The sequence below is a fragment of the Lygodium microphyllum genome, chromosome 27 (genome assembly GCF_053477565.2).
Source record: "Lygodium microphyllum isolate KBCC chromosome 27, Lygodium_microphyllum_v1.1.10, whole genome shotgun sequence".
Lineage (NCBI taxonomy): Eukaryota > Viridiplantae > Streptophyta > Polypodiopsida > Schizaeales > Lygodiaceae > Lygodium > Lygodium microphyllum.
The window spans coordinates 83,360,104-83,432,192 of record NC_141161.1 but is presented as its reverse complement, the minus strand read 5'-3'; the positions used below and the strand labels follow the sequence as shown (position 1 = coordinate 83,432,192).

General features: G+C 41.8%; 1 protein-coding gene across 3 annotated transcripts; it reads left to right on the top strand.

Annotated features, from left to right (window-relative positions):
• Nucleotides 1–12,106: 12,106 nt before the first annotated feature.
• Nucleotides 12,107–51,665, top strand: LOC148012540 (Ribosomal protein L9/RNase H1). Of its 3 annotated transcripts, none has more exons than XM_087668755.1 (6): nt 12,107–12,458; nt 12,579–12,744; nt 12,904–13,038; nt 50,345–50,464; nt 50,583–50,657; nt 51,178–51,665. In XM_087668755.1, exons 2-6 carry the CDS (start codon nt 12,703–12,705, stop codon nt 51,367–51,369), a joined length of 564 nt encoding a protein of 187 aa, XP_087524881.1. In that variant the 5' UTR covers nt 12,107–12,458; nt 12,579–12,702; the 3' UTR covers nt 51,370–51,665. The 3 variants fall into 3 exon arrangements, with proteins under 3 accessions (XP_087524881.1, XP_087524879.1, XP_087524880.1); XM_087668753.1 differs by having other exon boundaries at nt 12,108–12,458; nt 12,646–12,744; XM_087668754.1 differs by having other exon boundaries at nt 12,115–12,458; nt 12,646–12,744; nt 51,205–51,665.
• The last annotated feature ends 20,424 nt before the right edge of the window (nt 51,666–72,089 follow it).

The window sequence follows — 72,089 nt, the reverse complement described above, 5'->3', positions numbered from 1 at the left end:
CGAGTCAAACTACTCATGTAATACCTTGAGGAGTGTCTTGTAAAGGCTTTTAGAATATTGGTAACAAAAGTACAATTTTAAATGATTTCATCGTCTATGACAAACTACTCTTTGAGATCCTTAATTTTCATAAGAAATGCACTTATAGAGATGTCGTCATTCATCTACTCAAAATCCAATTGCATAAGTAAACAGGCAACTCGTGCCTCATTATGCACCTAATAGAGCTTTTCAAGTGAGCTCTATGTTTGTGTAATGGTTTTCCATGATGAGCTCATAATGCATGAGCTTGTGCAACCTTTATGTTTGATCTCTTATATCTTCTTCGTCTAAATTATATTTGATAGCAGAGCTACGATATTTATTGGTTTCTCCCATGTTGCTTGTGCTCTAGTCTAGGCTTCTTGTAGTCATTTTCAACAAAATGCTACAATTTTTGGGATTTTACCCTCGTGGGGGAATCTATGTTGCCTCTTTGTGAGCCGGATTGCCATATTGAATAAAGCTATGTTTTGACGAGAAAGCTAATCCAATGAATGCCATACCAGCATTGATCTTGAGGATCCTCTCTAGAAAGCTATGAGGATGAGAAATAAAAGGGGTGTAGTAGAAGTGACTTGATGGCTACTACTCATGCCACTTTATGAACATGATGAGTTGTGTATGGAACAAAGACACATTCCAATCTATCATTTGTGCTAGCCGTTTGGGACTTAATCCTTTGACCTCCAATCAAGAACTTACACCTCTACCAACCAAACTATGATGATTGGTTGTGGAATCATATTGCTCCTTTTATTGGTAATTCAAAACTTGCACCTCCACCAACCCAACTATGGTGATAGGTTGTGTAAAAATATTACCCCTTTTATTTTATATTTTAAATGTGAAAAATATATCAATTCAACAAATTTTAAATATTTACAACACTACATAGTGGTAGAAACAAGCCTATGTCAATGTTTTGAAAAGCCTAGATAACCACTCTTTTCTTGGCAAGCTTGTTTAGCATGTAATAGTTTTCTGAGATCATAGCAGCATGGAGGCTAGCAGGCAGAACATACATAGGCTTAAGTCTCTCCAATACAATGCTATTTTTGAGAGACCACAAATTAAGTAAAGATATGCCATAGACTATGGCCTAGATCTTCTCAAAGACTTCATTATAGTTCCCTGAATCGCCTAATAACACTTGTTTTTAGCTAATTGACTGATGTATATTAACTTGATCCAAATATGCTCTAATCTTGCACCATAGAGACTTAGTTTCTCGACACTCCCAAAATAAGTGTTTGGTAGATTCATTCTACCTACTACACAAACACAAAAAGGAGAAACCTTGATGAACTTAGAGATCTTATCATAGGTAGCAAGCTTGTTTGTACCTATCCTCTAAGGGAGGATATTCATGTTATAGGATGGCATGGCTCTCCATGTCTTCTCGAGGCATCTTTTTTAGATTCTAAATATGCCTAGCAGCTCAACTTTTTGCCATGATTTTAAAGCTCTCAAAGGCCACCTAGAGTTAGGTTCCCAAAAGTCAACTCTCTTGTTGGTAGGGGTTGCAAAGACTTTCCCTGCTAGGTTCACTATGCATTTGAGTAGATTAGTTTTGCTCTCCAAGACAAATCTAGGCCATGCATCTCTCACCTGGGATAGAGTGTCCTAGAGCCAGTCAACTTCCTCATCATTAAGGCCAAATTCATCGACAACACAATTGAGTTCCCAAAGGGAGGAGGTGCTGCTATCCCAAATGTCCAACCACCTACAAAGGCCTTCTTGTAAATCCTAAAACAAAGGCTAGTATTAATGCTTGAATGGACATAGCCATCATTATAGGCATGAGATGAAAGCCAAATGTTCAAGGACAACGAGGCATCAGCCTTGCCCTCAATGACATCTTGCCAATGGAAGGATGAGATGCGTGACTGCCAAGCACTAACAATTTGCTAAGTGGCATTAGATTGCTAAATGTCAATCTTAGTGGTTCCTGAAAACAACACATCATGCCAAATGGCATTAGACCACACCTCACCAAACACTTTTGCATTATTCTAAGATCGTGACAGTTTAAGGTTACCCTTCCCACATCCTTTTAAGGAAAGAGGCTCATAATCTAGTTTCTTTTTCATGAATAGGTTCAATGTTAGCACCCCCTTTAGTAGTTGTTGGGGATGTAATTTGCTCCTAAGGCATAACATGCCATCCTTTAGCATCCCCATCAAACACAATGCATTTGTGGACAAGGATTCGATCTTGGCCTTATTGGATTTGGCACAAGGAAATAGAGAGGTTGCAAATGTAGCCATAAGTGTCAAGTTCATCGTAAGCAAGACCAAATGCCCAGCAAGTTCAAATACATAAAGGGAAGCATGTGACAATTTTAATTTGCATTTTGTTGTGAAACTTTTCAAACAAGCTTTTGAGAGTAACCCTGTTATAAGATCCAAGATACACACTCGACTTTCTTATATAATTAAAAGATATTTGGTGAATATTATGCTGGCGTAGAGAGAGAACAGATGAGAGAAAAGAAAGATGTAGAGAGAGAGAGAGAGAGAGAGAGAGAGAGAGAGAGAGAGATTGACAACACACTAGGGACTGGAAGATGGGCTAGTCCCCCCCCTTGTGGAGTTATATTATTGACAAGGAGCAAGCTCCTCTATTACACACATAAACCATTCCTTACTTGTAGATCTTGGGAACAAGATCACAGTTCCTTGCACTGTATATAACCAGCTAACACTTGCACAACTTGGAAGTTGACACCTTTTGATCCTTCTTGAGTCTCTCCTTCTCTCCTACACAATATGTGTAGGGATCTCCTCTTGGAGCTTGATTTCAGCAGAGCTTCCATAGTACTTGCACCTTCTCTCCTACACAATATGTGTAGGGATCTCCTCTTGGAGCTTGATTTCAGCAGAGCTTCCGTAGCACTTGCACCTTCTCTTCTCCTCTTGGAACTTGATTTCAGTAGAGCTTTCGCAGCATTTGCTGCTTCTCTTCTCCTCTTAGATGCATGCAAAGTGATGCTTCCTTCACCCTCTCCCACACCCAAGGAGAGCCTCCTCTTTAATAGGCTTTCTCTTCTTGGAGAGAGACTTGAGTGCCCAGATTGGAAAGGTTGATATTCATGCAAGATGTGGCTGTTCCAGGACCTACTCTGCAACACCAATTTTGAAATACCTCTCTATACATTGTTCGGATGGAAAAATGTCCAACACGAAAGTTGTAGATCGGCGACCGTTTTCGAAAACTTAGAGGGGCCGTTTTTAGAGATCGACTTTCTATCACGAGATATTTAAAAAATAGATTCACCTTGTCTATTTTAAGAAAATTAGCTTTTTAAACTCTACTCTTAACTTATGGTCCATGCAACCACCTTGAGCCATAGATAAGGAGAGTTCATTAGATTGCCTTGGGCCTCAACCTTAAGATTGACTTCCACACAAAATCTTGTGTCATTTTAGATCTTAGAAAGGGAAAATCACTTCTCTCCTCACTTTCAGAAAATCATGTCTCTCATCTCTCTTAGCGAGAGAATTTACCTCTCTCGTCTTTCTTAATGAAAGAAGAGACCTTAAATCTTGACTTGTAAGGGAGAGGACGACCCCAAATGAATGCAATGCTCATTACACACAAGTAAACGTTCCTAGGCATCCCCGGATGCACACATAAATACATATACACAATGCTAATGCACTTCCTCTTCTTAGAACTCAATCCATCTTCATTTATGTACAACTCTTTGATTCTTGTGTACAGTCTTACACTTGACAGACACTTCCTTCCCCCTTCATAACTTGTACTACCTGTACCAGATATCCCCGTCATAGGGCTTTGATCACCCCATTAAGTGATGCACTAAGAATATTGGTCTCTAAATGGTCTCATGGCCATGCTAGATCATCATCAACACGTAAACAAAAGTGAGTCATTAGCTTATTGACATTAATTTACTAAATAGAGAATACATAATAAGCAATCAATTTAGTGACATCCCTCTGGCTTCTAAATAGTTGACCTCAACTTTAGAGGGGATGCATAGTCCTTAAGAAGATTTGGAAAGTCTTGTAGTTTTCTCTCAGTCACTTCCCTAATACCTTACCTGACCCTAGAGTATTGTCCTGATGGTGTAAAATTCTTTCAAGCACAAGGAACTCTTCTGTTTCTTCTATGTCAGGTAAATCTTCCTTGATTGGTTCCATTGGAGGTTCTCCAGTATAGGGACGTAGCAAACTTACATGGAAAGCGTTATGAATGTTCCAATGACTTGGTAGATCCAAACAAAAAGTCACATCGTTTATCTTATTTGTGATCTTGAAAGGGCCATAATAGCGATTAGAAAGCTTAACCACTTTACCCTTTTGACCTTTCTACTTCTTCAAGCAAGCCTTCTCAAACTTAAGAAGAACATATAGTCCAACTTGAGATCGAACTTATGCCAATGCTTATCAGCTTCGCATTTATGCTTCTCTTGTGTCCTTTGGATAGCAGTTTTTACTTGAGTGAAAGCTATATCAATGTCTCTAACAAACTCATCTGCCTCCAAAGATCTTATCCTTCATAAGAAGAATGGGTGGTAAATGAAGCTTACCATAGATGATCTCAAAGGGTGCCTTACCAATACTAGAGTGCACCGTATTATTGTATGCAAACTCTACTAAAGGCAAATACTTTTCCATTCTCTTCGATTATCAAAGACATAGGATTTTAAAAGGTCAAGAACAGTAGAACTAGCACTTTCACTCTGCCCATTTGTTTAAGGATGATAAGAGGATTAAAAATTTAACTTTGTCTCAAGGTTTTCAAAGAGAGCTTGCCAAAAGAGGCTGGTCATGTGAGGATCTCGGTCACTTATAATGGACTTAGGCATGCCATGATGCTTGAAAATATGAGCAATGAATCAGCTTAACCATATGATCGGCTTTGATTGTCTTTCGCACATGTATAAAGTGAGCTTGCTTATTGAATCTATCAATGATAGTCTAGATTGCATCATTGCCTGCTTGTGTGCGAGGAAGCTCCATGATAAAGTCCATGGCTATACTTTCCCAAGGCTCATTGGGAATAGGTAATGACTTCAGTAGACTAAGTGGTTTATGCCTATCATCCTTTACTTTTTGGCATATCTTGCACTCGTGGACATATCTTTCAATGTTAGCTCTAAGAGTGGACTAAAAGAAATATCTTTCCAATGCTTGAGTAGTGGGTAGAATGCCCCTATGTCTAGCATATGGAGATGCATGTGCTTCATCCATTACCTTGTGTCGCAATGATAATGCTACACAAATTGCTTGATGATAATATAAATAACCATCTCGAATTGAGTAAGGTGTAATCAACTGAGCTGAGTTAAGCTAATCCCATATGGTTGAGAAGTCAGAATCAATTGCACACATTTCGGGTAATTCCATGAACTCGTTATGGTAAACAATCGTGATTGCATTCACTCGGGGTTGCCGTGATAGAGCATCTGCTACCACATTCTTGGTTTGAGACGTGAAGGATTTGAAAATGAAACATAAATAAGAAATTTGCCCAATGCATCTGTTTCTTTGAGAGATTCTTTTGAGTGAGGAAGTATCTTAGACTTGGGTGACCCATTTTAAAAACAAAGTAAATAGTGTTTCCATACTCGAAGAGCATGTACAATTGCCATAAGCTCTTTCTCATATACTCGGGGTTGCCATGATAGAGCATCTGCTACCACATTCTTGGTTCGAGACGTGAAGGATTTAAAAATGAAACATAAATAAGAAATTTGCCCAATGCATCCGTTTCTTTGAGAGATTCTTCTGAGTGAGGAAGTATCTTAGACTTTGGTGACCTATTTTAAAAACAAAGTAAATAGTGTTTCCATACTTGAAGAGCATGTACCATTGCCATAAGCTCTTTCTCATATACTGGAGCATGTAGCTCTTGGCCCTCTAGGCGTCGGCTCTCAAATGCTACTGCATGATGTTCTTGGTTAAGCATAGCTCCAATGCGATTAGAAGCATCGCAGTGAACTTCAAAAGGTTTTTGAAGATCCGGAACTATGAGAACTAGTTCTTGAGTCACAAAAAACTTAATTCTTTCAAAGGCTTGTAGTTGCCTTGATCCCCAGCAAAAAGGCATTCTCTTCTTAGTAAGGTCATGTAGAGGAGATGCAACATACGCAAAACCTCGTATGAACCTCCTGTAGTATGAACATAGGCCCAAGAAACTTCTAACTTCATGTACAGAAGTAGGTGTAGGCCATTCAATAATGGCTCGAACCTTCTCAGGATCCATTCTCACCAAATTGTGAGAAACAATATGGCCCAAGTAATGAATTTCGGAAATGAAAAATTCACTATTCTTAGCATTGACCTGTAGTCTATGCTTGCGAAGCTCTTGAAAAACATAGGTCCCTTTTTGTCACTTTCACAAACCTCTCAGTTTGCAAAAGCCTTGAGAAAAGCATATATTACTTTTCTTATCTTGCATTAATCACTTAGTCTTTTTTGCATGTTGATTGCTACTCTCATTTGTGCTTGACTCTAACACGATTGATGTTGCACCCATCTATACTCAATACTCGACCATGCCAGTGACAATAAAACCTTAACTTGCCTGTCACTCGGAGCCCCTTATATTGTTCTTCCAAACTACTTATCCTCGAATGCTTTATCTATGGTAGAATTCTAGTTTCTTTTAAACTGGATTTTTTGATGGACTTATAGTCCATCTCCTCAAAGATTTCTATGGTTGCGGAGAAACAAATGCTCCCAAAATGAAAAACTGTATTCCTATTTATCAAGTCAAGGATGCTTCAAGTCTAATCTCAATGGTAAACTTTTTCTTAGTTAATTATATACTACTAACTTAATAGTTATTTAATTAATATATTAACTAGTATAGTAAATTAATTGGTTAATTAGCCAATGTACTTAGCAAATTAAGTGCATCTAATTAATTAGTTAGTGTATTGTGTTACAATTATTGGAGTAGTGCAACTAATTCATTAGTGTATTGTGTAACTAATTTGTTAGTATATTAGTGTATTATGTTACAATGAGTAGTGTATTTAGTTCAATAAGAGGATTAGTTAACCTCGATTGTTTGATTTTGTCTCACCATTGCAAGGTTCACTTTAGCAAAGGCAATTGCAATCTTGATATATATAATCTTTGACAAGGTTAGAATCTACCTTCTTCCCTTTTTATAATATAATCAACAATAAAGGAAAATATATATCTTCTTGAAAGAGAGGGGAAAGACACATTCCCCCATTATTTATAAAACAACAAAGAGACATGTGCTAGCTCTTCAATATGCTACATTAGAAACAAATTCACTTCCACAAGATTAATATCATACGTTAAAAATATCCACAGTTAGTTCTCAGGTAAGGGTGCTCCCTTTCTTTTGAGCATGAGGAGATGCTACCCATGAGAGAAAAATATATAGTAAATATTGTATAAGAGGCTTTCATGAATAATGAAAAAATGATTAACCATTTGGCCCGCTTTGCTAGTTGAAAGAGAGGCAAAGAAGGAGAGATCCCATCAAGAGGAGGGACCCTTTTTTCGCTTCTACTACTCAACTAGCATACCCAATAATGAAACCTCCTTTAGATATGTCCAATAAAGGCCATATCCCTACTACTTTAGATGGAATGAGTATAGAGTGGAAAGATGACCCCTTGTATCCTATTGTCACTTTGTGACAAAGTGCATCTATAGGACAAGACTACCCAAAGGCATATGAATTCCACCCAAGTGGATCTCTTAAGAGCCACGCGTCACACTAGTGTGTAGTTGTTCTCCTCTTGACTAGCAAGGTATATATACCTTTTCCTCATGATGTATATCATCATCTACCTTTGGGTAGATAGACAGAGAGTAGGCCAAGAGGTTATCACCCATGCTTGTAAGGAGGATTGTAACGTGTCCACCTATTTACTCGTAGGACACGTCTTAGTAGCCCATCGGAAAGAGGGTCTAGAAAGCTCCGCCCGGCACTCCCATGGAATGTTACGGGGTTTGCAATCTAGGTCTTTCCGAGTCTGCCATGCAGCGAAAGTATTCCGGCCATTCCCACTTAGGACCGACCTAAATCAGGGTTTTCCTAGTGGGTCAAACTCCTAGAACGACAGCTAGCGTCGAACCCCAGGCAAACTACTTCATGCAGAAACGTTAGGGTTGAAGCGGATTCATGCTGCACTTGGTTCAAGGAGAATGGGAAACGAGAGGGATGCAAAGCTCGACCTCTATGCCCATAAGGCATACTCCCATTATGTTCCCCTAAAACATCATAGATCGGGATTCTAGTATCCTAGACTCGAGGTCAACTTCCTTGCTGTTCATTTCCTTTGCGAAAATTTCCCTGCTCTTGATTTCGTTTGAGAAAAGTTTGCAGCCAACCGGGACCACCCATCCATAGGACGGACCCATGGCCACATCCACCGCACTTTCCTCAGGGTTGTTTTAGTTATCTAATTACCTACCACATTTAGTCCGACACGCATAAAACAGCTTCCTTAAGTAGCCAATTAGACACCGGTTCCTTCACGTAATTTTAGCACTGACATAGAAAAGCAGTGTCAACCAAGTTCCTTTTCAATAGTTGATCTTATTTATCTTTGGAAAACATCATATAATCCAGCCTGTAGGCTAATCATAATCCGCCCGAAGGCAATCCATAATCCGCCCGAAGGCTATCCAGCAATCTACAGGGATTACTAATCCAAGATTCTGCCTGTAGACTAATATGCGGGCCTCGAGATCCAATCCCGAGTCGTGTTGGCTCTTGTGCAGGGCCCGAAAGGCAAGGGATTTACGGCCAGAGCCCCCTGGCACCCGAGTGTCCTCTTGCTCCAAGTAGCGCCCAACGAAGAGACCTCTTGCGGTGGGTTCGGTCCACGTTCCCAGCGCAGCTAACAACCCCCTTGGTTAGGGTTAGGTAGACAGTCAGGGGTAACTGATGCTGCCTCTCCCTTCAGGCCTTCAACCTGAAGCATTAATTATCTTTCCATCTTTAGTTCCTTGAGCAAACAATGCAAACTGTGCTCCTAAACTGTTACAAGCACAATCAATCCAGTGGTCATTTATTTGGCCAACTGCTAAGGAGTGAATCCTTCTCTTCGAATGCATCCAGCATTCGATCTGGGATCAATTGTGACTTGGCAAGATCCCCAAGGGTTTGTTTGTTTTACCCTTTAGTCATTGGGTTAGAGTCATAGCCTGTCAACCCAAATTAACCATTACCTTAGGTTTCTTAAGTTAACTCAGTGAATCCTGGCGACCATGTCGCTCTAACTTGATTGATCCTTTGCTTACTAAGCAAAACATAACTTCCCTTAACTTGGCAAATCAGTCCAAGAAAGGTGATGTAATAAGATGTCTACTCATCCTCTTGCAAGTTAGACTTGCGCTAGAACCTGCCAACCACATTTTAAGGAATGGCAAATCTATGTTGTAATTAAACCACGAAGCCATGCGACGTTGCAACTTGTTGCAAAGTGTCGCATCTATCTCATGGGATCATTTCACCCATTGAACGGCGTTTCTTGGTCAAGGACTTTTGTTTAGACAAGATGCAGGGTTTAGGGTGTCTTCTTACCCAACCCAACCCTAATTGTACTAGGCCGACAACGTTCGGTCCTAGGGTTTCCAAACTCAATCTGAGTTTTAGCATTAGGTTGGTCGATCCTTAGGGTAGAACCCTAGATCGTTGTTGCATGGGCGTCCAATTGATCCAAACACTCCGTGAATGTGGGTAGGACCTTTAGGTTTGAGGGTTTCGACTTGGCGTCCAAGTATGATACTAGGCTGCGCTTCTAATGTGCCAAGCCCTAGCTAGTACTTGAGGTGTTTATCGTATCGACTAGTTATGCCTATACGAATCCCTCACGGTTATAATATTACAAGTGATTTAGGTAAAATTGATCTACTTGTCTTGCGACAAGGACAATCCTTTCCTAGAGATGCTAAACTTGTTCTAAAGATGTAAATAGTTGCAAGACATCACAATACATGTAAACATGCGATTCATTACTTCTATGCACCAAAAGGTTTGTAATAACCCTATCTTTTCTTGCGAAAGTCATTACGCATGATAATTTGGAGAATAACTTACATAGGACCTACTAGGATTTACATCAAGGAATTATGCGTACAACCTTTTGTCTAAGCATTTGAACTTCATGCTTTGATAAGCCATGCAACCTTTCCTAAATGCAACTCTTGATGAAATGAATTTTCCGCATGACAAATATGTAACATGCAACTCTTTCCTAGATACGACACTGTTAATGAAATTCATGTGACATGCAACCTTTAATCTATTCGACAAACATTTTCACATGCAACGTGCAAGTTTATGGTCCCATTTCCATGCTATGCAACGGACGTTAACAATTCTTTCCATGCGAGTCATAGCAAGATACGCTTGTTCTTTCACGCCCAAACAAGGATGCGCTTAACAACTTCATCTTTTAACGCTAGGCAATATGCGTTTAGGCTTGTCACTTAGAAACGTAAGATGGATAGGTAATTTACATTCATAACATTGGAAATGCAAATAACCCAATTACATGTCATGCATTAATTCTAGTAAATTGTTATCGTGCTTAACGCATTTATTTTACGTGGAATTAAACTCGTGGAACCTGGGCTTGAAGGCTCATGGGAATGTCCACGTGTATGTTCGGGGAAGAACCTCCCGCGGGTGCACCTTGCATCTTCTTGGGAGCCATCGTAGACCTGTGTTTATGGACTTCAGTTTGCCTTCGCCCTTACGCGATCTGTGAATCCCTTTCAGCTTGGTAAATAGCCTCAAGATCCACCCTCTCCCCCATGCGCAGGAAAATCCTTCACCAACATGCGGTTCTTTTTAAAAGAAACCAGGGAGGCTTGTGGGAATGGGGCTTATGGAAGCCCACCCTTAGAAGAGCTTCTGTTGCCAGAACGTGACGGGAAGGAAATGATTGGGGAGGAGGGTGACGACGTCGATTGAAGGAGGTGAGAATGAGATGATGACGACGGTGTTGAGGGTGGCGCCTAGCACAAGGCGGCGATGGCTGTCGGCATCGATCTGGAGCAGCCGTTAATCTCCACGCTTCCCTCCCTCTGATCGTACCTCCCCCAGCCCACACATAAGGATGGTTTTTACAGTGCTAGGGGGGGGGGGGGGGGGGAGAGACTCCACACACGTGGAGTTCTCATGCTCCTCTCTTCTCCCCATGCACTCCACCTCTTCACCTCCTTCTCCCACTCCCTCCCCTCCAGCCATGCATCGGCTGGGGGAAGGGATAATTAGTAATTTTTTTTGGCTAAATCCCCACCATTTTCCATTTCCCCTTTTTCCCTAGAAGGGAGTTCTCGTGCGGCTTTGCGGTTTTAATCCCCGGCCTCATTTGCACAATGCAGATGGACTCGTTATTACGCGTGCAGGGTAACCACTTGGCCACTGTCATTAGTCGATGTGGGAGATGACTTTGCACAGTTTTTACGCGACGTGCGGTGACCAAAGTTCTTTAATATTTTGAGCGGAAATATTACAAGGATTTAGAGAAGAACTAGATAGTGACACATATATAATTTGAAAAATGTGCGGCTATCATTTTAGAGCTCCCCCCATCTTTGTGCTTGATTCCTTCTCCTTTGACAAGGACCCCCCAAAAAGGTAAGCCTAAATACCAATAGCCATCTCAAATTGTCTAAATAACAAAATCCTTGAACCAAAACTTAGTTGCACGTGTCAATCATCTTATTGATAAGCTAGTTTTTTTCGTGTGTAATGCATAAAGTACTTAAAGCTCGTGGCCACGCTTAGGGTAAAGGACCTATATATTGTCACAAAGAATTGATTGCCTAAATCTTGTTGGAGCTAGCATCGATTGAGGTTTTGATTATTTGCATGGATGCACCTATGAAGCGACATCTCGAACAAATTTTTTTTGCGCCACATGATCGTAGATTTGATGTAGAAGAAGCCAAAAGTCGAAGACCACGCCGAAAATGCACTTGTAGATCCCAAAGTTATAAATGGAGGGCCAGAAACGTAGCAAGGATTGAACACACGCTGTAGTTCTTAGCGCTTGATATGCCATAAAAAGCATGTCGCCACTCGCCCTTTAAGGTTTTAATTTGGGGGGCTGGCAACTTATTGGCGCCCATACCCTAGTTCCAACTACAGTTTGTGAGTGCTACAAATTGCAGTAAACTGAGCATGGCGTGGCATGTTGTTCGCGTGTCGCCGTAATCTCTAAAAGAAAAGGCCTTCAGTTCGAAAGTGTAGGTGGTCGAGACTCCGGGCGTCGCACTGAGTCAGTCACTGTGCAAGGGAAGGCCTTATTGTTCTTGTTTTGTTGATCTTCTTCGAAAGCCCAAGGCGCTCTCTGAATGGCGTTCTTTGCAGCTCGCCGTTCAGCCAATGCAGCAACTTGGTCTTCCATACATCGCTTTCAACATCGAGCTCATGCTCACGAGGTGAATTCCCTAAACAGTTTTACATGCAACGGTTTGCCTTTTTCAAACACTCAAATCAATCGCGAAATGCTGCCATGTTTGTCCCGATTATGGACATCTGATGTTCTTTTTCGTTCTCAGCATTTATCTACAGATTCATGTCGTTTTGCATTCCGGTTTAGTAACTACATGTCTTGCCTCATAAAAGCTGGACTCAGGCTTGTATGCAAGGCAAAGGGGCTGGATTTTGTCCCAAACACGTGGGATGAAGGCCGCACCCAAACTGACGGAAGTCATTCTCACGGCGGTAAACGGAAGTTTCTCCTAGTCTTGCTGAATTTGTTGGTTGCTGGCTTTCAATCATACAGTTCCTTTTCTTTCGCCCCGGGGCTTTTACTCCCTTGTTATCTTGCATCTTAGGTTTTGGAAGTAAAGTTACTACTGTTTTTACTGGCAACATATGCAGGACCTTAAAAAAGTCGGCAAAGCTGGAGATATTGTTAAAGTTGCCAAAGGATATGCCCGAAACTGGTTGATACCACAGTTACTTGCCTTGCCCAACCTCGATAAATATGTGAATCTTGTCCAAAAGCAGCTCGAGGTATGAGAGTACGATACTACTAGTAGTATTTGCTGACAGCGATGGAGGATCCCCAATTTTGAGTTAACTGTATGGATATAAGAATGCCTAACAAATAAAGTGCAGAAAGCTGTTTTACATTGTGATGGTGCTTTTGGGAGGTAATTGTGGTGGCACTTCAGAACATTGAAGTATTTACAGATACATGGCAAACAAAACCAAAATTCTATATTTTATACTTTGGATCCAGGGGAAAAGCAACTCTAGGATGAACCAAAGTGCTAGACCTTCAAGGAAATTCCAACAAATGCACTTATTGTATCTATTTGTTCATACAAGATTGTGTGCCATTTTTATGATACAGATTTTGTTGGACTTTTCCTTGTATTTCCGAGTCATTTATCTCCATAATTTTTCACTATTATCCCAGTAACCATCCTCCTAGTACTTGGATTACTGAAGAGCACCATGCCATGCCACAAATGAAATTTGAGAAAGGATGCAATCCACTTGTTGGTTACAAATGGCAGAGAGATGAGTTGGCGAGTGTGGCGTACTTTGTATGGATCCCAAAATGCAGCAGGACAGTCCTTGTATGTGATCAGTAGCAGCAAACACAGATCAGGGTGATGTGCCTGTTCGGATCAGGCTGATACGGCAGCAGTAGCAAGGCGGTCTGAACAGAGTGTAATCAGACAGGGCAGCTGCAAAAACAGAGGTCTGGTTGCAAACTCAGATTAGCTTGCAGTGGCAGCATCTCCTGAGGAGAGAGAAGATTCTGGATGGCAGCAGAAAGCTGCAAACGCAGCCTTGAGACTGCAAATTTTGGTGGCTGTTTGTGAACCTCCGGGCTGATCAGGGCGACAGTTGGCAACAATAAATGCAGATCTGGGACAGCTTTGGGATGCAATGGGAGTGATGGTGACACCTGCTAGGGGGTACCTTAGGTTGGAGAAGGGCTGGCTGCAGCATGAACTGAAGTATCTACCAAGGAGGGGTATATACAAGGTGCCAATAGGTGGACGATTTGCAAGACAAGATTGTGGTTGAGTGGAAGGTCAGCCTTCTATTTATAGGTGTGTGGATCCTCTTCGATTAGGGTTTTGGCTTACGGGACATAGACGCTCTCTAGGAAAGTTTAGCAATTTAATGAATTTTTGGTAATAAGCATGTTTTAGGGCTGTTTTAAAGAGGTAATTAGTTTCTAATACATTTTTAGCTGAACACCCCTGTTTAGGTCCAAAATTGGTACCTCAGAGGGACTGCAAAGCGCAGCTTAGTCCATAATACCTTGAGGCGTCTCAACCCAAAGCAACTAGGGTTATCTAACAAAGGATACACGTTGGGTGCCCAGTGGCCTACCAAGATTATAACGGCAGTTGCTCTCTTACCTCAGGAGCCCAAAGGGTTACCCCAGAGAGGATAAGACATTATACAAAGTGTGCTTATTGACTGCCGAGTGGTTTACTAGGACCTACAAAGGTGATGGAATTGCTTTGGACATCTTGTTTTGTTTTGTTTTTGTTTTTTTGGGTGGTTTTTTTTCCGTTAGGGAGGAGAAGAGAGAATCTTAGCCTGTAGTGTTGTAATAATATGTTTTTATGATATTACATTAAAACAGTGGCATGTCTTGCTGTAAATGGAGTTACAAAGGTGCCCAATGGATTTCCCATGTTGAGAGGAGAAGATTGATTGTTGCTCTTTGTCCTCACTCCATTCATATTGTTAGCTCATGATCTAGGGCTGAAACTTACAATTTCTGCAGCAAAAAAGAGAAGAATGGCCATCTGAAAACTTGGGTTATGCAAATGAGAGAAGGAGACTCCAAAAAGATTAAGTTGCTAAATGAGTAACCTAGTGCTCCTTCATCAAATCTTGTTTGTGATAGAGGGCTAATCAATGACTTAGTCATTACTCTCATAAGTGAGATACTTATTAGATTAAACTTAACCACAAGGTTTGCTTTATAACTTAAAGTAAGCCAAGGTAGCCTTTGAGAGTTAACACTAGTAAACATAGCCAAGAAGGCTGGATCTGATGTAGAGAGGCAATAGGAAAGAGAGAAAACAACAAATGCAAATACATGTGGAGTGTAGGCAGCTTGGGCTGTAGTAATACGAATCAAATGCAGCAATGTGGGGTGTGAAAAGTGCTAGCTGGCAGCTGGAAGATCCAAACGCAGGTATAGGAGCAGTTGCCAAGTAGTTTGTTGCAGTAAATGTAGAAAAACAGGCTGCCAGCTTGATGCACAGTCGAGGAGGGTAGGGAACAGCGGTCAATAGGTGGTAGGGATGTAAATTGTGAAGAGAAGTTGAAAACGTGTGTAAATCTAATGTAGATAGCAAAGGGTAGCTTCAGCTGAAATGTCCTGTGCAAATGGCGTGTGGATAGTGCAGCTAGAGGGCTTGAAACCTGCAGAAACGAGATTGTGGCTGAATGGAGGACAGCTGGCCTATTTATAGAAAGTTTCGAGACCTCATATTGTGCACCATTTTAAAACTCTCTTGAACACACACCATTTTGGGGATTTAATTAATTAAGCATGTTTGGGGCTGTTTAAGTGGCTTATTCAACATGTAATGCTTATGTTAGCTGAACACCCCCTATCGTGCTAAATGTGGTTTTACCCCAAGGCATCCCATCCCAAAGTAGGCAGGGCATTGGACAAAGGATGTATGGTGGTTGTAGCCAGTCTTCCTTCCGTAGATGGGTGGTAAATCCTAGATTACAACTTAATTACAGCAGCAAATAATTAATGCAAATCTGAAAATACAAATTTACCTACTCATATTGGACAATGCATACCCAATTGGCCCCAAAATTGATGCCTTTGTCGGTATTTCTTTAGCTTTATTGAAGAAAAAGTTGATTTACAATGGGATTCTCTTGATCCCCTTCGCAATCCAAACTCCCCTTGCTGTCCAGAGTGACTAACAAGTCTTCAATCTGATTTGCCCCTTGATTCGGACACTTGATTGGCCTTTGCCCACTTCATAGACGATGAAAATGTCCCAAATTCAATGGTTGGCTAGTCCTCCACTTGAATTTAATGGAAATTTACCTTCAACCCTGTTAAATCCTATGAAGAAAACTGCTAGGGTTTGCATTGAGAACACATAGAGTGTATGACCACGATAGAATCACAAAGAGACAGACACAGACATACAGAGTAAAACTCAAACTCTAAACGGAAAACTCAAAACTCAAACACAGAAACTCAAACACAAACAGAAGAAGGGAGAGAGAGAACACAACTCTGAAGTGAATGAATGCTGTAAATGAATGTAAGAGTGTACAGTGTGCTGGAGGGCAGAGCAATGTCAGAGAGTGACGTTCATCGGAGACGGATCGTCTGTGACCACCAGTCGAAGTGTTTGAAGAGGTAGCTGTTGTAAGTGCAAGTGACAGTAGATGCTGATTAGCAAACGCAAATAGTAGCAGTGTGTGTGATGGTTGGCGGCTGTTCCAGATAGCAAATGCAGATATGAAATTGCCGCAGGATGATGAATAGCTAATGCCTGGGCTGCATAGGTGTAAACGCAGGTTGAAACAGTGTCTGGTGTGGTTGGCAATGATTGGACGATTAGATCGTAGCAAATGATGATGTCACCAGCAGTTGACATCAACATGGATAAAGGCACCAACAGCAAGAGCAAACACGGATGGAGTGGTAGAAGTCATGAGGGCTGGATAACCACGTGGGAGGAGGCTGATGGCTTAAATCTGCACTGGAGAGTGTGAAACTTGCACAGACGGAATAATGCTGAACGGGGCCAGCGTGTCTATTTATAGATGTAGAAGGGTGCCCAAAAAATTAGGGTTTTTAGGAGACCACTGAAACTCTCTCGGACCGCTTTTCCTTTTAGGGTTTTTCATTGATTAAGCGTGCTTTGGGGCTGTTTAAGAATGGTAATCAGCTGAAAAGCGTCTTTCAGCCCAACAAATCCAAGTGTTGGAGCTTCCAATTTTTGACATGCTTCTCGAGGTTGTTGCTATACCCTAATTTTTGTTGTAAATTAGGGTTTACAGTAGAGAAAGTTGAAATTTCTCAGCCTTTGGTAATCTCAATGCTGCAATCTTTGGAGTAAGGTTGTAGAAAGGTTGGGAGATGAGAGAGAATGGTGAGGAGAGAGAAAATTCAGACTTTCTTTGCGAAGAACTGAATAAAATCTGTCATTTATTGCTATTGCCCTGTCTTAACAGCTTGTAGATACAAAGAATTGAAGAAAATCAGTCATTTACTGCTGCTGTCCCATCTCAACAGCCTGTAGATGCTGTCACTTGTTGTTGATTGGTCTTCTCTTGCCCTTGGTTGCCTTAAAAGATTCTCCAATGGTTGCAAATCAAACCACTAGTCTCTCCTTCCTTCCTCTTGCAGGCTGAATCCACTAAAATGCCTCTCTCTAGCCTCTAAAGATGTTTCTCAGTCTTGCATGGGGATTTTTGACAAGTGGCAGCCTTCCTAAATGGTTTTTCCAGCATTATTCATAATTAAATTTCAATTCTCAGTCTTTAAATACTGAAAACTAATCTAATAATTATTTCAGTGCCTTGAAAAATAATTTGACTAGCCAATAATTGAATTGGCTAGGCAACTTCTATTCGCGAGTGTCTCTGTGCCATCTTTGACCATTAGATTGGCGTTAGGTACCATTAAATGCCACTTCTCTAGTGTCACCAACTGACATTTATGGCCAAATGAATGACCTAGGCCAACAACTGATACCAGTACCACCAAGTACCTGTGCGGCATAACTTATAACAACTTTTACCTTTGACATCTCGTGATTTCTTCGGGTCTCGGGCTTGTAAATTTACTTTAATCCGAGTTGCATCTCACATGCGCAACATTTACTTAACCATGTGATTAAAAATTAATACACATGTTAAGTGAGGTTTCAAAAATACATGTTCTCATGCTAGTGGTTACCCAGTGCCTACCAACATTACAGAGGTGATGGTTATCTTACTAAAGGAGTCCAAGTGGTCACCCTAGAGAGGCCGAGGCATCGGACAAAGGGTACACATTGGCTGCCTAGTGTAAGCTAACATAAGCATGTGTTAGCTTAATGCCTCTTATCAAGGTTAAAAACTGTGTAAGAAAGGAAGCCCAACCCAAATTTTGAGTGTTTTTTGTTTTATGGGGTTTTGCCCCAAGGCATCCCACCCCAAAGTAGGCAAGGCATTGGACAAAGGGTGCATCGTGGACTCACGTAAGCCCATTATAACTGGGATTTAAAGCCTTTCCCATTGTACCCGTCACAAGCCCAAACTCTTTGCCGGGTTTAAGGGCTCTCCCATTGAACCCTCCTAAAGTTAACTTCTCTTTCCTCCTAGCTTCGAGGAAGAAGTCTATAAGGCCTTCCAAAGCCCAATTCCGCAAGACGGTGCATCGGTCAAGGAAGTCGAATCTCAAAAGGAATTGCGCGTGTGAGGGAGACGGGCCAAGATCATAAGTCTGCGGCCAAGGCAAGGAGGTCGAATTCACGATAGCCTCTAAAAAGGCACAAGGCGCAACCGCAGGAGGATCATCTCCTAACATTCATGTGGACATTTCACCGAATCCACAAGTCCAGGTTTTCTTTCTAATTTTGGTTTACGTGGAAATATTGCAATTGTGCATGGATAATTTATGAAATTAGGATGCACTTTTGGCTATTTTAAAGGAAATAACTCACAATCGAAGAATCGGTCATTTGTATTTTTCAAAGAAACGAATGAAAGAAGGACATAAGATGTCTATGCATTCTTAGCAAATTGTTTTTATGCATTGCAAAGTAACGAATTTAGATCAACTAATGATCATCTTTACAAAGTCGAAATTATTGTTGTACACTTCGATTATGCATGGAAAGATAAAATCGCATATTGCATTATTAGACATCTCTTTCTTCACAAGGATTCATTAAAGAAGATTGCTAACAACCGTAGGAATTTGCAAGGCATGGAAATGATTCTAGGGCTGCATGAAGTAGATTAAACTCTAGTCAGTTGGCATAAATCTCAATCAATTACGTAAGTAGTTACGAAAGGTTGTGTAATGCTTATTTTGTTAGCAGTCATGTTTGTCATGCCTTGTCATCTCCTGCGTGTGAGCCTCAGTCTGAGTCAGACGAGGACATTAGGAGCTCTGACTTGTCTATCACTTTTTTGACGGAGGAGGTAGCTCATTCTAGAGCACTCAGATGTGCATTTCCCGGGGCAGTTTTTGCATTCTTCAGCCTGCCTCACCTGCCGGACATTGTCCACCCTTTCCGGGATTTTTCTGAGCATTCCTGGCATTTTTACTAGCATTAAATGCTGGTCAGATCAGCATTAAATGCTGGTCGGACATATTTATGGCCTCAAATTTCAGGTCGGCCAGTTTTTGGGTTTTTTGGCTATTTATAGCCATTTCCCACTTGGCAGTCAGTTGTATTATCAACTTCCCTCCTTCTTTGGCAGGTGCACACTCCGACTTCGTCATCTTCCTCCGTCTTCGGTGCTGCTGTCGTCATCAGCCTGATCTGGTGCCCTCACTGACGCTTTGGGCTGCGTGCAGGGACTAATCAGTCCATTTCAGTGTATTCAGCATTCATTTCAGTCAGTGCAGATTTTCTTCCTTCATTCTCTGGTTTCTCTCTCATCTCCTCCGTGTTCGTGTTCTTCTTCTGTTGCGCACTCTCACATATTCAACATACGAATAATTCATTCAGAAATGAAATTAGGAAAAAGGTTGCATGGCTTGCTTTAACATAAACCCTAAAAGCTTAGCAGCATGAATTGTGAATGCATCAATGGAAATTATGCCGTAACTTAACATACGCTTTGATCTTAACCAGAAAAGTTAAGGGTTATAAATCTAATCATACGTAGGCAGTGAATCGTGTATGGTATCGTAATGCAACTAGTTTTTCTTCTCTTTGATCAAGACAATATCTTCATAAATAGACAAGTATATTGTTTTACCCTAAACACCTGAACCACAAAGGACTCGCTTAGGAATGGTTAAATCGATGCAACATATCCCAAGTGCTTCCTCTCTGGTGTCTTCCTTTCTATGAGCCATAATGCACAATTCTGTGTCTTACACCCAAACAAACCCTGGCTCACTCTTTAGGGAAAAGGTGATTCGATCCCGGCAATGGAACCATGTAACTGGCCTGTTCACTGGAAAGGGCGGTAGTGTTCAACCAAAATATATAAATGCTTTCACCCAATTAACAGTCGTCCACTTTACGTGAACTTAAAGACACAGAATCAAGAAGACATACAGGAAGCTAGAATGGTCCTGTTGCCACACAGACACCCTGTTGGCCCCTAAGTTAGGCGCCCCTTGCGGTATTTCTTTATTTTTAAAAAGAGAGAAAGTACAATGGGCTGTCTTTCACCTATTCTGGGTGAAATTTGGCAGCATAACAATACAATTACTGACCCAAAACAAGTTGACCAGGAGGGGAAACTCTGCCCAAGTCTGAAACTTCTGGTTGGAGTGCAGAATTGACCATTTCAGTCTGCTGTAATTACTGGTTCAGACCTGTTCTGAAACCTGTTTACAACTCATACTGTTCCCTGTACTGTTCAGCCCACTGTAATTACTGGTTCAGACCTGTTCTGAAACCTGTTTTCAGCTTATATTGATCCCTGCACTGTCCTGCATCATCTGTGCCAAGTGCCCCTTGATTCTGGCATCAATTGGGCTCTGAAATAACCTCTGAACAGTCCAAAATCTGTACTCATTTAGTGCTGTTTCAGACACCTGCTTGGTGAGATTACCACCCTCACCTATTCCTGCTTGGGAACAGCAAACAACTGCTCCTGTTCCTGAAGAAAGGAGGCTCTTGCCTCATGCAAAGGCAGCATATTCCCGCACAACTGTACATGAATGAGCATAAAAGCCCTCAACTGAGACATATCCATAACTGTCAGGGAGAGAAAGAGAGAGAGTAGGGAGCAAACTCAAGCCTCTGTGCATCATGGACACGGTAGGCAAGCTCCCAAGAGCTCTCCATCTGCAGCTGTCCCTCTTCTCCTTCATAAATGAGCCCCTTTCAGCCCAAAAACTGCACGCCAGTCCTCTTTAAAGAGGTAAGTGCACACATTTGTGCCAAGTGGCAGCACTGTAAGATATTTCCCGTTCTAACCTTCCGGTTTAAAATTCTCTATCCTCTGTTCAAAATTTGACCTCGATACAGGCCAGAGGATTAATCCTCGTACAAAAACGAAGATAATGATGCGAACAGATTCTGGGGTCCAAAAATAGTAACTCTCTAAATTTTAGGAGTTGCTTCTATTGCATCCCCACTAGTCTTCTGACCATCTTTACAGACTATAGCTACATCCAAATTTGTAATGTAGCTCAACTGAAAGTGAATTTCCATTGATGATCCCACATGGACTAATCTCTTGGAGATTTGACCATCTTCACTTTGAACTAGTCTCTTCCAGGCTAGTTCTTCAACACACTTGTTCTTATACACTTTCACAAGTCTCTTCCAGGCTTATCAATCTACAGTGCCATCAGTCTCTTCCAGACTTGTACTGGACCTTAACTGTCCAGTCTTGACTCACTAGACATTCCCGTCTGTTTCACATACTGGCCATGCAACTCAGGTGTTTAGATTTCAAGAGGGATTGTGACAACTATTATATTTTTGTTTATTTCTTTATTACATATTTTATTTGGTTTTTCTTTTTGGAAGAATAACCAAATAAAATCTATAATAAAGAAATCAACAAAAATGTAATAGTTGTCACAGTTTTGTGACATACGTCCCTCTCGAAATCGCAAACGTCCTCGTTTGCATGAATGTCATGCATGCTTCCAGCTAACCCAGTGAACTTACACTTGGCAGCACATGTACAACACATATATGCTATCAGTCAACATTGTGTACTGAACACATTGTTAACACATGTATGTTCTAACTGTGAAACATGGCAGACTATCATCATGTGACTCCACATCACTGTTTCCACATATAGTGGCTGGTACACCACAATGATATCCCCATAGTGGTAGATTCTCATTTGATGACTCCACATCACCCTGACTAGAGATCTAGTGGCCGGTACATCAAAATGATATCCCCACCGAGTCAATTCACAGAATACATGGCCGATCGAGTAACCATTGTTACAACATGTATTCAATTCAATAGAAGTAAAAACTGTATTCTTGTAAGCAATACTTACTTTTTTAGCACTGAGAAAACCATATGGACACAATAAGTGTTAACCTGTACAAAATCTGTTTTTGTACATAATTTTTTTCTTAAGCAATTGTCACTTTGACAATCTATTTCAGCTTAGAGATACAAGGGGTCAAGGTAGGTTGCAAGCGAAATGCTTCAAGGTAAAGTTCCAACACATTAGGTGACTCTGCAAGTTCACTTTCATCCATCCACTTAGCATTTATAGCTGGATAGTTCTTGAACTTAACCAAATACCTTATAGCAACCTTGACTTTCACTTTCCTTTCCTTGTGTGCCAGTATTTGTTCTGGAAGAAGAATTTCATCAAGTTCCTCAACTTCGGGCTGTTCTTCAGCTAGCATATCTTCTGGCACATCACCAATATAGGGTCTAAGAAGACTTACATGGAAAGCATTATGAATCTTCCAATTGTCAGGCAATTTCAGCCTATAGCTGACATCACTAATCTTCTTTGTTACTTGAAAAGGCCCATAGTATCGCATACTAAGCTTAGTGAAAAGACTTTCCTTGTCTTTCTGCTTCTTTAAGCCTGCCTTTTCAAACCGCAACAGTACCCAATCACCAAGTGAAAATATCAATTCACGACGGTGATGATCAACAACTTTCTTTTGCTTTGCCTGAGTCCTTTCAAGGGCATGCTTAACTTTCTGATACATTTCACCCATACTCTGCACATACTGATTTGCCTAAAAGACCTTATCCTTTGTATGCAAAATGGGAGGAACCTTTTTACCACCTTCAACAATTTCAAAAGGGGCTTTGCCTGTTGACGAATGCATAGTATTATTGCATGCATACTCGACCAAAGGCAAATACTGCTCCCACTTTGACTTGTGCTCTGACACATAGCACTTAAGCAGATCCAAGACAGTAGAATTTGCCTCTTCTGACTCTCCATCAGTCTGTGGATGAAATGACGATGAGAACTTAAGCGTTGTGCCCATGTTCTCAAATATGCCTCTCCAAAATAGACTTGTCATCCGTGGATCACGGTCACTGACAATAGACTATGGCATACCATGATACTTGAAGACATTGCACATAAACAAACGTGCCATGTGATCTGGTTTTATCTTCTTCCTGACAGGAATGAAATGAGCATGTTTGCTAAACCTGCAAATAATAGTCCATATCCCATCATTTCGTGTTTGTGTCCTTGGAAGATCAAAGATAAAATCCATAGCTATGCTTTCCCATGGTTTATCTGGAATAGGCAATGGCTGTAAAAGCCCTGGTGCTTTTTGCCTGTCAAACTTGACCTTCTGGCAAATCAAGCACTGCCGCACAAAAGCATCCACGTCTCTTCTCAAAGTAGGCCAATAAAAGAATGTCTCTAGTGCTTTGACTGTTGCATCAATACCACGATGCCCTGCATACGGTGGAGAATGACTCTGTCATAACTTTTCGTCTTAATGGCATAGTTACACATAGTCTACCATACATCATCATGAAACCATCCTTGAGAAGATAATGCTCATGATGTTGTCCATTGGCAAGCTGATCAAAGATCCTTGCAAAATTTTCATCATCAGCATATTGCTCCTTCATATCATCAAGCTCATGATGATAAGGAATTGACATGGCTGAAATTTGTGGCTTCCTTGAGAAAGCATCAGCCACAACATTCTTTTTGCCTTCCACATGCACAATCTGAAAATGGAACATTGACAAAAAGTTTGCCCAACGCATATGCTTTTCTGACAGCTTAGTTTGAGTTAAAAAATAACACAATGTCTGATGATCTGTCTGGACAACAAAATCTGCCCCAAGTAGGTAGTGTTTCCAACAAGAAAGCGCATGAATCACAGCCAACAATTCTTTCTCATAGACCTGCATTGTCTTCTCTGGCCCTCGCAAGATTCTGCTTTCATAAGCCACTACTCGGGCATCTTGCATTAGCACTGCACCAATGCTATTGCCACAAACATCACACTGGACAACAAATGACTTCCTCAGATCTGGTAGAATGATCACTGGACTAGAAGTCATTTTTTCTTTAAGAAGATTTAAAGCTGAAATCTCTTTCTGTGTCCACTGGAAAGAGATTCCTTTCTTCTGTAACGCATATAAAGGTGAAGCAATCTCTGCAAAATTGCGAATGAACCTTTTGTAGTAAGAACACAAACCCAAAAAGCTTCTAACATCATGGACAGTCTTCAAATTTGGCCATGTTCTTATTGCTTCAACCTTAGCAAGATGCATTTGGACACCATCCTTTGACACTATGTGCCCCACAAACTGGATTTCTTCCAAGAAGAACTCACTCTTCTTGCCATTGATAAGCAACCTATTACTGCAAAGCTCATCAAAGACTGCTTTCAAGTGTTCTCTATGCTCCTGTTCACTCTTTGAAAAGACAATCATGTCATCAAAGAATGTACCAATAAACTGTCAGAGTGCAGCGATGCGGAAGCGTGGGACCAAGACTGAGAGAGAGAGAACGCAGAGAGTAGAGAGAGAAAGAGACAGTGGAAGATGAAGATCTGCTGTATAAAGTGTGCTGTATACAAAGATATGCAGATATGTACACGGGTGCAGTGCGCGGGACTGCGTGTCTCCACCTCGACAATGCAACCTGCTACTCACCTCGAAGTCTGCTGCGGTCTGCAGGATCTCCAACCTGAAATCTGCAAACAGAGATGTAATCTGCACGAGCCTCCAGCCTGAAACCTGCAATCAGAGATGGGAGAGACTGTAGAACGACGGCTATAAATAGCCAGCATAAAATCGCCCAGAATATGCAGGTCGGCTGCATTAAATGCAGCTGACTGTCCAGGTACAGGTCGGACTGTCACGTGGCAGTCCGATTGTCTGCCGACAGGATTTGATCGCTAACACCCCCTCTCAGAGCCTGGGCAGGGCAGAAGCCTGAGGGATTTGGCATGTCTCCGAAGTAGAGCCTGGGGAAGGGCCTTCGTAAACAAATCTGCAAGATTGTCCTCCGTCTTGTAGTACTCCACAGCGATGGTCTCATCCAGAAGCTTCTCTCTAATGAAGTGGTACTGGATTTCTATGTGCTTCATCCGGGCATGGAAAACAGGATTTCGTGCCAAGGCAGTGCAACTCTCATTGTCGCATTGCAGCAAAGTAGGACGAGTCTGGGGGCAGTCAAGCTCCTCCAACAATCTCCGAAGCCACACAGCCTCACATGTGGTGGAAGACGCAGCCCGATACTCCGCCTCAGTAGACGAAAGGGCTACCGTGGGCTGCTTCTTGCTACTCCATGAGATAACACCTGCACCCAAGGTAAAACCGTAACCTGTAGTAGACCGTCTATGGTCCACATCACCAGCCCAATCCGGGTCGCTCCAACCTGCAAGTACAAGATCTGAACCTCCCGTGCCTGCGAGATAATGAATCCCTAAGTCAGATGTCCCCCTCAAATACCGAAGTATCCTCTGGGCAGCCTGCCAATGCACCGTCTGAGGTTGACTCATGAACCCCGCCAAGAGACCAACAGCAAAACAAAGATCAACACGAGTGTTGAGGAGCCAAATTAATGATCTAATCAACTGACGGTAGCGGGAAGCATCCACCATGCGAGAAGTTGAATGTGAAGTGGCCTTCCAGTTCGGATCCATAGGAGTAGAAATGGTGCGACAATCCTCCATCGCAAAAGAAACCAAGAGCTCATGTACATATCTCTGCTGAGAGATGAAAATCCCCCTTTGAGACTGAAAAATCTCATGGCCCAAGAAGAAGTGGAGTAGACCCAAATCCGTCATCTCGAACGTCTGATGTAAAGCTACCTTCGTCTCTTTGACCTTCTGTGCATGATCACCTGTGACAATCAAATCGTCAATATACAACACAAAAAGCACACAACCATCCTTGAAAGTGTGTACATAAAGCTGCGGATCGGCCTTGGAGCGCTATATCCCAAGTGTGACTGAAGGAACGAATCAATCTTCTCGTTCCATGCACGCGGAGCCTGCTTGAGGCCATACAAGGCCTTCTTCAACCTGTAGACTTTCCCATCTGAAGATCCAAAGCCAGGAGGCTGCTCGACATAGATCTCCTCCTTCAAATCAACATTAAGGAAGGCCGACTTCACATCCAACTAGTAGACAGGCCATCTCCTATGACCAGCCAAGGCAAGAACAGCTCGAATAGTCGCCATACGAGCAGTGGGGGCAAAAGTGTCATGATAATCAATCCCTGGGCGCTGTGCAAAACCTTTAGCAACAAGGCGAGCCTTGTGCTTGTCCAAAGAACCATCGCTAAGATACATGGACTTGAAGATCCATTTGACGCCAATCACCTTTTTATTCAGGGGGCGAGGCACGAGATACCAAGTTCCATTCCTCTCAATAGCCTCCAACTCGGCTTCCATAGCTTTCTTCCATGGTGCAGATTGTAAAGCCTCCTTTAGGGAGGTGGGCTCGCGATCCTGCATAACACGGGTCATCAAACAATAGTTAGAGCAAACAAGCTCCGTAGAATGTGCCTGGTGTCTCCGTGACCGCCGCGGACCATCGTGCGGTCCCCACTCCTCAGGGACCCCCTCGATCCCTTAATCACGGAGTGTGTCACAGGCCCAGCGAGAAGGAGGCCGGACCTCTCCTCGTCTCTCTCCATCAGCTGAAGACTCTGGGATATCCACTGGTGGTAACTCCTCGGGGGTGACCGGTGGAACAGGAGACTCTGTATCGGAAACAGAATCCGAATCAAAAGGCACGGGCTCCAAAGGAACTGTCTCGGGAGCCCAACTCTCCCCCGGATCTCCAAGAACGGGATGCTCCCCACCCGTTGCTATGGCCGGAACCTCCACGAACCGCACATCTCGACTGGTGTACACATCCTGCTTGACGGAATCATACAAACGATAGCCTTGGGACTGAGAGCTGTAGCCAACAAACACCTGTCTTTGGGAAGTTGCTTCAAATTTATCACGATGACTCTTGGGAATGTGAACATAGGCATCACACCCAAAAACCCTGAAATAAGAAACATCGGGCTTAGTCCCAAAGTAAGCCTCAAAAGGTGTCATCCCATCAACGGCCGAAGTGGGGGATCGGTTAAGGATGTGGACTGCAGTAGCCACAGCCTCAGTCCACAGAAACTGAGGTGTTTGTCGGTGCTCCATCATGGTGCGCGCCATCTCGATCACACTTCGGTTCTTCTGTTCAAGAATGCCATTTTCTTGAGGAGTGTTGGTGTTAGCAAACTCTTGGTGAATACCTTTATCTGCATAAAACCGAGCAAACTCATTAGAAATAAATTCACCACCCTTGTCGGATCGCAAGGTCTTCAATCGCCGGCCTGATCGGTTCTCCTCAAAGAGAAGCCAATCCTTGAAGTGGGAGAAAGCTTTTGACTTCAACGTCAAGAAATAGGCTCATACTGCTGTAGTCATCTACGATCAACATGAAGTACGAGCTTCCTCTCAAGGACTCGTTCCTCATAGGGCCACAAAGATCCGTAGATACAAGCTCCATCGGGGAAGAAGACTGCCGCGAAGCTTTGTTGGGAATCGCATCCCTATGCTGCTTCCCACGAATGCAGGAGACGCATGGCTGCTGGCTCATCACTATGTCCGGCAACCCTCGAACAAGCTATCCACATGACGCTCTCCAAAGATAATCATAGTTTAGGTGACCAAACCGAGCATGCCATAGCTCTGACTGTGTCTGAGAGGTAAGAAGAAGAGTAGGGAGGGCGGTAGAAGACGACAATTTGTAGATGCCATTCTCCTCATATGCTGATGAGAGAACCTTCTTGGATCTACGATCAAGGACTCGCACCGAATCAGTGTCAAACTCCACTGAAAGTCCAAGTGAACAAATCTTATGAACCGAAGGTAGATGATACCCTAAACTTGGCACATGCAACACCTCTGAGGTATGGGTACCACCATGTCCATCTGGAATAAGCTGCATCTCACCCCGTCCTGCAATAGACATTGAAGAGCTATCTCCGATGAGAATCTGCCCACGCGAAGGTCGCAACTGGGCAACACCAATTGATGAAGGAGTCGTGTGCCGGGAGGCACCACTGTCAACGATCCACTCTCGAGCCTGGGGAGTTGTCATCGCAACATCAGAAGCATTCGGTGTAGAGTTTTCAATGACTGCTAGATGAAGAAACGCAGCTGATGAGGGTGCAGCCACCGCTCCAGAATCCTTCGTGTCCTTCTTGTTGGTGTCCTTCTTGTCTTTGTCAGGGCAATCCTTCTTTCAATGGCCGGTCTTTCCACAAATATGGCATGTGGATTCTTTGTCCTTGTCCTTCTTTGACTTGTTGTCCTCCTTCTTCTTCTTTTGGTACTTCCCCCTCTTTTGAGAGGCTTGACCTGTCAAGGCTTCCGACTTGGAAGCATGCTGTCCCTTCAGTTGTTTCTCTTGGTCCAAGACCATAGGAACCAACTCTTTCCATCGAAGAGTAGACTCACGCCCCGAGGCAATAAGGGCAGAGTAGAAAGCACCGAATCGTGGCAGCAACTGGGACAAGAGTGTGATCGTCATGTCTTTGGAGGAAATCGGCTTCCCCGCATTCTGAACCTGCATCTGAAGCTGTCTAAGCTTGTTGATGTGCTCCCGCAACAAAGAAGACTTGTTCACGGACAAGGTCCGCATCTGCACCTCCAAAGAAACCCGCTTCATAAGGGTCATCCGGTTATACATCTGATCAAGCTCCAGCCATATCTCTCGAGCCACCGTCAAGTGCTCGATATGGGTTATCACGGCTGTAGTACAAGACAGAAAGAGAAAAGAACGAATCTGGGCATTCAGTTTGTCCGAGTGAGACTGTGCCTTGGCCAACTCCGCATGGGCATCGGAAGAGAGTTTGGACTCATCTCTCACCGAGGGCCGGTCGATCTCCTCTTGTACAAGCTTCGCCAAATCGTAGGACTCAAGGATGGCCAACATCATCACGCGCCAGATGCGGTAATTGTCGCCATCGAGCTTTTGATCTGCGGGAAGAGCCGGTAAGACAGGCACCTTCCGGTCTATGATTGTCTGGAACTCCAAGTCAATCTCTGTAGACATCTTCACCTGTAATGCCTTCACAAACGCAAAAGCAGCCGCCTCTGATTGTGAAAACACAGCTTGCTAGGGCTCTTTCTTTCGCGCCCCATACCTTCTTCACCCGCCGGAGGTGATGAAAAAGCAAAACCTGCACTTGAAAGCTGAAAACTCAGCCTTCCTTCTCTTCAAACAGCAGCAAACAGCAGCAAATCCACCAACCGGACTCCTTTCCCGCACGCCCACGCTCGCTTCAGCCTTGTTCCAAGGCACAGCCCTCCTGCTCGCCCTCAAACGCTGGAAACGCAGCCTTGTGTCGCGATGGAAACTCCTCTTCAGGTTGGTTCTTCACTCAGCCAGCCCTTCTACATTGCTTTGATACCATGTCAGAGTGCAGCGATGCGGAAGCGTGGGACCAAGATTGAGAGAGAGAGAACGCAGAGAGTAGAGAGAGAGAGACAGTGGAAGATGAAGATCTGCTGTATAAAGTGTGCTGTATACAAAGATATGCAGATATGTACACGGGCGCAGTGCGCAGGACTGCGTGTCTCCACCTCGACGATGCAACCTGCTGTTCACCTCGAAGTCCGCTGCAGTCTTGACCTCCAACCTGAAATCCGCAAACAGAGATGTAATCTGCAGGAGCCTCCAGCTTGAAACCTGCGATCAGAGATGGGAGAGACTGCAGAACAACGGCTATAAATAGCCAGCATAAAATTGCCCAGAATATGCAGGTCGACTGCATTAAATGCAGCTGACTGTCCAGGTACAGGTCGGACTGCCACGTGGCAGTCCGACTATTTGCCGATATGAAAAATCCTGTCCATCATTCGATTAAACGTAGCAGGAGCATTAATGAGTCCAAATGGCATTACCAAGAACTCATAGAGACCAAACGTGGTCCTAAATGCAGTCTTATGCACATCCTCTTGCTTAATCCTGATTTGATGGTATCCACTCTTCAAATCTATCCTGCTGAAAATTGATGCTCCTTCCAAACGGTCAAGGATGTCGTCAATTCTTGGAATGGGGAACCGGTTCTTGATGGTACTCTTGTTCAACACACGATAATCTATGCACATGTGCCAAGAGCCATCCTTCTTCTACACTAAGAGCACTGGTGAACAAAAGGGAGATGAACTTGGCTGAATCAGCCCTTTTTCTAACAGCTCATTCACCTGGCTCAATCTCTCTTTCTGTTGGGCTGCACTAACCCTATACGGAGGTCTATTTGGTGGGCTACTGCCTGGTACCAAATCTATCGCATGATCCTCAGACCTCTTTGGTGGCAACTATGATGGTAATGAGTCAGAAAAACAATCACTGAACTGAGACAAGAAAGCAGACCTGTCTCTATTTAACATAGAGAAATTTGACTCATCATTATCCTTGACATCACGTGCAAAAATCAAGTACGCAGAAAGATGATTCTTTATTACACTATTAAAGGCATCCAACACACCATGCTTTCTGAACATCCATGGCATTCCCAACAAGACATCACAGCCTTCAAGTGGCATGATATAAAATTCTTCTGCATCAACATAAGACTGTATATGAAGGCGCAACTTTCCAAGAATGGGTGTCACAGACTCTGAGTGGCCAGGACATGCCAACCCTGCCTCTGCTGTGTAGCCCATCTCATCTGCTCTGATGCCCAAAGTAGAAGCCAACTCTGGTGAGATAAAGTTTGCCTTAGCTCCAGGATCAAAGAAAATGAGTACATGTTGATCCCTAACTTTACCCCAAGCTCTGCAAAGCTCATTAGCATCCGAGTGTGGCTTGTCTCCCAGCATATCTGGCACTAAACTTGCTGAAGGTTTGGGCTTCTTTCCTTTCCTATCCTCTTTATCATCATCAGCTGATCTCTTATTCTTGTCCGGACAATTAGACGCAATATGACCAATCTGCTCACAGATAAAGCACTTCCTCTTAGCCATTAAAGCCTTTCTCTCTTCAAGAGACTTGCGCACAAAAGGTTTCTTCTGGTCCTTTGACTGCTGTCTAAAGAACTTGGCTGGCTTCTTCTTGAACTGCCAAGATTTACGTGTGCTCTGAGAAATCTGAGAAACCTGTTTACCAAATGGCTTCTTTGCTGAAAATTTCTCAGATTTGTCCTGTTTAATGCTGCCCCCAAAACCACTTGACTGCCGCAACAATAATGCATTTCCTGTACTGGCATTCTCAATTAACTGAGTTAAAGTTGTGACCTTTGTCTTTGTACAATAATTCCGGAGTTCCTTGGGCAGCCTGCAGCAATATTTCTCTATCTGCTTGGTCAATGGCACAACCCTGTAAGAAGTGACTGGAAGCAAAGCCTCCCAAAACTTCTTGTTATAGTCTTCCAGATCCTTGCATTTAGCTGCATCCAAATTGTGCCAAGCTGACATAACATCGATCTCAAATTCATTGGTCAACCAAGTAGAAGCAAATACTTGCTTAAAGTAAGTCCAAGTGGCAGGAGCTGGTCCTTGCATCAACAGTGTACTTCACCATTGACTAGCATTGTCCTTAAGAAAAGTGGCAGCTTTCCGAACCTTAGAAGGCTCTGTAAAGTTCCCTCCTGCAAATGCGGCATCAAAGTGCTGTAAGAAAGAGAGAGCCTTAGTCCTATCTTCAAATCCTCGAAAGATGTCAAACTGTACGGTTGCACCACCTTCCTTGTATGGCTTTGGCTTCTCATGAGCCATCAAAGGGTCCGTAGGATATGCTTGTAACATAGGAATACTAACAGGTGGCATAGGAGTTGCCGGACCAGTGACTACAGGGCTTGTAGACACAATACTTGCTTGCTGATTTTGATAACCAGCCATACCAAAAGTGCCCTGTGGCATGCCAAAACTGCCTTGAACTCCTTGAAATCCAGGCTGCATGCCTATATTACCATACATGGGGTTTGGCATAAAACCCTATGTACCCCCAAACACTGTTCCTGGTACATAAATGTGGTTTCCAGGCGTATAACCAGCCATACTCTGAAATACGGATCCACCTCCAAAGTACCCAGGATGTACAGAGGTCGGTGGGAAAACCTATGGTAAAGCGTGAAAGCTGTTTCCCTGTCCATTTAAGCAAACATTTGGTTGCTGTAAAGTGGCGAGCTGAACTGGCAATGCTTGTGTAACTAGTGTTTCCGTCACTTGTTCTTGGACAGTCGGAACCAATCTTGGAGTCTCCATTGACTCCGCAAGCTGCCATGGTGTTTCCACTGAATTTGCAGCATGCTTACCCTTATCCTGGACCTCTATTGGATGCGAAATCTTTGCAGATTGCCTAACTTGCTGTAAAGGAAGGGAGGGCTGCAAAAATGCCAAAAACCTTGGATTTCGCATCACTTGAGTAAACATACTCACAGCAGCAACTAACCGAGTCTTGAAAATGTCTTCATCCATAGAAGAAGCCATAAGAACTTGTGGCTCAACCATAACAGCACGAGTAACAAACTGTGGAGGTCTAGAAGACTCTCCCACCTCATGAACAACAGGGATCTCCTGTGATGAAGACGCTTCCTCTCTGGTGTCTTCCTTTCTATCAGCCATAATGCACAATTCTGTGTCTTACACCCAAATAAACCCTGGCTCACTCTTTAGGGAAAAAGTGATTCGATCCCGGCAATGGAACCATGTAACCGGCCTGTTCACTGGAAAGGGCGGTAGTGTTCAACCAAAATATATAAATGCTTTCACCCAATTAACAGTCGTCCACTTTACGTGAACTTAAAGACACAGAATCAAGAAGACATACAGGAAGCTAGAATGGTCCTGTTGCCACACAGACACCTTGTTGGCCCCTAAGTTAGGCGCCCCTTGCGGTATTTCTTTATTTTTAAAAAGAGAGAAAGTACAATGGGCTGTCTTTCACCTATTCTGGGTGAAATTTGGCAGTATAACAGTACAATTACTGACCCAAAACAAGTTGACCAGGAGGGGAAACTCTGCCCAAGTCTGAAACTTCTGGTTGGAGTGCAGAATTGACCATTTCAGTCTGCTGTAATTACTGGTTCAGACCTGTTCTGAAACCTGTTTACAACTCATACTGTTCCCTGTACTGTTCAGCCCACTGTAATTACTGGTTCAGACCTGTTCTGAAACCTGTTTTCAGCTTATATTGATCCCTGCACTGTCCTGCATCATCTGTGCCAAGTGCCCCTTGATTCTGGCATCAATTGGGCTCTGAAATAACCTCTGAACAGTCCAAAATCTGTACTCATTTAGTGCAGTTTCAGACACCTGCTTGGTGAGATTACCACCCTCACCTATTCCTGCTTGGGAACAGCAAACAACTGCTCCTGTTCCTGAAGAAAGGAGGCTCTTGCCTCATGCAAAGACAGCATATTCCCACACAACTGTACATGAATGAGCATAAAAGCCCTCAACTGAGACATATCCATAACTGTCAGGGAGAGAAAGAGAGAGAGTAGGGAGCAAACTCAAGCCTATGTGCATCATGGACAAGGTAGGCAAGCTCTCAAGAGCTCTCCATGTGCAGCTATCCCTCTTCTCCTTCATAAATGAGCCCCTTTCAGCCCAAAAACTGCACGCCAGTCCTCTTTAAAGAGGTAAGTGCACACATTTGTGCCAAGTGGCAGCACTGTAAGATATTTCCCGTTCTAACCTTCCGGTTTAAAATTCTCTATCCTCTGTTCAAAATTTGACCTCGACACAGACCAGAGGATTAATCCTCGTACAAAAACGAAAATAATGATGCGAACAGATTCTGGGGTCCAAAAATAGTAACTCTCTAAATTTTAGGAGTTGCTTCTATTGCATCCCCACTAGTCTTCTGACCATCTTTACAGACTATAGCTACATCCAAATTTGTAATGTAGCTCAACTGAAAGTGAATTTCCATTGATGATCCCACATGGACTAATCTCTTGGAGATTTGACCATCTTCACTTTGAACTAGTCTCTTCCAGGCTAGTTCTTCAACACACTTGTTCATATACACTTTCACAAGTCTCTTCCAGGCTTATTAATCTACAGTGCCATCAGTCTCTTCCAGACTTGTACTGGACCTTAACTGTCCAGTCTTGACTCACTAGACATTCCTGTTCATTTCACATACTGTCCATGCAACTCAGGCGTTCAGATTTCAAGAGGGATCCTTCCAAAAAGAAAAACCAAAGAAAATATGTAATAAAGAAATCAACAAAAAGGTAATAGTTGTCACAGTCTTGTGACACCTGTCCACATTCATGCAATGTAGGGACAATAGGACATACTCGCAAGAAACGATCTAGGGTTTCTACCCTAAGGATTGCTCGATTAAAAAGATGAAACTCGAATTGAGATGGAACCCTAGGATTGATGATATTGGCCTAGTATAATCAGGAACGGATTGGATATAAAGATACCCTAACCCTGTTTCCTATCTAATCATGATTCTGTGATTAGAAGACGCCGTTCGATGGGTAAAATAGTCCCATGGATTCGATGCGACACTTGTACTACAAATTGCAGAGTCGCATGATCTTGTGGCCTGATCACAAGGAAATGGCCAATTCCTCGGAATGAGATTGGTAGATTCTTACGCAAGTTTATCTTGCAAGAGGATGAGTAGTTGTCCTGATATATTACCTTTCTTGGGAAAAGTGACCAAGATAAGGGGATTAGTTATTTGCTTGGAAGCACAGGACCAATCAATAGTTTGGAGCAAGATATTTACTGTTAATGGAACTTAAGGTATTGGTTAAGTTGGGTTAATAGGGTACGGCCCTAACCCAAGGACATAAGGGTTAACAAACAAACCCTTAGGGATCTTGCCAAGTCGCAATTGATCCCGGATCGAATGCTGGATGCATTCTGAGGGAAGGATTCGCTCCTTAGCAGTTTGCCAAATTAACAACCACTCGAAATGATTGTGCTTGTAACAGTTTAAAGAGCACTGTTTGCTTTGTTTGCTCAAGGAATTAAAGGATGAAAAGATATCTAATGCTTTAGGTTGAAGGTCTGAAGGGAGAGGCAGCCTCAGTTACCCCCGATTGTCTGTCTGACCCTAACCAAGGGGGTTGTTAGCCGTGCCGGGTAGGTGGACCGAACTCACTGCGTGAGGTCTCTTCGTTGAGCACTACTTGGAGCAGGAGGATGCTTGGGTGCCAGGGGGTGCTCTGGCTGTAAATTCCTCGCCTTCCGGGCCTTGCACAAGAGGCCAACGTGACTCTGGATTGGATCTCGAGGCTCGCATACTAGTCGAGGGCGGAATCTTGGATTAGTAATCCCCGTGGATTGTTGGATAGCCTTCGGGCGGATTATGGATAAGCCTACGGGCTGGACTTTATAAATGTATTCCAAAGATAAATATGATAACTTGTTGGAAAGGAACTTGTTTGACACTGTTTTTCTACGTCAAGTGCTAAGATTATGCGAAGGAACCAGTGCCTAACGGGCTAATTAAGGAAGTTGCTTGATGCATGTCCAACTAAATGTGGTAGGTAATTAGACAACTAAAACAACCTGAGGAAAGTGCGGTGGATGTGGCCATGGGTCTGTCCTACGGATGGGTGGTCCTGGTTGGCCGGGAACTTTTCTCAATCATAAACGACAACAAGAAGATCGTTTCAAAGGACATGAACAACAAGGACGCTGACCTATAGTCTAGGTTATAATAATCCCGGTGTACGCTGTTTTAGGGGAACGTAATGGGGCTATGCCTTATGGGAGAGAGATTGAGCTTTGCATCCCTCTCGTTTTCCATTCTCCTTGAACTAAGTGCAGCGTGAATCCGCTTCGGCCTTGGCGTTTCTGCGTAAAGTAGTTCGCTCGGGGTTTGACGCTAGTTGCCGTTTAGGAAATGACTATTAGAGAAAACCTTGATTCAGGTAGATCCTAAGTGGGAACGGCCAGAATACTTCCGCTATGTGGCAGACACAAAAAGCCCTAGATCGCGAACCCCGTGACATTCCATGGGAGTGCCGGGCGGAGCTTTCTAGACCTCCTTCCCGATGGATTGCTAAGACATGTCCTGAAGGGAACAGGTGGACACGTTACACAATTGTTCACTTTCCCAAGCCTCCTTTTACAATCGTGTCATCTTGATAGTGTGAATGAAGATACAATGTTCAAAATATTCAATAAATGCAATGAGTGAATCAAAATTTGTAAGCATAATTACTATCATTATTGCCATTCTCTCTCAAGCTGGGAGGGAAAACTAGAGGGAAGCACCCTCTCCTTGTAAATTCAAAGAAGTAGAGGGGAGGGTGTACCCAAGCCGATCCTAGGTAAAAGATATTGCAACATCAGCCGATTTGATCGCCTTGTCAATATGTTTGCAAAGTTGTTGAAGATGGTACAAACTCTAGGCGGATAATGCTTAGCTCAAGTCTTTGGTGAACTAGAAGTGGACCTCCACATGCCATGTTCATGGTGTAATGATTGGATTGCTGGAAAGGGCAATGAGACTCTGATTGTCGTAGTGGATAGCGGTGGGAGAGTTACATGGCAAGGGTAGCGTTGCCAATAAGCTCTTCAAGCAGATGGTCTCCGTGGTACGATAAAAAAAAGCTTGATACTTGGGCACCTTAAAATTAAGCTGATTTTTTAACTTTTTAATTTTAATTAAATAAATTATTAGGATAAATATCCCTCAATGTTGATGTCGAGGATATCGTGATCAATGTCGATCTCTTGCAATGGCATTGCCAAGCGTTGGATTCTTGGGGGGTCATTTTTTACCCAATGTCAAAGAGGTGAGCACGCGGATGGTTGCAAATGTGTTATTGAACACCTTGATTGGATGCTTGAGGGTGCCAACATGAAAGTCCCAAACTTAGTTCATAAAATTTCGAGAGATTTTGAAGAAAATTGAAGTGTGCCAAATTGCATGCGAATAGATCCTAACAAATGTTCAAATTTTTTTAAATTGATTGAGGTTTAATGTGAAAAACATCATCTTTTTGGTGTGTGGCACTATTGAGGCAGTAACAAAGGCCTTGATGACGTGTTTGGAGAGATGGGGCTGAATATCAATGCTTTGCATGTCAACGATGAGGTGCAGTGGCAGCCATTGACAACACTGCTGCGAGGCATGTTAAATCTGGTGACACGTTGATCTTGGCAAAAGGTAATGTGCGAAATCGTGGCAGTAGCGTGCAGGTCCAGTGGTTTGTTCTCGTGCACACAGGCGGTAGGGCTGTAAGTAATGGATAGGGTGCAGGGGAGGCAAGTAAATAGGAGGCCCAACACTTCCTTGTTCTTCCTCTTTTGCTTCTTGTTCTTCCTCTTCTTCCTCTCCTTCTTAACTAGCATGCAGTAGGGTGGCACAACCAGAATCAACAGTGATGGCACTGTGCAAGTAGATAGGGACAGATTGACTAGCCAACAATCGAGACGAGCAGATGGAAAGTACAGGCCATGTCAGGGTTGAGCAGACCACTATGCTGGTACAATTCGTTAGCTTCTCTTCTTTCTTCTTCTTCTTCTTCAACTATTTCTTCTTCTTCTTCTTGGCCTCTAGGCGTGGGCTTCAATGGGGCGACTCTTGCATTTCAATGGAGCTGCAGTAGTGATTGGCTGAGGTGCAAACCCCTCTGATGCTACTGTTGGGTATGGCAGATGGAACTCCGTGGAAGAGAGAGAGAGAGAGAGAGAGAGAGAGAGAGAGAGAGAGAGAACTCTTGCAACTACACATAAACTGAAAGATAGATTGATAATAATAAGTGAGATTTGAGAGATGATAGTACAAGTGACATGGCTTGAATATATGGTCTAAGGTATCCACGTATACCTTTGACCATTATTTTATGCTAAGTAGTATAAAAGATGTTCACACTTAAACACACTTTTACACACAATAATGTGTGTTCACACACGAGGATAAATAAAGCTAATAGAAACCACTCATTATGCGGGCTTCTAGTCAAACTAACCATCAGAGTGAAGAAGTCTTAGTCATTTGGGCTTTTTAATCAATGTGATCACCCGACTAAACCTTTTGATTTCTCATGGGTATCTTGTCGATGGCGACCCAAATATAATTATAGGGCATTTTGGCCAGTGGCCACCATTGTATGAAAAAGCCAAGGTTTTAAAATACTCAAATAATATACACATCACCTTTCAAGGTGTATGAGTATCAAATTAATTTGATTCATTGAGCCAATACATCTTGGTAACAGTTGATATACAAGAGGTTGGTTACACCATTCCTAGAAGAACTACAATGTAACAACTATAGTTGAGTTGTGTAGGGTCTTATGCCCAAATTCCGTCATAGACTCCAATCTTTTGACCTTGCATTGGAGCATTGGGCACATTTGATTGACCTCTATGCGGCTTTTGATCATTTCTATTGCATAAACCCTAAACATGAGCTCCAAGAGTTCATGAGAATTTAGAAGGATGACTTGACATTTAAGATGGCCGAGTATTGGTGCATACTTGTCGAATTTTCCACTATTCGCCCTCCAAAGTCTCCATCTGACCACGTGTCACAACTCACCACCCTCTAGGGGTTTGAGTGGCCACTCATGATTCACAAGGTTTATTTGGCCAATCCCACAAGGAGTCTTCCTCACCATCTCAAAGAGGAACATGCTTTCTTTTTTCGAAATTTATGTACGGAAGTCCTACCTTCATTGGCTATGAATACTATCTCAAAATTTTGAAACATATGTTGAAGAATGAATTGGTATAAGTGAAGTGTTCAAATGATAAGTTAGATCTCTTTTGGTACAGTGAGCTATATAAGATTGAGAAATCATTTGTACTAATTATTGACTTTGAGAGTGACTTCATGGATAACAAAGGCTTGATTAGATAAATAGACATTTGGGATAATGAAATGCAATATAAACCTAGGGATGATGTAGCCAAGCAATTTCCATGGTGAGAATAGTAAAAGGCTTTCTTATAGGAGTCATTCACTTAGAGGAAGGAGAATTGGCTTGCCTCCATGTAACGTGTCTACCTGTTCTCTTTAGGACACGTCTTAGCAGTCCATCGGAAAGGAGGTCTGGAAAGCTCTACTCGGAACTCCCAATGAATGTCACGGGATTCGCGATCTAGGACTTTTTGTGTCTGCCACATAGCGGAAGTATTCTGGCCGTTCCCACTTAGGACCAACCTGAATCAGGATTTTCCCTAATGGTCATTTCCTAAACGGCAACTAGCGTCGAACCCCAAGCGAACTACTTTACGTAGAAATGCCAGGGCCGAAGCAGATTCACGTTGCACTTGGTTCAAGGAGAATGGGAAATGAGAGGGATGCAAAGCTCAACCGCTCTGCCATAAGGCATAGCCCCATTCCGTTCCCCTAGAACAACGTAAACCGGGATTATTATAACCTAGAGTCTAGGTCAGCGCCCCTCCTATTCATTTCCTTTGAAACGATCTTCTTGCTGTCCATCATGATTGAGAAAAGTTTCCGGCCAATTGGGACCACCCATCCATAGGACAGACCCATGGCCATATCCACCGCACTTTTCTCAGGTTGTTTTAGTTGTCTAATTACCTATCACATTTAGTTGGACATGTATCAAGCAGCTTTCTTAATTAGCCCGTTAGGCACTGGTTCCTTTACGTAATCATAGCACTTGACATAGAAAAGCAATGTCAAACAAGTTCCTTTTCAACAGTTTATCATATTTATCTTTAGAATACATTTATACGTCCAGCCCGTAGGCTTATCCATAATCCGCCCGAAGGCTATTCAGCAATCCACAGGGAATACTAATCTAACATTTCGCCCGTAGACTAGTATGCGGGCCTCGAGATCCAATCCCAAGTCATGTTGACCTCTTGTGCAGGGCGCGGAAGGCGAGGGATTTACTGCCAGAGCCCCCCCTGGCACCCAAGCGTCCTTCTGCTCCAAGTAGCGCTCAACGGAGAGTTCTCTCGCAGCACGTTTGGTCCACCTTCTCGGCGCGGTTAACAACCCCTTGGTTAGGGTCAAGCAGACAATCGGAGGTAACTGAGGCTGCCTCTCTCTTCAGGCCTTCAACCTGAAGCATTAGATATCTTTTCATCCTTTAATTCCTTGAGCAAACAAAGCAAACAATGCTCTTTAAATTGTTACAAGCACAATCATTTCGAGTGGTCGTTAATTTGGCCAACTGCTAAGGAGTGAATCCTTCTCTCCGAATGCATCCAGCATTCGATCCGGGATCAATTGCGACTTGGCAAGATCCCTAAGGGTTTGTTTGTTAACCCTTATGTCCTTGGGTTAGGGCCGTACCCTATTAACCCAACTTAACCAATACCTTAAGTTCCATTAACAGTAAATATGTTGCTCCAAACTATTGATTGGTCCTGTGCTTCCAAGCAAATAACTAATCCCCTTATCTTGGTCACTTTTCCCGAGAAAGTTACTATATAAGGACGACTACTCATCCTCTTGCAAGATAAACTTGCGTAAGAATCTACCAATCTCATTCCGAGGAATTGGCCATTTCCTTGTGATCAAGCCACAAGATCATGCGACTCTGCAATTTGTAGTACAAGTGTCACATCGAATCCATGGGACTATTTTACCCATCGAACTGCGTCTTCGAATCACGGAATCATGACTGGATAAGAATAGGGTTTAGGATGTTTTCATATCCAATTCATTTCCGATTGCACTAGTCCGATTCTGTCGGTCCTAGGGTTCCAACTCAATCCGAGTTTCATCTTTTTAATCTAGCGATCCTAAGGGTAGAACCCTAGATTGTTTCTTGCAAGTATGTCCTATTGTCCCTACATTCCATGAATGTGGGCAGGTCTTTAGGGTATGAGAGTTTCATCTTGGCAATAAGTGCGTCTAGGTCACATCCTCAACGTGCTAAACCCTAGTTAGCACTTGGGATATGTTGCATCGATTTAACCATTCTTAAGCGATTCGTTCGCGGTTTTAGGTGTTTAGGGTAAACTAATTTACCTGTATATTCTTGAAGATATTTACGATACCATTCTCGTAATCACATGATTCATTGTCTATGTATGATTAGATTTACAAACCCTAACTTTTCTGGTTAAGATCAAAGCATATGCTAAGTTATGGCATAATTTCTATTGATCCTTCTAGAACATGCATTCAAGATCCAAGCTACTAAGCTTTAGGGTTTTATGTTTGAACCATGCAACCTTTTCTAACAACTACGTAGTTGAATGAGATTTATGCCAATTGCCTAGAGTTTAATCTACTTCATGCAGCCCTAGAATCATTTTCATGCCATGCAGCTTTGTAGTATGCAAGGGGGGAAAGGGTGCTTAAATCCCGGGGGTTATAAAGTCCCCTTGGGAAGGGTAAAATAGCTTTGAGGAATGCAAGGGGAGGAAAAGCCTAATTCCCGTGGGTATAAGAGACCGCTTGAGAAGGGCAATAGAAAGGGTTTTTAAGAAACCCGCAAGTAATATGTATTTGAGTGGGGATTTCCACGGGAATGGCTTTGTGGAAATGCTAAGGGGAGGGCTTTGGAAAACCCGGGTATGGTGTCTTTTGGGGAAACCAAGGGGAGAAATAGGGTTTAATTCCCGTAGTAAGATGAACTTTAAGGGACTTGGGTGGAACCCCATGGGAAGGGGGGCTTGGAGAGCCCTCCCCTTAGAAGCTTCCAAGAAGCTTCTTGCAAGCTTCTAAACTTCTGTACGTGGCGTGGAGAGGACGATGAATTACTGATGGCACTTAGTGTCTGGATGCCGATGGCAGCGGCGACCTCAGATGGAGTTGGAGGCTCTTCTGCGGCAGCCCTTCCTCACGGTGCAACACACGGCGATGTTGCTCTCTCTCTCTCTCTCTCTCGGCCTGCAGCGTTACGGCTCTTCCTCCCTTACTTCCCTCCCACAGGAGGTTTTTATAGGGTAGGGAGAGGAGACCGCTCTCTCCCACGCGGCTAATTGCATGGCCATTCTCCCCCCCATGTCTTCTCTGCGCTTACTCAACTGCGCTTCACTCCCTCCCCTCCAGCACGGCCTTCGGCTGGGGGGAAAGAAGGGGTGATAAATTTTTTTTGCCATAAATTAATCAATATCCTGTTGACCTCCTTCCAAGAGGAGGTTCTCATGAAGATATGTGGGTTTCTTAGTTCTAAGTTTGATCGGCCAGTGGAGAGAGTACCATTTAAAGACCGCACCGTCCGTAACTTCAATGTCGGCATTGTCATTGCATGAGACTCACGCGTACTCGTAATATTTTTTCGGCAGAAATATTACATTCTCTCCCTCTTGGAGGAATCGAGATATCTTCATCTCGAGATAAACTGGGGATATTGATGGTTGAGAGTGCTTTCATCCATCCAAGTGGCATCCTCCTCAGGATAATCTTTCCACTGGACAAGGCATTCTCTCAAGGTTCTGGATCTTAGTTGTCTCTCCCTAACATCTAAGATCCTGTCAGGCCGTAGTGCAAGGACTCCTTAACTAGGCATTACAACTTGTTGGTCATCAAGTAATGACTAGGATTATGTATATACTTCTTCAATAGGCTGATATGGAATACATTATGGACCTTTAGGTTCTCAGGGAGTTGCAGTCTATAAGCATTAGGTCGTAGGCACTTGAGGATGTTGTATGGTCCACAATACCTTGGACTCAGCTTCTTGTAATCTCCTAAGGATAGGAAACTCTTCTTTGGGCGTACGCGAATGAATACCATGTCTTCTTCTTCGAAGATTCTATCTTGACGCTCCAAATCCGCATATGCCTTCTGTCTATCCTTTGCGGCTTGGATGTCCTGTCTTATTGACTTTACTTGGTCATCCATCTCTTCCAACATCTGCCTTGTAGCTTCAAACCTCAAGGTTGGATCTGAGAAGTTTAGGGGACTTCGACAGTCATGACCATACAATGCTTGAAAAGGGGTCATCTGAATGCTCTTTTGGTAAGAAGCATTGTAGGCAAATTCAACTAAGGGCAAGTATTGAATCCAACTTTTTGGTTCATGACAACAGTGTGCCCTCAGTATATTCTCGATGACTTGATTGACTCGCTCTGTTTGGCTATCAGTTTGGGGATGGTAAGCTGTGCTAAAATAGAGTTGAGTCCCAATGGCTTCAAAGTCAGCTCTCCAGAAATGTGATGTGAAGAGATCAATCTTGGAGAAGATCTTCGTACCCTGAAGACGATCAAGGAGCTCATCTATTCTAGGAATAGGGTACTTGTTCTTGACAGTTGATTGATTCAACCCTCTGTAATCAATATACAGTCGAAGCGTTCCATCTTTCTTTTTCTGGAACAGTACTGGAGCTTCCCATGGTGAACTGCTAGGACGGATGTAGCCCTGATCTAGCAGTTGGTTGAGTTGTTCCTTCAGCTTAATTGCTATCGGGATGGACATTCTATAAGGTCTTTTTGCAATTATTGCAGCTCCTGGCACTAGCTTGATCTCATGATCCACTTCTCTTTGAGGCGGGAGTTCTATCAATTCTTCAGGAAATACATCTGCGTATTCCTTTAGCCATGAAGGTCCTTCACTAGACTCTTGCTTCTGATCTAACTTATTGAGCTTAATCAAGTAGATGGGTAGTCCCTTTCTAACTCCCTTTATAATCCAAGATGCTTTGGCCAATTGAATTTTTGGCTTCCCAGCCTCACCTTGAGTTGTGACCAATTCCCCTTCAGAGTTTCGAAAGGAAATTTGGCCCTTTCCACAATCAATGTGAGTGCCATTAGATTTAAGCCAATCCATTCCGAGTAGACACTCATGGATACCTAGGTTCATGACTCTGAATTTGACCAAAGTCGTCTTTTCTCTCAGAAAGAATTCCACCTTAGCAGTTTGCTTGGTACAAGTGATCTCACGACGATATGCTAATTCCACAAGCAAGGTAGGTGCTTCTACTGTGGCTATTCCTAATCTTTTTGCACAAGTTGGTGAGATAAAGGAATGTGTACTACCACAATCAATCAAGGTCTTGAAACCTTTACCTTGATAGTTTGACAGTGTCTGAATCACCGAGAACTGGCGATTCGGGCCTTTCTTGTGAAGAGCGGCATGGATTGTCGCCCTTTCAAACTCTGCTTCTATGGTCGGATCTTCTTCGTACATTTCCCTGTTGGCAACGCAGGCGGTTCTTCCTTTGCCTCGGGTAGCGGCTCCCTAGCCACGACCAGTTCCTTGGAAAGGTGCTTGACGATGCCCTCCTCCAAGCTTGGGACATTGTCTCTTGAAATGACCGGGCTCGTTGCAGTGGAAACAACGGAGGTTTCGGCCACTTCTACGTATATTGCTGAAGTCTCCTTGGCGAGTGTGACGAGTGCCTCTGCAAGGAACACAAGGAAATACAAGACACGGTGCGGCCAGTACCCTAGCTCTTGATGCCAGGAGGCATATTCCAAGGTGGATTCTGTGAGGTTTTGCAGTGGATTTTGTAAAATTATATTTATTGCCGGGGCTCATACATAAGGTGGATTCCTTGTGCGAAAAGTTGATGGGGACGCCTGTCCTTTTCGGGCGTCTCGTTAATTTAATGTACAAGTGAGTGATTCCATAGCGGGTGATTCCGCAAAATACATATTTAAATTAATGGACATTTATGAGTTTAGAGTGCACACTCGTAATAAATTAAGTTTAGGATTGAGTTCTAGTAGGGACAAAGTTGTTGACATTATTAGTCCTTACCTTCTTTCTTTGTCCTTGATTCTGACCTTGAACTCTCTTCATTTGAGGCCTATATACTCCTTTGTTCGGGTCATTATAAGACCAAGTTTTGTTACCTCTTGGCCTAGCTTGCACCTTCTGAATTATAGGCGCAGCTCGAATGAGTACGTCCTGAAGATTTGATTGGCGCATAGATTCGAGACGGGTATTCATTGGTGGATTTAAACCAGCACAAAATTTTGACACCTGTTGTGTCATGTCCATCTGTGGCGCATACTTAAGAAGTGAGACGAATTTAGAGTAGTATGCGTCAAGAGTAAGTCCCAGCTGTTTCAGCTCGTAGAACTCGTTTATTTTCTGCATGCGATACGTAGATGGTAAGTATCTTCCTTGCACCGCTTTCTTTAGCTTTTTCCAGGTAATAGATCCTTCCGCGATCCCTTGATCTCTTCACCATTGCTTCCACCAAAGCCTGGCTTCGCCGGTGAGCTTCAGCTTGGAGAGCATAGCCTGGTTGGCGGGTGCAATACCGGCTGCCTCAAAGCAATCCTCCATGGATTTAATCCAAATTTCAGCATCCGCTTGGACGAACCTACCTTTCCCGTTAAATTCAGGCGGCTTGATCTGCTTGAGAAGAAACTTCTTCTCTTGGATTACGACAGTACTTGATGTAGGAGGCGAACTGGGAATCTATACCTGGGGTTGTGCCCGGATAAAGGATTCTTAACGTTATAACTCGCTAATCATTATGATTTATATTTCATACCCAATTCAGCTATCAACCAAGAATCCTTAACTTTTTATCAATTCTCATGGACAAGACAAAAAAGAAGTCTTATTGCATTTATATGGGCATAGCCCTTGAGCACAACATTTCTTGATATGATAGAGCAATCGTTACATTTAGTTTGGGGAGAATAATGTTGTATTACATTTATCTACGGGAATGGGATAATAGTATGGTTCCGGGTCATGGATCTTCAGGAATCGGTAAGTCATTGGAAGATTAGGGTATCCTTTCCTTTGAAACCCATTGTTCTCATAGCGCCCCAACACCTTGATCCTGTCGGCGGGAATTACACGTGTCACTTCCTTATATACTTATGAGTTCAGCTCAACCCTTCAACCTCGAATATGTAACGTTGAGTTTACGTGAGCCTCCACAAAAATAAACAGCTTCACAATCTTCAGGTTTTTCAACCACTTGATCCTCTTTAGGTTGGCCTGAAGATATGCAAACCGGTGGGCAGCTATATAGTAGATTCTCGAGTCACGCGTCCATCTTCGTTCCACGTACAAAGGCGATGGATTATAAATACGATCTAGGATGTTTATCATCTCCACCCTTTGTCGATAATTCGCGGAATGCATCGCGGTCATAAATATGACTCGGAACACTGACAACTTGTTCCATGCTTCATAATTCTGCAAGATAGCATCGAAAGTAAGGAAATGTTCGGAACAATAACATTTGGGTTACTTCTTCTTGTTAAGGTTTTTTAAAAACAAATCCTTCATTGGTTCGCTTTGATACCAATTGTAACGTGTCCATCTGTTCTCTTCAGGACACGTCTTAGCAGTCCATCGGAAAGCAGGTCTAGAAAGCTCCGCCCGGTACTCCCATGAAATGTCACGGGATTCGCGATCTAGGACTTTCCGTGTTTGCCACGTAGCGGAAGTATTTTGGCTGTTCCCACTTAGGACCGACCTGAATTAGGGTTTTTCCTAATGGTCATTTTCTAAACGGCAACTAGCATCGAACCCCGAGCGAACTACTTTACGCAGAAATGCAAGGGCCGAAGCGGATTCACGCTGCACTTGGTTCAAGGAGAATGGGAAACGAGAGGGATGCAAAGCTCAACCTCTCTGCCATAAGGAATAGCCCTTGCTATTCATTTCCTTTGAAACGATCTTCTTGCTGTCCATCATGATTGAGAAAAGTTCCCGGCCAACCGGGACCACCCATCCATAGGACGGACCCATGGTTACATCCATCGCACTTTCCTCAGGTTGTTTTAGTTGTCTAATTACCTATCACATTTACTTGGACATGTATCAAGCAGCTTTCTTAATTAGCCCGTTAGGCACCGGTTCCTTCACGTAATCATAGCACTTAACATAGAAAAGCAATGTCAAACAAGTTCCTTTTCAACAGTTTATCATATTTATCTTTAGAATACATTTATAATGTCCAGCCCGTAGGCTTATCCATAATCCACTCGAAGGCTATCCGGCAATCCACAGGGATTACTAATCCAAGATTTCACCCGTAGACTAGTATGCGGGTCTCGAGATCCAATCCCGAGTCATGTTGACCTCTTGTGCAGGGCCCGGAAGGCGAGGGGTTTACGGCCAGAGCCCCCCCTAGCACCCAAGCGTCCTTCTGCTCCAAGCAGCGCTCAACAGAGAGACCTCTCGCGGCGGGGTCGATCCACCTTCCCGGCGCAGTTAACAACCCCCTTGGTTAGGGTCAGACAGACAATTGGGGGTAATTGAAACTGCCTCTCCCTTCAGACCTTCAACCTGAAGCATTAGATATCTTTTCATCCTTTAATTTCTTGAGCAAACAAAGCAAACTGTGCTCTTTAAACTGTTACAAGCACAATCATTTCCAGTGGTCATTAATTTGGCCAACTGCTAAGGAGTAAATGCTTCTCTCTGAATGCATCTAGCATTCGATCCGGGATCAATTGCGACTTGGCAAGATCCCTAAGGGTTTGTTTGTTAACCCTTATTTCCTTGGGTCAGGGCCGTATCCTATTAACCCAACTTAACCAATACCTTAAGTTCCATTAACAGTAAATATGTTGCTCCAAACTATTGATTGGTCCTGTGCTTCCAAGCAAATAACTAATCCCCTTATCTTGGTCACTTTTCCCGAGAAAGTTACTATATTAGGACGACTACTCATCCTCTTGTAAGATAAACTTACGCAAGAATCTGCCAATCTCATTCCAAGGAATTGACCATTTCCTTGTGATCAAACCACAAGATCATGCGACTCTGCAATTTGTAGTACAAGTGTCACATTGAATCCATGGGACTATTTTACCCATCGAACGGCGTCTTCGAATCACGGAATCATGACTGGATAAGAATAGGGTTTAGGATGTTTTCATATCCAATTCATTTCCGATTGCACTAGTCCGATTCTGTCGGTCCTAGGGTTTCAACTCAATCCGAGTTTCATCTTTTTAATCTAGCGATCCTAAGGGTAGAACCCTAGATCGTTCTCTGCAAGTATGTCCTATTGTCCCTACACTTCGTGAATGTGGGCAGGTCTTTAGGATATGAGAGTTTCATCTTGGCAATAAGTGCATCTAGGTCACATCCTCAACGTGCTAAACCCTAGTTAGCACTTGGGATATGTTGCATCGATTTAACCATTCTTAAGCGATTCGTTCGCGGTTTTAGGTGTTTAGGGTAAACCAATTTACTTGTCTATTCTTGAAGATATTTACGATACCATTCTCGTAATCACATGATTCATTGCCTACATATGATTAGATTTACAAACCCTAACTTTTCTGGTTAAGATCAAAGCATACGCTAAGTTACGGCATAATTTCTATTGATCCTTCTAGAATATGCATTCAAGATCCAAGCTACTAAGCTTTAGGGTTTTATGTTTGAACCATGCAGCCTTTTCTAACAACTACGTAGTTGAACGAGATTTACGCCAATTGCCTAGAGTTTAATCTACTTCATGCAGCCCTAGAATCATTTTCATGCTCTGCAATTTCCTACGGTTGTTAGCAACCTTCTTTAATGAATCATTGCGAAGAGGAGATGTCTAATAATGCGACATGAATTTTCATCTTTCCATGCATAATCGAAGTGTACTACAATAATTTCGACTTTGAAATGATGGTCATTAGTTGATCTAAATTCGTTACTTTGCAATGGATAAAAGCAACTTTCTAAGCGTGCATAGATGTCTTATGTCCTTTCAATCGTTTCTTTGAAAAATACAAATGACCGATTCTTCGATTGTGAGTTATTTTCTTTAAAATAACCAAAAGTGCATCCTTATTCCATAAATTATCCATGCACAATTGCAATATTTCGACGTAAACCAAAATTAGGAAGAAAACCTAGACTTCTGGATTCGGTGAAATGTCCACATGAATGCTAGGAGATGATCCTCATGCGATTGCGCCTTGTGCCTTTTTAGGGGTCATCGCGTATTCGACCTTCTTGCCTTGGCCGTAGACTTATGATCTTGGCCCATCTCCCTCGCACGTGCAATTCCCTTTTGAAATAGGGCTTCCTTGACCAATGCATCTTTTTACGGAATTTGGGCTTTGAAAATGGGAACTTATGAACTCCCCTTCTTTTCGTAGAAGCTCCGGGACTACATTGATCTTCACGGAAAGGGGGCTTAAGAAAAACCCCAGGGTAAAATGGCTTATGGGAGTTGAAATGGGAAAGGGGTTAAAACCCGGCTAATATGGCTATATGTGAGACCACGGGAAGGGCTTTAAAAGAAAGCCGAGGGATAAAGTGGACTTAAGGAGATTCAGTGGGAAAAGAGGGCTTAAAACCGGCTAGTGTGGGAATCCACGGAAAGGAGAAAAATAGCTTTGTAGTATGCAAGGGGGGAAAGGGTGCTTAAATCCCGGGGGTTATAAAGTCCCCTTGGGAAGGGTAAAATAGCTTTGAGGAATGCAAGGGGAGGAAAAGCCTAATTTCCGGGGGTATAAGAGACCGCTTGAGAAGGGCAATAGAAAGGGTTTTTAAGAAACCCGCAAGTAATATGAATTTGAGTGGGGATTTCCACGGGAATGGCTTTGTGGAAATGCTAAGGGGAGGGCTTTGAAAAACCCAGCTATGGTGTCTTTTGGGGAAACCAAGGGGGGAAAAAGGGTTTAATTCCCGGAGTAAGGTGAACTTTAAGGGACTTGGATGGAACGCCACGGGAAGGGGTGCTTGGAGAGCCCCCCCACTTAGAAGCTTCCAAGAAGCTTCTGAACTTCTGTACGTGGCGTGGAGAGGACGACGAATTACTGACAGCACTTAGTGTCTGGATGGCAATGGCAGTGGCGACCTCAAACGGAGTTGGAGGCTCTTCTGCGGCAGCCCTTCCTCACGGCGCAGCACACGGCGATGTTGCTCTCCTCGCTCTCTCTCTGGGCCTGCAGCATTACGGCTCTTCCTACCTTACTCCCCCCCCACAGGGGGGTTTTAATAGGGTTGGGAGAGGAGACCGCTCTCTCCCACGCGGCTAATTGCATGGCCATTCTCCCCCCCATGTCTTCCAGCTCTGCGCTTACTCAACCGCGCTTCACTCCCTCCCCTCCAGCACGGCCTTCGCTTGGGGGGAAAGAAGGGGTAATTTTTAAAAAAATGCCATAAATTAATCATTTTCCTCTTGACCTCCTCCCAAGAGGAGGTTCTCATGAAGATATGCGGGTTTCTTAGTCCTAAGTCTCGATCGGCCAGTGGAGAGTGTACCATTTAAAGACCGCACCGTCCGTAACTTCAATGCCGGCATTGTCATTGCATGAGACTCACGCGTGCTCGTAATTTTTTTTCGGCAGAAATATTACAAGTGTCAAATTGGCATCTCCTTGAATTTGTGTTTTTGTAAAAGAGTTGTGTCTCCACCTTACGCTAGCGTTCGTAATGCATTTCTAAATGTATGATGAGCAGGCAATGAAGGCTGACCAACCTAAAGAGGAGGAAGTTGTGGAAACAGAAGAATCAAAAACTGAAGAGCAAAATTTGAAAGAGATTAACATGGCACTGCAGCGGCTGGAAAATCAACAAGTGGTAGCGCTATAAGCTTTTTTAGTATTTAGTTTGTTGTAAGTTATTATTACACAGTTTACTGCAAAAATGAGCATAATAGGCTTTGTTTAAAGAATCCTCGTGTGTGCTTTTTTTAAAGGTCCTCAGGAGATCTGTCCCTCGAGGGAGTACTACCTTGCACAAGTACATAGCTCCAAAAGACATAGTCTATGAGGTATTGCAATTGTTTTACTTTCTGTGTGTATTCAAATCAGCTAAATCATATGTATTTGAATGTATAGATCAGCTAATTTATTGCTATTGGAGCTATGTTTGTCTGGGGAATCTTGCTTTACTGTGTTGACAAGTTCCACCTGGAAACAAGAGGCTCATGTTGGGGATTAGGAGAACATTAAGGGTGTTTCATTGCAAGAGTGGTGAGGTGATTGTTTGGAATTTTCACACAGAACGATTGGTTATTCTGCACCAAGTGAGCTTCCAAATGGTGCTTATATAAACAGTTTGGTGTTGAAAGGTCCCCATTGCCCATGAGTATGACATCTGCAAGTCATCTAAAAGCCCAGTTAACTATTACTGTTATCCAACTCCAATCTTGTGATAGACAAGCTATATGTCTAACTTTAACTGATAAGTGGGAAGGAAAGGATTAGAACGGCTTTGCATGATGTATTTGTAAACATACTGAGTTGAAGTGGGTGAGATATTTACTTCTTCATGTCATCATTTGTGGAAAGAACTTGGGCTATCCAAACGTGATGCAGGTGCGAAGACAGCAAAATGTTCACATCGAGGAGGTCAACCTTGAAATGTCTTCAGTGATTCAAATACTAGGGGACCATGAGATACCGCTTCGCCTTCCCACAACCATACAGATTCCAAGTGGACTAACAAAGATAAATCTCAAAGTTAAAGTAAGACGGCCCTAGTAGAGTAAGACGGTGCAAGTACTCAGCAGAGGTCCAAATGTAAATCGTACAAGTTTAACAGCTGATGGACCAGAAAATCAGCTTCAATAAGCACACGGGCATGTCTCATCAATTCTGATGATAAGCAGCATGGGCTGCACACCAACTTAAAAGGTTCTGTATTAACACGAGCTTACATTCTAGGGACAGTTCTGACCAAAATCTACACCGGCTACAGTTTGACTAGTGGTTTTGTGATAATCTATAGATTGTTTTTGTGAGAAGGTATTGGATGAAGAATATAGACACCTTTATAAGAGCTTTTGAAAGTTGCACTGTGTAACTGGTTAGTTTTAGCTGTCTGCATGTGCTAACAACCAACAGTAAATAATCATAATAGTACAAGCATGACAAGCATATTGACTCCTAAGTTGCATTATTCACCACATTCAATTTTAGCCTATAATATGATAATGAGATCATGTTCAAAAGTGTGTTAGGTATGTACACACGTTTGTTGATGTTAGATATAAGTTTATTGCACTTGGTAGTTGATATTATTTAGAGAATTAACAAAGAGCTAATTCTTTCAATTCGAGGTCACTGTGCAAATCGATATTACCATTACTCTGATGGGTGAATGTGGTTGAGTACCCTAGTTTATCTCCTGACAGCACCTGCTTTTTGCACAAATGTATTCTCTGAATTAGGGCATTGATGGGTCAATGTGTGGCTGAGTACTCTGATGGAGGATGTCTGATAGTAGCAGGTTTTTTATCCTTGTATCCTTTTATAGTTCAATCAAGAACATGTTTAACATGTTTACTTGCTCCCATCTGGGAACCTCATGAATGTAAAGTATCTTAATAGAAGGTAAATTCCTTCCCACACCGTGATGCTAATTTGTGTGCTAGTATCAACGTAATAAAAGAACAGAAAAGTGGATTCTTGAGATGGGAAGTACCACAGATAGTCAGAGCTATGCCCTTGTGCTAATGGTCAATTGTCATGGGGGAAAGGCATGTGTTTGTTTAGATTTGATACACCACAAATGTCCTTGACCACATTTTCTTGATGCTACCCTGTTGGTGTTATTATTAAAATAACAAGTTCATTAGTCATTGTTGTGTCTTTATTGCCATGGTGGGAGAATTGGGTTTGTTTACTCATACATAGGTTCAGCTATTAGTGTTCACATTTCTGTCTAAATTGGTTGATTGTGATGTTCAAGTGCTATCAAGTCGTGCCATTGGCACAAAATGCAAGAAAGAAGGTTGTATTTAAGTCTATTCAAGGCCAAAATAACGAGGCCAAAACGTTAGTCACAAGTGATCCTTAGTGTTGTCATGGTTACCAAAAGAAGCATAAGATGAAATAAAACATGCTACAATTTTTGTGTACAATCATTCCTAGCCCTTCTACAAGTGCAATGTGGATTTGATGGAGAATGTTTGGTGATGGTGAAAGATAGCGTAGATTCTTTGATATTCAGGTAGCTATTACGTTCATATACTTGGTTCTTTGATGTGGCATGGCATTCCTTAATAGATATTGCATATTTGTCTACAATCACCTCAAATAGTCATCTACTTGATGGAGTTGCTATTGTTGGTTGAGATTGTAATGGTGGTGCTATGAGCCTCGAGAAGGTGGTTGATGTCCATTGTCAACAAGTTTGTTGATGTCCAATGTCTCATGTCTTGCACACCTAGTTGAAATTGTAATGGTGGTGCTATGACCCTAAAGATGTTTATTGATGTCTATTATCTTGTGTGTTGCACACTCACAATTGTTGTTGCTTATTGGTAAGTTATTGTCTTAACTCTACAAACCTCCATGATTTGTCCTTAAGTGCATGTAGCCATATCTTGATCTATGGGACCAAATCCCTCCTGTTATAACTAAAGCTTGCATCTTGTAGTGCGAAGGGTATTTTGTGTTCCTCAATGTCTCCACCTTGACCATTTGACACCTTTGAGATATCCTATTATCTTATGCTTCTTTTTGTGTGTGTAGAAAAGGAGTAGGTGTGAAGAGTTCTAAATTTGGCTATGGCACATCTCATCCCAAGTGATACATGCAATGGCCATGTAGCCTAGTTTGGACCACTCTTGAAAAGTGGGGCAGATGGTCTTTATCGAAGGTTATCATTAGGCCAAATTGTATTTCTAGTGGGAGTCATGGAATGTGTAGCTTGTGATGTCCATCTTGGTGATTAGCTTATCTATTTCTAGTGGGAGTCATGGGATGTGTAGCTTGTGATGTCCATCTTGGTGATTAGCTTATTTGTTTGTAATCTATACATCCCAAGTCATTTAGTAGATTGCGCAAATTCACATTATCTACCTCATTTTAGGAGGTGGGTTTCCTTGAGGAGAAGAATGCCAATTGGGGATAATTGTGTGGAGTCACCTCATATAGTTTATGAATGTGCATGACCACAAGAAAGAGGTCGACCACTTGGGGGCAATAACTAGCTCCACTTGTATCATCTCATGTAGAGTTGGAACATTTGTTGCGGGTCATTCAAGGTATCATTACAACTAATTGTTTCTCCATATTTCACCATTCACTATTGCAACAAGTTGGACATAGGAGCATATTCACTCTACTATATTGCTCTAGAAAATGAATTATGAGTTGAAGTGGCAATTGACGTAGTGGAGGTATAAAAGATCATGAGAATGCTCTTGTATAGTGTCATAATCATCATCATGCATCCCCACCCTCGAAAACACACACACACACACACAAAACTCTATGTGCAAAAAGTATGTAGAGCATTAATGTAACATTAGAATCCTCTACAAAAAGCATGTAGAGTATTAAGATAGCACTAGAATCTCTCACATGAAATTGAAATCAACAATGTAACGCATGTTTCACAAGATCGAAATCAACAGCAATGCAAAGCATAATCATGGTTTGCTAGTTTTCAATGAAATTTGCAATATCATAAATGTGAAGTACAAATTGGGTGATCCGATGATCCCTTCTATCATGTGTGATTGTATTCATATATGCTAGAGGTGGTGTGAGAGTTAGCTTGAAGTGTAGTATCAATTGACTCATGAAAATCTACAAAGTAGCAATGTAATTTTTTTCTATATGCTTGATTCTGTCAATGGTGTCATATGATATAGAAATATGGTCTAGAATAAAGTGTTCTTGTTTCAACCTAGCTTGCTCGATCACTTTGTGCCCATGCAATGTTTGCTCTTATTATGTTGTCACATTAGGCTTTATGAAATGTTTTCGCTAGTACAAACTCCCTCACATGCTAAAAGGTTACTTGTAGGCAAGGAATGCCGTATAATCAATCCATCCTAAGCTTGAGCTCTACCATTCTACGATTTGTTAATACTGCCCCTTAGCATGCTATGTCTGGAAAAGGATAGGTAGATTGTGATGCGAGCTTGCAATTTGTCAATAGTGCTCCTCACCAAGTTAAGGTGGAAAGCAATGCAGTAGTAAGCTAATGCTTTTGGAATGGACATATGCAATCCTGAACGTGTAGTGAGATAGAGGGGGGCGGGGGGGCAAGACATGACGCTCTTGGAATCTTCTTACAATCTCAACCTAGAAAAGAAACCTTTCGTAGAGCTCCTCTTGTGGAACATTTGGCTAGCTTCTTCTATTTAATGACCCTTGAGACATCAAAAGATGCTTTTTGCTATTGCAGCCCTTGTCTCTCTCTTACTCTCAGATCCTGTGTTAATTGGGCTCTAATATTGTGTAAAATTATACGGAGGGGTCTCATACAATAATGAATGTTTTCAACATATTTTCTTTGTTGTCAAGCCTTGATAACTCCAAGGACCTGCAACTCAATGTAGTATGATTCAAGTTGCTATGACATTAATTGCTCTATTTAAGTTGTATGCTAGACATAGATGGGTCACCTTTTTACCATTTAGTCATATAAACCATATCTCAAATGAAAGTCAGGACCCACAACCAATGTTTGGGCTCACATATGGCTTATCCTAATAATGAGGACCATACAGCTTAGGCCAACAGAGGACTTCTCCCTATAATGGAGACCTTACAACTCAAATCTCCATGGATCATTGGTGGCACATTGTGAGGGTGGGCATTGATCATATCCAACAAAAATATCATCTGTCACTATAAATACAACATCAACATGCCCCTTTCTATATTTTCAAAATGACCCCCATGGCTAGCTAGAGGCAAATGGAGATGCAGTCCACTTATTGCTAGAAAACCTCATAAGGCTCTCCCAAGGTCATATAGTTGGTCTCTATGAAACTGTGAAAGCCACCAACTGGGAACATTGACATGCCAACTATTATTGTCTTGTTGCATGCTTCTCTCTAAGTATGAGCGTGAGAAGATGATGAAAGCACTATTCTTTCCTCTCCTTGGATCCTTCATAAAAAATGGAGATGAACTACTCCATAGTGTTGAAAAACTCATAAGATGATAAACTGAACTACTTGACTTTATGGTTGAGCAATTCTATACGAAGATGCATTGTTTTCCGAGGCTTCTTTATTCTATATTGGAGATGTAGCAATTGCATTTGATTTCTCTACTCGACCATACACATTAAAAAGGCATTAACACTTATGATATTCAAAAGACATGACAAAGGGTAGACCATGCATTGTAAAGAGAAAACATTTTGATTCATTTAGTTAGCATACCTTCTAGAATGCCTTAGTTGATTGTAAAGCAATTTGGATTTGTGAAACTTTTTCCTAGAAATGAGACCACCATTTTGTCTTATATATCTTTTGTTGAAAAGGGATCTAGACTATGCTTATGAGGCATGAATTATTCACGGGTTGTCATTTTGAAGAAGTTTGGAGTGCCACCTCATATGTATGGGTCGTAATAGCACATTTGATTGAATGTTGCATGTCACATCATCCACTTTTCGTAACATTGTGTACTAAATTTGTGAATGTTTTAGGCTTGACACATGGAGGCTATGATTTGTGAATGATCTTTGACCTTAGTTCTTATGCCTAAGACTATGTGGATCCTTTATATTTCTTCTAGCACTCACACAAGTCAAGTATCTTCTTCTCGCCCTTTTGATTTGTTAGGATGGATGTCCAAACTTTGTATGGGTGGGATTGTTGTCCTTGCCATTGGCATTGGTCCTCTAAGAAAGTTGAGAGGAAGGCGCATGCGCACTGATGCATTGCCAGCTATTTTGGAAGAGGATTTCTAGGTTGTTAGTTACTATAGTAGTGGATGTAGATGTTGGACGGTTATTAGAAGTGGTGGAGACATTTCCAATTGAAACCACCTCGTCTAAGGTGGAGAGGACAAACTTTGAGTCTTGAATTGAGACTGAGAAGATTCATCAAAAGCTGCACGAAAGCAAATTATAGGCAAAAGTCAAGGTCTCTCTCGTCAGGCCTACTTTGTCTCATGGAACTTTGTAGCTACGATTGAGGTTCTAGAAAGAGAACATATCAAAGACCTACCAGCGAAGAGGACAATGACGACCCTGCAATGGCTGGGCCGTGGCTAAATTGCCTCAATCCATAAAAGCCAGTTTTTTGTGGCGTTTGTTTCATTCTGTCACCATTTTGCCGACTCTTATCTCTATTGATTTGGAAATTCTCAACTTGTGCAATGCAAGAGTCTGCTCAACTTAGAGCTCTGATTTGTAGGTCCAGGATTGTTTGGGCCTCAACTTAGAGGTGAGGTCGGGTCGGGTCAGGTCTTGCGGTATAGCGTTGTCGAGGCATTGCATAACTTTATAGTAGTGGAGGCTTGTTGAGCAAGGTAACTTTTCCCCTCCTCGTTCCAATGGCGAAAAGCAAGCAAGTCTGCGCGAAGTTTTCTGAGACCCTCTGGTTCCACTTAATCATGAAGGTAAGTGAATGGAATCCGTGCATGATAAATTTCTTGAGCTTTGTTCATTCCATGCTGCTGCACGGACCCAAACCTTCAAAAATGTCTTTGTTTGTAGTGTTTGTGACATCTTCATGCTACAAAGATTCCTCTTTTCTCCATTCTCATTCCATGAATTGTGCAGATGCTCTGAATGCTTTGCATGAAACATAACACCCTATATATTAACATAAATTCAATTGTCTGCATCTTCTTTGAGTTTCTAATGCATTAGACATCCCCCTTTCTTCATTCTCCTTCCCTATTATGTGCCTTATATCTGATGACCTGCATGCAACATAAATTCTTGCCTGATTGTGTGAATTGCATTGGTAATTCACACAATTAGAGGTCTTGATATCCATGTCCATTCCCTTCCATTGAGAATACCGTTCATCCATTCGATGTAACTTCTTTTGCTATGCCCATTGCCTTCAAGTTGTGTTGATGCATGCATCAAATACTTTTATGGACTACAACCTTCAATTGCTCATGCATGGAGTAGACATTCCCTTCCTTTTCATTTTGCTTCCATAATGTATGCCAATCCATATGATTTTTGTATTCCTTCTTGCGGGATCCATGCAAGCTCATGCTTAGGCACCTTGATTTTTACGACCAAGCATAAGGCTATCTATAATGCATGCAACATTTTGTACACTTTACAAAATGATCTAATTAATTCAAATTGCACTAGATTTATTACAATTCAAGTCTGTAAACATCTTAAAATTGCACCGAAGTAGACCAATCCCTTATTTCAGCTCTAATGGGGCCGACTGAAGTAATTTTGATTATTTTCGGATCAACTAAAGTCATCTATTAGGCAGCCTGCAAATTTGTTGTACTGGGAGTCTTAACTATTCATGTACTATTGTTTTTGTACTGGCATATGCATGCTTCAGGTGAGTAGACCAACAGACCGTTTGGATTTGAAGTGATAACTTGGGCAACACAAGGTAAATTAAGTGAGTTTTTCTTGACACTCTTAGCTTCACTTTTGCATGTTGTCTTTTAATTCGCATGCATGCAAGGTAAAATAGAAGTCAAGTTAGACAAAATTTGTATCATATTACGGTATCCATAGGTAGTGCATTAAACTTGCTGCATATGCGACATATTGTACTTGTTGTAGCTGACAGAACAACAATATGCCATACAAAACATTGCAAGTGATCGGCTAGATCCCCAAAGTGGCTTACAAAAGATTGAGGAAGGCAAAATTTGCCTTACGATGGGCATGAGGGTGCTGCATGGCGTGCTTTGTAGATTCTCAATAGGAATGGGTTGCTCTTTCCACAACACAACTCGCAGCTTGCGTTCAAAGTCAATTCAACTCTTTGCGAGCCTTTTCTCTCCCCTTTGTTTGTAGTGGCAGTTGCTTCTAGGCTCACCACTCCTTTTTCTTCTTGGATCTCGCCACTTCTTCTTGCTTTGAGATCTTGGCTTTCATGCTTTCAATTTACCGATTAGAGGTCAACATAAGTGAATTGGTGTAATCCAAAAATGCCTCTCTTGCAGGCCTGTGCACACTCACCTCAACATGAGGTGCATTCAAGAGTTCCAATGTTCGCGAAAGGGTTCCATGACCATCCAAAGCTACCAATTGGGTTGAGAAGGAGCTTGCACATCTTGTGCAATCTCAACTGTGACCATATGCTTATTGCCTTAGATTGTTGGACTCTTGTCTTTGAAACTCACAAAGGTGGTTGACATGGCATAGTGGATTGCTGAGCCGTGGACCTTTGAGCACCTCTCTTTGTCTTATTGGTTGTTATGAGGTTCATAGTTGGGAATAAGAAGTTGGTGTTTAGAAACACACTTGTAGTGTGCATGGTAGAATATGGGAATTGCAAGGATGCACTATGAACACCCTTCAACCACAAGGAAGCCAATGTTAAATACATGCAACTAGCAAAAAAAGAAAAAACTATTTATTAAAGACAACTGCAACAAGTCATAAAATGCATTCAAAATACTTGGGATATAAGTTTCAAAATCCCTTCAAAAGGTTCTCTTAATCTCTGATTGAGAACTTGGGTTTCTTGGCTTCAGGAAGTATATTAGCTTGCCTTAATAACAAGGGAGAATATTTGACTTGTTTGGAAGAGATATGAAGGAGTATGCTATCAACCTGTTGCCTTCTTCTCTTGTGATGATTGTTTGCATTAATACCTAAGGGGGGCCTTATCAAGTGTGCACTTGTTTTCTAGGTTCAGAGGCTAGCAGGCTTCACATTCACACCCCTACAGTTGCAGACCATACCCATGCTTGTCCAACTTCCAAGCCTTATGATTATGGATAGGGTTATCAGCATCATTGATTCGTATTCAATGGTCTTTGATTGTGTGATTAGGATCAATATATCGTGAGAAAAATTGTAGGGCATAGATGTAGGGACTAGATAGTGGGAGTAGGAGAGATTGCTTTTTATTTGAATTTGCATGAACATAGTGTAGTTAGGAATGTATGGAGGTGGATATTTGAAATGCATTTGTGTTCATTTCTTGCAAGTGATAGATAAGTTGGCCATTGTGAATGCACTAGTAGGAGGCCAATGAGAGAGTGGGCAAAGTGGTTGTAAATAGAGATAGAAGTCATTTTTTTGGTGCACGTTGTAATTATTATTAATGTTTTTTTAAAAATGTTATGTGCACATTGCCTACCTTTTAAAATGATCATCGTCTAGCCCCCGCTCGCTTATTGGTGCCTTTATCCTAAAGGAGGATATTACTTGTTGAAACGTCTTAGGTGTGAACATATATATAATGTACCCGAGAGATGCAAGATACAAGGATCACATTGGTGACACAATGTGTGTTAAAGTGTCCTACTTGTTTTTTGTCCAACATTTCTAGACTTACTTATGTAGAAAATCATGAAAGGTTGAAGTATAAAATCATGAAAAGTCCAAGTCTACAGAACATGTTTATTTGTGTCCTTTGGTTTAGGTATAGGAGCACTAGGTATGCTTTATCAGAGTTTCCTTATAACATGTCTGTCATATTAGATTTATTAATGCATATGTTTCTAAGATTCAAGTTTGAGGAAGTTTTTCTAGTGTGGCGAATCTCTTAATCTACCCATTGCCATGCCATCGTTCTTGAATGGCTAGCCTTAATCTTGAGATAAGAATTCTATGTGTATTATGGAGTTAATGTCATAGGTCATCCTAAAGGGTTGTAAGCAATACTATGGGTTGATCAAACTATAGTAACATTGCTTTCCCTTCCACATCTCTAGCGATAATTCAAAGTCAAGTAGCAATAGGTGCCATCATGCTTGATGATCAACAAAAAAGGTGAATGAGATGGCTAACAAATAGTGTTAAAACTTCTAGATAATGTGCACCATCCCCAACCGTTCTATTTTGGTTACCTTTCTGGAGTTGAATAGGAAAAGGAATAGGGTTTGTAACCCTACTCCACTCTTCTGGAAGTTAAGGACTTGAGATCCTTCAAAGCAAGTTGTGCATCCTTTTTTTTAAAAGTTTTTTTCTCCCTATTGCTATCTTCAAGGTGCAGATGTACTTGTGGAGGGTAATTATTTGGTCAAGGGCTTGACAATTTGGTAGCAATAATAAAGGCCTTCTTCAATTTTTGATATACCTCTTGGAATTGTTCGAGACACATATAGAAGCATTAAATTCCTTTGGATTAGTAGGTGACACTAGAATGATGATCACTTCAATCTTGATGATGTGTGTCACACAAACACTCTTAAACACTACATGCCCTAAAAGTACATCCATGTTTTACCTAGAATTGACACTTCAAGGAATTAAGTGCCTACATCTCTCTCAAAGGCTCTTGACAATTTCTTGAGATGCTCTTTCCTAAATAGAATCCATGCTTTAGGAATTTTTGCACCATTAGAGATCTTTGGTACATAGTAGGCATTGAAAGTTGTTGACACATTAGGCAAGTTAAAGAACATGACCATGGGTACACAAACACATTCCATTTTGTTCAAAGGTTATTTTTTGTGCGTGTTGTTGGAGTGGACTTGCACTGAATTGGTAGCTTTAGAATTCATCTAAGAAGGTATAAGCTTTTTTCTCTACTAGGCATTCAAACAGGTGTTTGGTGTATGAAAAATGATAGTTATCTCTTCTAATCATCATGTTGACCTTCTTATGATTAACACAGATTTTGGTTTTCCAATTCTTCGAGTGATATCCAATCCATGTGCTTGATTTTGTAGATGAATTTGACTTTGAGAAGTTTGTCTAACTCATCCTTCATAGCTTATGTGTACCTTGGGTAGATAGTGTATAGACTTTTCTCTATAGTTTGGCATCTAAAACGACAGGGATGACATGAGTAATCATGCTTGGACCCATTTTTTAAAGATCAAAATAATTATGAGCAAACATGTTAGAGAAAACCCTTTGAGAAGAGGAACTAGATGCTCTTCCTTCTCTAAAGTGACATATGCATAAGCATAAGTAGGCTTGGGTGGCTTACCTCCCATCATGACTATCACTTGATCTTGTTTCTTGTACTTTGTGAAGTGCTTTGGGAGAGCTTGAGGTTTGGAGTATTCTTTGATATTAACAACTATCCCACCAATTTTCTTCTCGTAATTTTGCTCATCTCAAATGGACATGCATGTCCACTTCCAATTCCTTGGCTCCTTTAGATCATTTGATTTTAGTGTCAATTTTGCTCAACTATTGTCTATGTTGAGCTGCAAAAGAGTCACCTATCAAGTGTAGCTCACTAGCCTCAGCTTCCACATCTAGGAGAGGAATAATGTTTGCAATGATGGTTCCGACCTATCATCTAACTCTCATGATTTTTTCTAACCTAATCAAGTCTCCATTTAGTTGAATTATCCCTCTCCAATGCATAGATATAGAATTTACTAGCTTGATTGTTAGCTTGGATTTCTAGCGTTCTATTGAATTCCTACATATTCCTAGGGATCAAGTAGGACATTCTCTCATCAAAGTCATGTATAGCACATGTAAGATCTTTTCTTTTTATGTTTGCCTGACTAGTTGTGATTTGATTCGTTTGTATCCTAAGGTTCTTTTCCTCAAGGGTTCTAGTTCTTAGCCTATATCTAGCTACTTTGATGTCCTTCCTCATCTTTAAATATGTAATTGTTTTTTATCTTTCAATACACTACAATTAGATATAGCATGCAAATCTTGTGATTGAGTTATTGCTTCAGACAAAATAGGTCCAAAACCTTCTTTACATAAGATTTTTGGGCATTTTTATAAAGGGAGATTCATAGTTTTTTAAATAGATATACCTGGTCTATTTGTAGAGCTTGATTAGCTCTTACTTAGGTTGCATTACAAACATTTTGATGGAGGGGTGAAAATACCATGCTATATCAATTTCGTGTCTACAATTTTACTAATTTTTAGGCTTGGAGCTTATTTGTTTGATCTGTAGTGGCCAATCAGTGATTGTACAGGAGCACTTGCTAGGACAGTTTAAACATTTTTGGGATCTTCATGATGCACAAATGACATAGTATAAAAAATTGCAAGTTTTTGGAATCCAATCGTAGGTTTTAGAATATATTTGACCTTTGTGCACTTGGAACCTTAGTCAAATGTGACTAATAGACTAGTACGTAGCTTAGGCCGTACATTGGATATTTGATGCATTTGGCACAGTAATGATCTAAAAGCAAATTTTATAAAAGAAATAAAAAATCATTTGTAACCTTGAAGTTTCAATGGTTCTCTTTAGGTCCAGGAATACACAATAGAACAAACTAATATAAAGAGAAACATTTGGAACTTGAAGTTTCTGGGTTCTCTTCAAGTCCAGTAATACAAAATGGAAAGAGATACATTTGGAACTTGTTCTCTTCAAGTCCAAGAATAGAAAATATATTGAGGAGATGCCCATTAAAAAGAGCTTAGCCATTATAAAATAATTTTTAAATGATAGTTAGAGAAATGTTTGGAATTGAAGTTTCAAGGTTCTCTTCAAGTCCAAGAATAAAAAAAATATTGAGAAGGTGCCAATGAACAAAAGCTTAGCTATTAAAAAATAACTTTTAAATCATAATCTTCAAATTTTCCAAGTGAAAGGCTAAGCATAATCGATTATGCTTAATGGCAAGAACATAGTTTGACTATCAATAGAAATAACTCAAGCACAAAAGATCCAAAATATATTGGTCCTAGTGAGAGTGGTTTGTTGATGTAGAACTTCATTGTTGAACAAGGATATTTGAGGTCTAGATGATGTAGAAGCGTATCGTACATTGATCTTCTTTATGACATAAAGCAGTGTCCTCATAAGAGACACATGAAGCTTGTTGTTGGGCATTTTGATTGATACCCTCCCTTGTATGTAGGATGCAAATACGACATTGTCCACATGGTATAAACACATTTAGTCATTCCAACGGAGATTTTAATAGATTAAGCAAAATAGTTACTCCCATAGTGAGGCCTTATCGGTGAACTATGGTCTTTTGTTTTTATTCCTTGAGTTAGAGTATGAAAACAAGCCCTTAAAGTTGATCTCTATATCAAATGAGTAAGAATTGAGAACCCTTTTAAACCTTTGTGTAAAGTGTCTCAAATCTTATATTGAATGCATAAGGTCAATAGCTCAAGCTACAACCTAAGATGCCATGACGTGGATTGCCATGCTCATCCTTAATAAGAATATAAGCTTAAATGCTTATATCAGGTCATAGAATGTGACACTAGATACCATTGACCTGCTATGTTGATTGCGGGGTCAAAGTGGAGCCTTGAAGTTCCTTGCAGATATTGCCACTAGTGCCGCTTACTATGTTGCTATTGCTTTGATTTCTTGAGTCAATGCTATGCTAATGAGTTGATAATGATGTGGAGTTGATTACTGTTGTAAATGTCACCTTAGATAAGTCGAAGGTTAGATGTGAGAAATTGCCTTGTTGAAGCTCATTGATCTATTGATGTTGAGCATAGGTTGCTATAATTGTAGAGATGCTGGTTGCATCAACATTGATGAGATATTGATTATAATACTTGTAAATCTCTCTAATCTCTCACTCAATGTGGTGTTAATGAGGAAGAGAATAATAGAAAGGAGGTAGGTGAGACAAAAAAAGGGAAAATAAGAGTGGATGACAAAAGAGAAGAGTGCGTGAGTGGATGCCAAGGATAGTGAAGAAGTAGGTGGAGAGGATAACAAGACTAATAAGTGATATGGATGCTAAGCATGTGATCTAGGAAAGGTGGTGAGCTAAAGGAGTGATTTAGATTTAATAATCTCAAATGATGAGCTAATGATGCAAGCTTAGTTTAGGAAAGAATGTTGCCCACTCTCATACCGTATTGGACTTTTGTGTATCCACATGTTCACGAGCTTGAGAACATAGCTATGGAGGATGGTACCTTAGAGTGCTCATGTTGCGTGGATGAGTGAAAGCATATGTGTGTGGAGAGAAAAGAGAGAGCAAGTTAGATGTGAAGTAGAGTTGTATTCATGTTCATAGAGGATGATTGCTAGATCATACAATGTGGGGTAGAGCCTCTTTTATAGGCATAGATAAGTTTCTCTTGCTTACATAATAGGTGATCGCATTGTCACATGGGAATCTAACTAGCTCCTCATGTGGGTGTAATTATATCTTCTCTTATGGGTCCAATACATCTCCCCTTTTTCACCAAATAGGGGAGGATTCATACATAAGCATGTTAGCAAGCCATATTTCAACAGGCCAGTGGAGGGCATTGGCAAGTGTGGGAATGTAAAGAAGATTGAGTATGGATCTCTTGCAACAAGTGGTTAGGTTCATGCAAACACAAAGATTTGAGAAGCTTAGAAATGGGATAGAAATAGAGTAGATCCAATAGATCCTAGTCCTAACAGAAGGATCCAGACTCTAAGAATATGAGAGGGTTGTAGACCATTATACATAGATCTCATAGCCTTCAAATTTGTGATCAAAGTGGCTTTTGGACACAATAGCATCAGAAAGATAGAGTATTACTCTTGCTACATCAATCTTAACCAAATTAGAAGTAACATCTAGCTCAAGAGCCTAATCTAAAATTTGAATTGTCATGAAAAAAGTCAATAAGTATAGTGAGCGATGATCCATATAGTTTTGTTGAATAGTTTGAGCAAGTTTGCAAGGCAAGTAACCTTCAAGATGTTGATAAGAGAGCACAACTTGTTAGGATATGTTTGGAATAAAAAGGAAAAGCTTGGTTATGAGTCTCCATGACAATGAAAAATAACAACTTTAATGTGCTTAAGGACTTGTTCATTAAGAGGTTCTCCAAAGTTGGATATGTAAATAACCTTATTGTCAAACTCATGAATGTAAGTCAAAAAGACAAGGAGAGGAAATCTAAGAATCCTTACAACTAAAGGACCCACTTATAAGGCCTTAGCAACAGTCTTCATTAATGGGATAAAAGATGAAGAGCTACATAAAGCATTGTGAGTAATCGGTATATGTATGTGAAGAGGCCATAATAGTTGATGACCTACTAGCAAGCATAATCACAATCCGTAGTGAAAGATTGACTATTCGTAGTGAATGAATAGTCTCTAAGAAGCAAAAAAAGTGAAAGGGAACATATCTCTCCCAAGAAATGTTGAATCTCAACTTGGAGCTTGAGGTGTTGAAAGGACGGTCTATGAGGCCTAAGTTTTAGTGCATATTCTATGGAGGCAATCAACTTCCAACGAAATGGCTTGAGCCTCAATCGAGATCGTGCACATATTGTGGTAGTTTTGGTAATGAGGCAACCAACTACCATGTGCTGAGGAGATTACTATATCCTCAACCTTACCATCAAAATCCCTATTTGATAAACCAACAATTTCACTATGGTAGAGGAGCTCCATGAGCTCTAACAAGTAGGGACAAGATCCACCTGGCACAAATAATATGAATCATTGCGTCAATCATAGCATTTTTGCATTGTGATGCTTTACTTCACTACTTGGAGAAGCCGTTGGACAAGAAATCATACATGAACCCTTACATCTCAATGAAAATGAGGGAGATGTAGTTCTTATGGACTATAAAAACCAATTTTAGTGATGCCATTGGGCAAGGGGGGGGGGGGGGGGGGGGTCTTAGAGGGGTCAATAACCCTCATCTAGGGCACGAGCCTCCAACACAATGGTATAGAGAACATTCCCTAGACTATCATATGCTATATACATGGGTGGTGTCAAGTGGGTTGGTTGGACTGCATGTGTGATGAGTTGAGGCAAACAACCCATGAGTGTCTGTTTAATAAATCTCCAACACTATATATACATTGCTACCCTATTCTAAAACATAGATTTTTGTGAGCATTCATACCATCAATAGTCATTGTCCTCCATCCAACATTTGTCTAGACCAGCATCAAAGTTCATAGGAGCACATGGGTGGATAGAGATTTTAACCATTGGTTGGTTTAGTTTGGTAAAAGAGAAAAATTGCTACTTTCTCCTAAACTACAAACATTTGGAAGAGATATGGATGAGCAAGCGGCTAATGATGATGGGCACAAATAGCTAGTTACCATCCAAGATGAAGAGAGTGTAAGCTCAAAGGAGGTGCTTGCCAACATGCCCCATCAAGCTATAGACATGGATGTGAAGGAAGTCTAATTTTAAAAAAAAGAAGGCTCTATACTTAGAGATGTGGTAGAGATTGAATATGAAATTATAAGTTTTTAGAAATTTGGAAGAAGCATTATAACTTCTTGAATAACATAGAACATGACTTTGTAATATTATGCATTGTTAGAAGTCAAGCTTAGTAGGTACGTCTTTATGTGTGACCGACATCTGTGACAGCTAGGTATGTGCTATCTCCATGTGACTACATTGAATAAGTCAGGTTTGTGTTAGTAGGTGACCTGACTAGAGTTAGTCAGTCTAGTCAACACTAAGACTAGGTTACTTTACACTGTAATTGTGTGCTTCTCAGTTAGAGTGGAATAATGAAGAAAGCTATGGGAACTTGAAGGTTCATGGAGATTGAGTTTCCCTGTCTCTCTCTCTCTCTCTCTCTCATCTTTGAATATGGTATCTGAGCTTGCCAGGTTGAGCTCTCTGGAGTAGGAAGAAGTCAAGAAGACTTGCAGGAGTGGAAGATCAAGGGTTCTCAAAGATCAAACAAGCTGTCATTGTGATGGAAGGTAGGCATTGTGTGATTGCTTACTCTATGGTTCAAGCTATTGTATGTGGCTTGTTTAGAGCCTTGTGAAGGGGGTATTAAGCACTAGTGTGTGCTTCATCATTGTCACCATCATCAAATCGAGCTGCTGGAGTAGAGGACAGATCTGTGCAAACTGCGCCTATATTTTGCAAACATCTTCGTGGTGGCTGAAAAACATCATATGCAAGTGATATGAAGTGGCTAAATGCATGACAGAGACTAGTGGAAGGTACTTGAAGAGTACAAGGTGTAAATGCTTATGTGAGAGCTCACCTATGAGCTGAGAACAGAGACTGTAGGTCTGCAATAAACAGTGGCCTGCTGTATACAGGCATTACAAAGCATGTATGCATTTATGACATGAATCTGGAGCCCTCAAACATACCCAGAAACATCGATGGAGCAAAGGTATATGCTAGGAGGACATATGTACTTGATGAAATGCATTTTAGCTGAAGTTGCTCACTGAAATCATTCAGATCTGAAATATGTTAATAGCTGAAAGCTGTCATACACAGAAAATGACAAGCATTGTATCTTGCTGAAGCAATACATGTCACTTTGGAGCTTCTATCACCTATATGAACTGACACATGCATGCTGCATGTATGGAGGATCGAGGAAAGCATTGGATGCTGTTGAATATTCAAATCTGAACCTGAAATAAGTCCCTTGACAGTGCTTGGGCTGGTTGTGAATAGTCATGGTTATGAACAGTCAGGTACTCTTTGACAGTGATTAATGAAGACAGGTTGTCTATGCCTACTCAAATGCTCATGTATTGAACTTGCCACTACAAAGTAAATGTATGACATGTCTTGAGGACTTTTGAAGCTGAAATACATATTGGTTGCCATAATATTGGTTGTTGGTGATCTGTAAGCAAATTTATGTCACTTATACTTGCTGGTTATGCACTGTTTTGTGCCTTTGTGCTTATGTCTTGACTGCCAAATGTACTAGCAGCTATCTGGGAAGTTTTGGGACATGTATGACATGAATACCACTCAGTTTTGACCTTGGAATTGCTGCTGGTTACTCACAGTTTACAGTTTTCAGACTGTATGTATTCACCCTGGCAGTGAGGTTGCAGAAGCTTAAGCTGAAGCAAGTACATAGCTTATGTATTGACAGTTATACCTATAGCTGAGACCACTCGTTTGTGGGTTGTTTTGGGTTATCAGTGGGCTGACATACTCTAGTTTTTTACTGCAATTAATTGCAGAAAACTGTCATAAACTGTTGTGGACTGAATTTGGTCAGTGATACTTATCGACTTGCAGGGAGTCAGGCACTTGATAGACAGTCTATTGCATCATGGCTAATGCACATGGGACTGACAATATCACTCAGATAGTTGGAGAAAAGTTAAACGACAAGAACTTTGCATTATGGAAATTCAAGATGAAAAACTTTCTAGTTGGCAGAGGTTATTGGGATCTATGTACAGAAGATGAGGTTGCTCCTGAGTTGCCTGCAACGAATCCAACTAATGAACATAAAAGAGCTTATAGGCTATGGAATGAGAGAGCATGCAAGATGCTGCATTGGTTTTCTCTATGTATATCTGATGCTATGGTAATTCAAATCACTGGATGTGAGACTCCGAAGGATGCTTGGGACATACTGATGAAAAATTATGGAACCATGACACATGCACGAAAGATCCAGTTGAAATAACAGTTCAACAACATGTCTAGGAATGGCAGGAGCATCCAGGTGTATACCACGGAGATTAAGACCATAGCTGATCAACTTGCTACCATTGGCTCAAGTGTATCAGAAGATGATATGATTGCTGTTGCCTTAAATGGATTAGGAAAAGAGTACAAAGCTTTTGACACATCCATCTCTGTTAGAGAATAGCCCCCTACTTGGGAAGAGCTAGTTGCTTTGTTACTGCATAAGGAGGTCAAACTTGGTTTGAATACAGGTTCCAGTGCATCTCAGAGTAGAGACACTGTGTTATACTCTAGCCAGCGTGGCTGAGGATTTAGAGGTCGTGGTTCATTTCGAGGTCGTGGTGACACTCGTAATGCTTATGGATAGCAGTAGCAGCAGGGTAATTGGCATGGTACAAATACACAAGGCCAGCGTGGATCTGGTGGGTTTAGAGGTAGGGGGAGATCACCCCGAGGCAGAGGTGGTGGATCTAGTTCATGGCAGTCTTCTGATCAGTCCAACAGGGACAAAGACTGCCATTATTGTGGCAGGTATGGGCACATTGCAAAGGATTGCTACAAGAAGCAGGGAGATATGAAGGCAAAGGGCAGACAGCATGGGCACTATGCATCTTCCAGTGGTGCTCATGATGAGCAAGTTGATAGACTCTTTGCCATGCAGCATGTATCCAAAAATGCATCGAGACATGATAGAGATGATAGATGGTACATTGACTCTGGAGTATCAAACCACATGACACGGTGGTATGGAGAGTGGTTTGATGAGATGGTTGAAGGTACACATGGTCATGTATGTACTGGGGATGACACCCAACATGACATAAAGCATAAAGGGATTGTTCCTCTTATGATGCCTGATGGCAAGAAGAAAGGCTGGCATGATGTATTACATGTACCGACTATAACAAATAATCTTTTGTCTGTGGGTCAAATGGCAGAACAGAATCTACATGTGAGATTTAACAAAGATGGATGCTTCATTGAGGAGTATGGAAATGGCTGCAAGTTAATTGCCAAGGGCAGAAGGGATGGCAGGATGTTTACATTGGATGCGAGCATTCCGGGACTTAAGGCAGCCATGTTTGCTCATGATGAGAGTGCCATTCGGGATGTAGAGATTTGGCACAAGTAGATTGGACATGTCAATGTACAAAAGCTGAAATCTATGCAGCAAAAGGAAGTAGAACTTGGATTACCTAAATTCAAGTATAATGACTTTGGTCATGTATGCCCTGCATGTCAATTTGGAAAGCAGGCATTGTTTCCTTTCATAAAACATGTAAAAAATAGCACTAGGCCTTTACAGTTGGTGCACTCTGATGTCCCCATCCTTCACATAATGCTTCTTTTGGAGGTACACGGTATTATGTCTCATTTATTGATGATTTCAATAGGTACACTTGGCTTTATGGTTTGAAGCATAAAAATGATGTGTTTGATGCATTCAAAGACTTCAAGAAGCATGCTGAAAATGAGTTGGGCTGCTACATATCCTGTTTGAGATCAGATGGAGGAGGTGAATATGTCTCTAATTACTTTGACAGGTATCTTGCTAAATATGGGATCAGAAAGACAGCTCACATGTAGCTATACACCGCAGCAAAACGGTGTTGCAAAGAGGAAAAACAGGGTCCTAATGGAATCTGCTAGATCTATGCTGAATGAGAAATGTCTGCCAAATGCTTATTGGGTTGAAGCAGTGATGACTGCTGTCTATGTGCTGAATCGAACCCCTACAGCAGGGATTCATGATGTCACTCCATATGAGAGGCTATATGGTCATAAACCTGATATTTCGCACTTGAAGGTATTTGGCAGCATTGCATATGTGCATATACCGGATGAGAAGAGGAAGAAATTGGATCCTAAGGCAATGAAGAGTGTGTTTGTGGGATATGCACAGGAACGGAAAGCATATAAGTGTTATGTACCTTCTACGCATGAAACACTCATAAGCAGAGATGTGGTATTTGATGAGTTAGCATCCTGGTATGGGAATCCTGTTGCAGTGCCTACTGATGGCTCACCCAGTATGAGTCATGCTGAAAAAAACTCCTGCAGAGAGTACTTCCATGAGTGGTCAAACAGGTGATGTATCATCTACAGTGAGTCCTTGGACAGGACGATTGCGCAGTCACACTACTGCATCCACTGACACGGATATGTTAGTGAGGGGGAGAATAGATAAGGGAAAAGAGAAGGTTTTTTAATATGTAACAGGTCCACTCACTGCAGGTTATGATTCATCTAGCAGTGACAGCTTAGACAGTGAATTGGGGATTCCGTCTGTTATGACGCCAGGTGCTAGGCAGAGTCGTTATGTGCTGCCTCGTGAGAGGTAAGCTCACAGTGAGCCATAGCTCAGGAGATTAAAGAGGGTCAGATGACCTGTTGATAGGTATCCTTACACTGGATATTCAGCCCATCATTATGCTTATATAACGAAAGTAATAGGTTCTAGAGAACCAAGTAAGTTTGATGAGGCAGTTGGCAGATGAGGATTGGCGTGCTGCTATGGATGAGGAATATTCAGCTTTGGTTGAAAATGGCACATGGGATTTGGTACAGTTGCCTGAGGGCAAAACACCTATTGGCTGCAAGTGGGTATATAAGGTAAAATGTAAATCAGATGGATCATTGGAAAGATACAAGGCCAGGCTGGTTGCAAAAGTATATGTGTAGCAGTAGGGTCTTGATTATGAGGAGACTTTCAGCCCCGTAGCAAAGATGGCTACAGTTAGAACTATGATTTCTTTGGCAGCAGCTAGAGGCTGGAAACTATGGCAGATGGACGTAAAGAATGCCTTTCTAAATGGAGAGTTACAGGAAGAAGTTTACATGGAACAGCTTGAAGGCTATGTGTATCCAAAATTTCCAGCACATGTATGCCGGCTGAAAAAGGCATTATATGGGCTGAAATAAGCACCCAGAACATGGAATGCTCGCATCAGCAGTTATTTGCAGCAACATGGTTTCCGATTGGGTGATGCTGATCATAGTTTGTTTGTGAAGAAGACAGATCGTGGCTATGTATTTCTAGTGGTCTAT

Excerpts from the sequence above, each read along its gene's own strand:
- LOC148012540 (XM_087668753.1), top strand. The coding sequence starts at position 12,372 with ATGGCGTTCTTTGCAGCTCGCCGTTCAGCCAATGCAGCAACTTGGTCT. Across the intron at positions 12,459-12,645 it reads ATCGAGCTCATGCTCACGAG|CTGGACTCAGGCTTGTATGC; the intron begins GTGAATTCCCTA and ends GCCTCATAAAAG. Across the intron at positions 50,465-50,582 it reads GGCTGGAAAATCAACAAGTG|GTCCTCAGGAGATCTGTCCC; the intron begins GTAGCGCTATAA and ends CTTTTTTTAAAG.